This window comes from Nicotiana sylvestris, chromosome 6 (genome assembly GCF_000393655.2).
Source record: "Nicotiana sylvestris chromosome 6, ASM39365v2, whole genome shotgun sequence".
NCBI classification, from domain to species: domain Eukaryota; kingdom Viridiplantae; phylum Streptophyta; class Magnoliopsida; order Solanales; family Solanaceae; genus Nicotiana; species Nicotiana sylvestris.
The window spans coordinates 147,870,623-147,942,711 of record NC_091062.1 but is presented as its reverse complement, the minus strand read 5'-3'; the positions used below and the strand labels follow the sequence as shown (position 1 = coordinate 147,942,711).

Here is a 72,089-nt window from a genome sequence, read left to right as displayed (position 1 = left end):
TCACAAGCAAAGCAATATACCTGCACAAAAAATGTCAAACTTTTAAAGATTAAAAAAGGTCCAAGGATGAAATTATTAAAAAGGATAAGAAATTGAACCAACCACTTTTGTTCATCTTTTGCAACCCATGAATCATTCCATGAGTGTGTAGCATCTAACAGTATTATTACTTGGATTAACAAAAACAACCCTGCCCCAAATTTCGAAATAAAACCTGCAAAGGCAGAAAATAAAACCAATCAGGCAAAATGAAAATAAAATACAATTTTTGACAGTTAACTATCTGAACTAAAGAAGCGACACAATATAAAAAAATAGAACAGGATTTTGAACCCACAAGCTAGAGGAGAGTGTACTTATTGGAAGAAGTAAACTGAAAAAAGAGTGGTCCAAAAAAAAAATGGTAAAAAGCTGAATTAAGTGTTATCAAAGGCGAAAAGTGCAAAAAACTCTAAGGTCTTTTGGGTCTTTAACGCACAGCGCAAATAAAGCGTGGGCTTTAATGAAAAAAGGCGCAAATAGAGAAAAAATATATATATGCATGTGTAGTTCAAGACTGATAAGTGTGAATAACAAAACAAATATATGGATAAAGAAATTGAAAAAGAATTATGATGAAGTGAAATTTCAATTTTTTAGTGTCGCCTCTTCAGGATTAAGCTATTGGCAAGGAAAAGCATGCCTTAGAACCTTGATGACGACACTGAAGCGCCAGCAAAGCGAGACGAAGCGCTCAACATGTTTTAAGTCTCGCTTCAGGGCTTAAGCGTGCCTTTGACAACACTGGCTGAACTGTTGTCAGGAAAAACACTTAAACTGTCAAAACATGCCAGTTCCTTTACCTAGTTGATATTCTGTTCATCATGTACTTACTCCGCAAAATTATGTTTCCTAGAGACATTATCTGATAATTTTGAAGAAAAATCTTTCTAAGGTACGGTAGATCTGGCAGAATTGAGATCCCTAGTCTTCTAACTTCTGAAAGGAGAAAATAAAATGACAGTTGATGATTTTATGTAGATGTCATACTAAAAGAAAATGATTTTAATGTTGACTACTAAATTAATTTCAGAACTAAAAAAAAGAAAAATCATTTAAATGTTGACTACTAAATTATTTCAGTTTAAGGGCATAGAACTGACTATAAACTGTTATGACACCGTTAGGCAGGAAAAACATAAGGGCAACAAGCAACACCCAGATCACCAATTTAGCAACCCATCCACCGTGATGCCAGGAGTCACGCTTATCATTTTGATCCTTGACACCAATCATTATAAGTGCAAGCAGTCCAAAAAACAAGAAATTCCCCAAACTGACACGAAGAACAGCTTGTGCTTGAAACCATTCCTTCGAGTAATTGTCTGAAGTGTTTATCCCTACAACCAACAAAACATATGAACAACTTAGCAAGAAATGCAAGTATTACTTTCATCATTGTAAAACAACAAGTAGCATGAAGAATATGGGGGATCTCAACAGATATTTCACTTAGACTATTGGCTTATTTAGAGACAAAACTGATTTAGATACAGAAAGAAATCTGAAAAGAATTTTGAGTTAAACTTCCATCAATTCTTTGTTCCTTTTTTCCTGGCAAAGAACTACTAATTTTTGACACATTTCTTTTTAGCCAGATATATATAAAAGGAGGTCTAATTTGCAGTCAATTCCTCTGTTGTTTATGTAATTTGATGCGCTTTTCTATAGTTTCCAAACGATATCACCTAATCAGCGTTTCCAATCAAAACCTGTAACATTATAAGTTATTTGGCAATATTACTCTCAATAAAGAAATACAAATAAATCAAAAAGTGGGTGGTTGATCGCTGCCTCCTTGTCCTGGAGGCTCTCTGGCAATGAAGGAGTACTTTTCTAATTAGCTAATTTCTTTTCAAATCAGTTGATTCTTTTGGAGTTTCAGTACCTCATTCAAAGTCAAATCCATCATCATCTACCAAATATACATTATCACATTAGCATTTTTTCACTGAAGGAGAAAAAAGGGAAACCCGATACACAAAGCATTCGCATTCACGCAAAGTTCGGGAAAGGGCTGCACCCCAGAGGGTGTGATGTAGACTGTAGACTGTAGACAGCCTACCCTAACGCAAGCATTAGTGGCTGCTATCACGGCTCGAACCCATGACCAAAGACAACTCTTTACTGAAGGAGACTTTGTAAAAAATCATAAAACCTAGCAGGTTCAGTGTGATGTGAAAATTGAAGAGGACAGTCATAACAGGAGAAAAAGCATAATATCGTCTCTGAAGTTTGTATCTTCATTTACTGAAGTAGCATGCTTTGAAAGATCTCAAGTATACTTGGGAGTATATATCATTTGAGTACCATATCAGGTAGAACTTCCTCCTTCTAAGTCCCTTCATAGAAAGCAGGATGCATCCGGCGGAGCTACTTAAGGAAAGAAAAATCTAGAGAAGGAATCAACTAGAAGCAAAGCAACAAAACAACCAGTAACCGAAGCAACCATTTTATATCTTCTCCTATTAATATGAAAACCACTTCGCCCCCAAATAGTTTGCATGCAGTCGTCAGTCAACCATGTACAGCTGAACTCTGATCAGCAAAGAAGAGTGGCATCTATGGCTTGCTAGTGAAGCGTGTGACCGATTTTTGGTAGGAGGTATTCGAAAATATAATGCAAGCATTAGCTCTGTGCATTACTAATCCCTTGTTTGGTACATTTTTTTCAACTTATGTATTACTAATACTTGTATTATTTATACATCCTATTTAGTATTATCCTATGTACAACTAGTACATAACAAACCATGGTATTAGCAATGCATGGGTTCTTAATACATGCATAAGCATGGTTAAAGACATAATTGCCCCACAAATCCCTCAGAGTATACAAGGTTAAAGAATGTGGAGGGTATTTTTATAAACAACTAATTTTTTTAAGAAATTATGCAGTGCTTTAATACACCAAACCAAACAGTGGATGAGAAATAATCTCAACATAACTAATGTCAGCATAACTAATCCCAACTAATACTAGCATTGCTCATAAACTATATTCAGCACTATTCTTATACCTCCTACCAAACGGCCCCTAACAGCTAGAAAGGTCTCCCAGAGAACTACAATCTAATGTTCTCCCAAAGAACCTGCGTAACTATATGAATACATTCAAAATCAGGATAGTTTTGCCATAGCAAAATGTAAATTTTATCATTTACGATTCTGTCCTTTTTTTTTGGTCCTAAATACAACTGAAGATGGAACTTAAAGGTGAAAGGACAGACCACAACCCTAATTGCCAGAAGTCTGAAGCCTAATACTCCATCCTTTCCAATTTATACTGTACTCTTTCTATTTTGGAACATTCCAAAATGTTTGACGCTATTTTAATTTCTTATAATTTTCACACCTTTCAAAAATCCAATTTCAATAAATATTTTCACTTTCGAACTCTGATGCGATACTTTCCTATTAAACTAACTTTTTATCATTACAATAATATTTTTCTTCCACAATCACTTATACCGTGTATAAGTCAGAGTGCTTAAGTACAACCAGCTACGTCCCAATAGTGACTAAATTTTTGAAGGCGGAGAAGAATAAGATCTCCGACCGGCTATTCAACAATTTGAATCAAGCCATAAAAGCTAACATAAAACAGTTTGAAGAGGTTAAAAAGAGACAGAAAAAAGAGGATAATTTACATGAGAAATTCTTGAGGAGAGGAGAAGCGACTTCTCTGAGAACCCAAGAGACGATCAAGGAAACACCAAATAGGGCACAGTAAGCAAGTCTAGCTGAGCTCCTGGTCACACCTGACGCCACCGATGTGCAGAGTCCGCATGTCAATGACGCGCAGCAAGATGCCAAACACGACATCTCTCAACTTTCCCTCCGCGTGTTGCACTGAATAGTGGCAGGTCCTCCTGATTGGAATATTCTAGCACTTCAGTTCGGAATTTCTCGACAATTTTAATTTATTGTCCGCAACTTCCTTGTTTGAATGGATTTCTTATAGGTGGAAAAAAATGTCTTATAACTTAAACTGGGCTTCTTGTTAAAGGCCCAAGTCAAATAACTTCTACATAAATTTTCATAAAGTACTATCTTTTAGTAGTAATTAGTCATTTATAAATACCATTTGCTATATTACGGATTATAGATATTTTTTCTGCGGTTATAAGATGTATTAATTTATTTAAGCTATTGTATTCATGAATACAATAGCAAAAATAGGCGTGAATTAGGGAAGTCCAGCTAATCAGTTGTTGTATTCGACTGTATTCATGGAGTGAAACATGAGATTATAGCTGGACAGATTATTGTATTCGTCTGTATTCACAACGTGAAATAGGGGATTACACTATTTTTAAAACGCAAAGTGAATCAATTAACATAATAGACTCCTAATATAACTCAACAAACTCAATTATAACACATAAATTTTGTATTTTCAGTTATAAGAAAGATTCTCAACCGAAAAATACCTCAAAAACATAGCAATTTTCAGAGAAATTATATAATACATCTGAATACATAAATTGTATTAATTAAAAAAACATATGAATACAATCATGACATATAGCGAGACAGTAAATACAATGAAATACATAAAATACAGCGGGATACATTGAAATACAATGAGAAAAAAAGACAGTGAATACAATGAAATACATGGAATACAACGAGATATATTGAATTACAATGAAAAAAAGACAATGAAACACATGAAAATACAGCGTGATACGTTGAAATACATTGAAATATATTAACAGAAAATCAAGTTGCTCAGCCCCAAAATCCGTCGTCCTTGTTCAAGAACAAACCCTAATTTTAAGCTACTCCTATTGCAGCAGATGCAACAATAATGTCAGAAGCAGCAATAACAACGGGAAGCCATGGCTCGTTACCCTTCTAACATCGACGTTTATCTCCGTCTTCAGCAGCTCTTCCACCGTCCGGGGTCAAATTCTCTGTTTAGTACTTACAATTGGGCATTTGGGATTAAGAAATCGTTTTTCCCCATTTTTGAATTTGGGAATTGAGATAACCAAGTTCAAATCTGACGGAAAATCTAGGAGATGAAAGGAGAGAGAGAGAGAGAGAGAGAGAGAGAGAGAGAGAGAGAGCGAGCTGTACAACTGGATTTCGCGGAGAGGAGGAGATCCCAAATCCCAGCCAAGAGAAGTGGTGGTCGGTCAATGAATCCGGTATTATTTGGAAGAGAGAATGATATGTATCAAATTAGAGAGAGAAAGAAAAAAGTGTAACTGGATAGTGTATTTAGTGGCTCTGGGGTAGGAGGTAACAAAATTAGATATTTTGCTATAAACAGTAAAAGTTATCTATAGAATATAATTTTTTAAATGGTATTTATTTAAAATAAATAAGGTGTTAACCTTTGCTATAAGAGGTAAAAATTTCTTGTACAGTTTGGCCTAATATCAAAGCACGTTACCCAATAGAGAGGGTACCAAAACTCGGACCAAACTAGTTTAGACCAATTCTTTGGTCCAACTTCATGGTGGAAATGGCACCAAGTAGTCACTTTAAGCTTGCAGTTTAAAATATATTCACAATTTACAATATATTTAAAGATTATTCAATTTGCTCAAACTTCAGGACACAACATTCTTAAGTTTAAATCTCAAGTTCAAACTTCAGGACATCGTGTCTTAAAGTTCAAAAATTGTATCCAAAAATTCGAATCTTATGTCCGAAATTTTAAATTAGCAGTTCAGAAATTCAGGTCAAAGTGTTCTGAATTTCAAATTAGCAGCTCGAAAATTCAGGACACTAAGTAGGGGTGGGCATAAAATCCGAAAAATCGAATTCCGAACTGAACCGAATTAATTTGGTATTTCGATTTCGATTTTTCGGTATTTCGGTACAGAAATCTCGGTATTTCGGTAATTTGGTACAATATACGGTATTGAATTATTGATATTTCGGTATACCGAAATACCAAAATAGTTTAATGAGGTGAGATCAATATTTTGGTGTCCCGAAACGAAAGCAAATCTCACAACTGTCAACTTGCTTCTAAAATTTCTCGGACTTCATAGAAAAGTCGGAGTCTTGGGACTTAACTCTATATTGAAAGGTAGCTATACGCATCATCCCAGATCAAAGGCAAGACTTTCCTCTGGCTAAGCAAATTACTCCCATATATTGGTGCCACTGTTAATAATATCTCACAAAACCATGGCGCCATTCTAAATTGGCTACCAGCATTGGCTTTAATATAAAAAGTCGATGTAAATTTTGGAATACTCTGGATCTTATAGGCTCAAGTACATAAATGTAGGTATCAAACGAATGACAAAAGATTCTGTGAACAACTTTAGAGGATCAAGAAAAAGAAAGCACAATATTAGAGTAATTGAAGGTAAAATAATGTTGGCGCCAGATTTTTCTAGTTAATGGAGGGGGAGACAGTGAAGATTTCCGAAACCGTACCGAACCAAAATAAGAAATACCGAAGCGTACCGAAATATTATGGTACGTATTTGGTATATACAATTGATAAACCGAATACCGAACCGAAATTCTTAAATACCGAACCGAAATACCGAACGCCCACCCCTAACACTAAGTCTTGAATTCCAAATTCAGAATATTTAATCCTAACGTTTGGATGAAATTGCTAGTCTTTAAATACATTATAAATTATGGATATTTTTAAATAGCGGGCTTCAAAGTTACTAATAGTGCACTTCGCCCAACCTCATATGTTTGCTTCAAACATTTGAACTGAAGTTTGGGCATAGTGAACTATGAATATTTTAAATAGCAGGCTTAAAAGTGACTAATAATGCACTTCGTCCAACCTCGTGGATTTGCTTCAAACATTTGAACTGAAGTTTGGGCAAAGTGCACTAATGGCCACTTTTAAGTTTGCTATTTAAAATATATCCATAATTTACAGTGTATTTAAAGATTTGGCATTTCGTCCAATCTTCAGAACTAAGTATCTTGAATTTTTGAGCTGCTAATTTTAAATTCAGGACTTAGAGTCCTAAATTTTTAAACTGCTAATTCGAAATTCAACACTAAGTGCCCTGAATTTCTGAACTTCTAATTTGAAAGTCAGCACTTCAATTTAGCACTATGTGTCCTGAATTTCTGAACTACTAATCTAAAATTCAGGACATAAGATTCGAAATTCTAGACATAACTTTCGAACTTTATGACACTATTTCCTGAAGTTTGAATATTGAGGTTTAAATTTTAGAATGTTGTGTCCTGAAGTTTGGGTAAATTGACTAATCTTTAAATATATTGTAAAGTGTGTATATATTTTAAACAATATGCTCAAATATGACTACCTGGTATCATTTCTACCAAAAAGTTTTGTACAAAGATTTTTTCCAATATTTTGAGAAAACCATTGCAAGTTTTTGCAAAATATTGGCCGAAAAATAATTTTGAATAAATTGAATATTTTTCCAAAAACTCTTATTCAAAATTTTCAAGCAAACAATGTTGCGTAAAGTGATAAGGAACGAAACTACATCTAGAATCATGGAGTCACATTATTAGATTAATAAACTACACTTTTCAAGTGAGGGACACAAATTACTACTCCATTCATTGGAGGACAAAATAAGACTCTAGAATGAAAAGATTGTTGTGCCTTACTTCTCGTTGACTATCCTGTCACTTCTTATACAAGTAAGATCTCTCGTCCTCAAGACTCATGATTTTAACTCACGCACTATCAATATGTTAGTAATAACCTAGGGTAAATCTATAAGAGATCAACGAATTTATCATGTCATTATCGAGATTTTCGTGTTATCATATTCTATTTCACGTAAAAATAGTAGATTATACCAGTGGAGTAAGTAGGATTTTCACCAAGAGAATTTAAAAAGTAAACAAAGTAAATACGCAAAAAAAAGCTAAAAAAATTCAACATCTAATATATACATAAAAAAATTAACTTTATATATACAATATAATTTTCGCCGTTCAACTAAACTTCTTCCGTGCTCACCTAGGTTCGCCCTTCGATCATATAAATAAGTATGTATTGGCTAGTATTTCAAGCCATACATTGGCAGTTCTATAATGAAAAAAAATATCCATGTTTCAGTTTCACGACTAACAATTATTTGACCAAAAAGTGTTGAGTTTTTTGTTAAACTAACTAGTGATAAAATAGAGGATGAATCTTAGTTAAATATAATAAATTCTAGATCTAATATTGATAGATATCGGCAGTATGGATAATGTTTTAAGAGTAGTGAATATTGGATATAAGTTCAATGATTGCCAATGAATACTATAATAATAAGAACATGCAATAAATGTAGACAATAACATTAAATGTAATAAGAGGGAATTTGTCACCCAAATATTATGTGACTCGGATGATTATTTGTCACGACCCTAAACCCAGACCCGATCGTGATGGCGCCTCTCGTGAAGACAAGGCCAGCCGACACACTCCCAATTCATTTTAAACAATTAAAGTAGTACAAACTACGTCTTTAACATAATAATAATCCCAAAATAAGGTGTAACAATACAGTTGTGGAATAGACATAGCCCGACAACGGGGTGTCACCAGTCATGAGCATCTACTGTCCGAATAAAGGCAGGAAAAGTCTACATAGTCTGTTACAGAACTAAAACAGAGTAAATAAGATAGGGGGAGAAGCACTGGGCTGCAGACGCCGAGCAGCTACCTAGTGAATCTCCGAATCCGCCTGAGCTAGAAGAAGTCAACACTCGCTAGAGGGACCCGAAGCGCCTGAATCTGCACGTAGGGTGCAGGAAGTAAAGTGAGTACTCCAACTCAGTGAGTAATAATAATAAATGAAGACTAAGCGATAAAAAATCACATAAAAACACATCAACGGGCTATAAAGAAGCCGTATAAAACCAGTAAAAGCAATAAAACAGTGAAAACATGTAAAAACACTTAGTTCAGAAGAAGCTTCTTTGAAACACCTTTTTGACAGTTAAACAATTACATGAAAAGCAGCTGGAACAGATAAACACATAAAAATCTTCCCCTCGGGCACAATGTCAACAAAATCCGCCTTTCGGGCAATATCATGGAACAACACCAGTTCCTCGGGCTATATCTCATATCACAATGGGTATCCGCGCTCACTGGGGGTGTACAAACTCCAGGAGGGGCCCCTTACGGCCCAAGCACATATCAAGTCATCTTGTGGCATAATCAATAAGCTCTCGACCTCATATCAACAAGCCACCTCGTGGCGTACAATCTCAGGTCATCGGCCTCATAATCATAAATCAGTGTATCCTCACAACACAAGCCCTTGGCCTTACTCAGTCAAAATCTCATAAGCCACTAGGGTAACAGTAAAACATGATGCTCAGCCCAAAATATCATTTAATGTGTTAAAATAGAGTAAACATGGTTGAGTTATGAAAACAGTAGAATATAGCATGACTGAGTACAAGTATAAAGTCAAAACAGTGAGAAAATATCAGTAAAAATTCCCTAAGGGTCTAAATAGTTGGCACGAGGCCCAAATATGGCATTTCACCCCAAAACATGATGTTAGCAAATAGTATTCAGTCAAATACGCGGTAAAACAGTCATTCGGGACGGACTAGGTCACAATCCCCAACAGTGCACGACCCCACGCTCGTCATCTAGCGTGTGTGTCACCTCAATATAGCACAACGATGTGTAATCCGGGGTTTCATACCCTCAGGACAACATTTACAATCATTACTCACCTCTATCTGGTCCAAATCTCTAGCTCGCGATGCCTTTGCCTCTCGAATCGACCTCCGGATGCTTCAAATCTAACCAAAATCAGTGCAAAACCATCAAAATATGCTAAGGGAACAAAGCCCACTCGAAAGAAATCAAATTACAACACAAATCCCGAAATTGGCAAAACCCGACCCCCGTGCCCACGTCTCGGATTCCGATAAAAATTACATCAATAGACTCCTTATCACTCCCCGAGTTCATTCATATCAAAATCATCAAAATCCAACCACAAACAACCCCTCAAATCCCAAATTCTAGGTCTCCAATTACAAGCCCTAGTTCTTCAATATTAGGCTTATATTCCATGATTAATTAGGTAGAATCCACATTAGTATCGATTATTAAGTCCATAAATATTACCTCCAAGTGTTCCCCCTTGAATTCCTCTTCAATCATCTTCAAGATGCTCCAAAATCGCTCAAAAATGGTGGAAGTTAGCCCCAAAATTGCGGACAAAATGACTATTTAAACATTCTGCTCAGGCATTCAAAACCTTCTTCGCGAACGCGGTCAAAACCTCGCATTCGCGAAGCACAAACTTAAGTTGACCAAATTTTCCTCCTTCGCGAACATGTCTTACCTCTCGCGAACGCGATGCCTCCTGACTCCAGCCTTCGCGAACGCGGCTCCCCTTCTCGCGAGCGCGATGCTCAATGGCCCAACCCTTTGCGAACGCGGGACCTTCCTCGCGAACGTGAAGGCCAAACCTTCAGCCTCATCTGCTAACCCTTCGCGAACGCGAGGCTCCACTCGCCAACACGAAGGCCAATTGTCTGCAACAACCAACAACAGACTTCTGCAACTTTCCAAAACATGAAATGGTCCGATTGACCACCCGAAACTCACCCGAGGCCCCCGGGACCTCAACCACACATGCCAAAATAACCCATAACATCCTTCAAAATTTGTTTCAATCTTCGAAACGCTAAAAACAACATCAAAATACCAAATTCGCATCGGATTCAAGCCTAAGAATTCCAAAATCTTGTAAATTACGCTTTTGATCAAAAAGTCTACCAAACCACGCCCGAATGACCTGAAATTTTGCACACACATCCCAAATGACACAACGGACCTACTGCAACTTCCGGAATTCCATTTCAACCCTTATATCAAAATCTCACCTATCAACCGGAAAACGCCAAAATTCCAATTTCACCAATTCAAGCCTAAATCTACTCCGAACCTCCAAAACATATTCCGATCATGCTCCTAAGTCCCAAATCACCTCCCGAAGCTATCCGAACCATCGGAACTCACATCCGATCCCTTTAACACATAAGTCAATATCCAGTTGACTTTTCCAACTTAAGCTTCTTCAAAAGAGACTAAGTGTCTCAAACCTTACCAAAACTTTTCCGAACCCGAGCCAACCAACTCGATCACACATAGAATCAATAAACAAAGCAATAAGAAGCAGAAATGGGGGAAACAGAGCGGTAACTCATGAAATGACCGGCCGGGTCATTACATCCTCCCCCTCTTAAACAAATGTTCGTCCTCGAACGAGTCAAGAAACATACCTGAAGCCTCAAACAGGTGAGAATATCTACTCTGCATCTCCCGCTCGGTCTCCCAGGTAGCCTCCTTCACGGGCCGACCTCTCTACTGCACTTTCACTGAAGCTATATCCTTTTATCTCAACTTTCGAACCTGACGCTCCAAAATAGTTGCTAGCTCCATATCATAAGTCAAATCACCATCTAACTGCATCGTGCTGAAATCCAGATCATGAGACAGATCCCCAATATACTTCCGGAGCATAGAAACATAAAATACCGAATGCACACTCGATAAGCTCGGTGGCAAAGCAAGCTCATAAGCCACCTCCCCAATCCTCCGAAGCACCCCAAAAGGCCCAATGAATCAAGGAATGAATTTACCTTTCTTCCCAAATCTCATAACACCCTTCATGGGCGAAACCTTCAACAGAGCCTTCTCACCGACCATGTAGGACACATCCCGAACCTTCCTGTCAGCATAACTCTTTTGTCTCGACTGTGCTATACGAAGCCTCTCCTGAATTACCTTCACCTTTTCTAAAGCATCCTGCCAAGTCTGTCCCCAATAGCCTAGTCTCACCCGGCTCAAACCAACCAACTAGAGATCTACACCGCCTCCCGTACAAAGACTCATATGAAGCCATCTGGATACTCGGCCGGTGTGAGTACGTGATTTTTGCTCTATATGAAATACTCCTATAAAATCAAAGAAAATAGATTTTTTCCAATTATTTTCCATTTTATAGGATTATTGTAGGATTTTATTAATTATTTGCATTTGGTGCACGTTTAATTTTTGTTAAAAATCATAAAAAATGTCAAAAATACCATGCAATGCATTTAGATTTTTGTTTTTATATTTTTAGGATTAATTAGTTAATTAATTACTTTATTAAAAATGAAAATCACAAAAATGGCTCATTTTTACCTCCTAATTTTTAGATTAGTGATTTTTCTCTTTTAATTTAGGATTAAGTAATTTTTATAATTTGATAATTGGTTTAATCTTGCAGTTTAGATTAATTTAGGATTTTAATTAATTAAAGAAAAGAAAAGAAAACAAAGAAAAAGAAAAATAGGCAAAGAATTTGATCTAGTCTTAGTATATTGGGCTGAAGTGTAACTAGCCCAAATACAATACCCAAATTCCACAAGCCCAATCTCCCTACCCGGCCCGCCTGACCCAACTTTTCCCCTTTTAATTAAAACCTAGCTAGACCTAACATTATCAGATCCCCGACACCCAAAAAAAACCAAGCGTCATTTCTCTATCTCTGGAGAACCAAAGAATAGACCCCCCGTTGGACCTTCTTCTTCTCATTTTTCAGTAGCCAACACCGAAAACGACCATGATACTCACTCTCAAAGAACGGACAGAAGGAGTAAGGGTCAAAAAATAGAGGAAAAGAACAGAGTGAGGGACGTCCACTTTAGTTTTCTAGTTCCAAAAGACCACAAAAATCAAAAATCAAAGGCACTTGTATTCAAACATTTTAATAATTGAAACATCATTCACTCCTTGCTTATAATTGCTGCATTCTTTTGACTTGGAGGCTATGAGAGTCCGTCCAGTGAAGCCTCACCTTTTCAGACCCATTTAGCCAAGTTTCAAGCAAGGTCTAAGCTCGATGGAGCCGTTAAATATTATTTCAAAGTGGCGAGATTTGTTTGTTGTTGTTGTTTGCAGAAGTTTTGGGCTGAGCTTCGTTCAAGTTGATCTTGGCTTTTAATCATTTCTATTCAAGTTTCTTGTTCATACCAGTTTCAGATCTGGGTTTGGTTTGGTTTAGCTGATTTTCCTTGCAAATAGGTACACACCAGATCTATGTATTTACTTTTGAATTATATAATTGGAATTTGCTATTTCAACTTGTTTCAGCATGAGCATGTATTACTTATTTTACTTGAAATGTGGTGAAATGATTAAATTTATTTTTTTTCTCAAACGAGATCCATAATGTTGAAACCAACAGTTTTTTTTTGATTTAGCTATTTAATCACTGGACTTGTAGTGTTACATGGGAAACTAGAGTATTTTGATTAAAAAGAGTTCATGTTGGGTTGAGATATATGTGACGCTGGAGTCAGTTATTACTTTAGATTGATTACTGTTGTAGTTTTAGTTCATGAAGGTTGTTGTGGTAGGATATAAATCCATAAGTAAGGTGATTCTTTGATTTATTTAATTATGTAATTAAGTGGGTTATGGTTTACTAGTCCCAACATTTGATTCCATTTTTGATTTTGATATTCTATACAATCCATCTCATTTAATTTCGGCAGAGGAGGTCTTTAGTTTAAAAGTCAATGGCTTGATTTTGGCGTGAGGCAAACTTTTAGATTGGTTAATTCGCAACTTCTTAGATATTGTAAAGATAAAAATACTAGCCTTCAACCAAGACGCAATGCAATCAATCTTTTGAACAAATTGACGATATAATCCATACTTTCCAATGACTCTTCCATAACTCATGGCCTCACAATAAATCTCAAAGTAGAAAGGAAAAATTATGAATATCCGTAGTTTGCTTTAATTGAGTACAAATCTTTTAAAATAAATCGAGGCGTGCCATTCACAATTGAATAACTTAATCCATGGCCCTCATATTAATATTATAACAAGTGTAAAAAATATTTTGAATATTCCGTATTATGCTTTAGGCACGCAATTAAAATTATTACAACTACGCGTACGGTTCCCGTGACGTGGTTGTGATAACTAGTTTTAAATTAGATTAAAAATAGAAGCACTTTTAGTTTTCCTTTAAAATATATAATCCTTTTTTTTATAATTTGAGGTGTGCCATGCTTTAAACTTATAATACATGGCCCTCAAAAAATTAGATCAAGAGCTAATCCTTTTAGAAAATAACTTGAGGTGTGCCATACACAAATAAAAATCCTATAATCTATGCCCTCGCATAAATACAAAAATTAGTATGGAAGATGACTTGAACTTTCGTAGTTTGCTTCAGGCACGTTAATTAAATAATTGTCATAGCTACGGGTACGGTTCCCGTGATGTAGTCGTGACGCTTAATTACTAAAATCCGGGGGTACATTTATGTGACCCGACCACAATTTAGTCTTTAAAAATTAAACATGTTTGTAGATCGTGGGTACGGTTCCCGTGACATGATTTGCAATATGTAACAATAATTAATTTAAGAGCGGTTATAAAGTTTAAAAATGCACAATAGGTTTAAAACATGTAGTAAATCAAATAATAGGCCAATTATTAATAGTTTAAGTGACCGTGCTACAACCACGGAACCCGAGAATGCCTAACACCTTCTCCCGAGTTAACAGAATTCTTTACTTAGAATTTCTGGTTCGCAGGCTTTTAAATAAAGTCAAAATTTCCTCGATTTGGGATTTTAAAAAATAAACCGGTGACTTGGTACACCCAAAAAATTATTCCAAGTGGTGACTCTGATTAAATAAAATAATTTCATTTCGAATAATGCCACTTTAATTGGAAAAACTCCCTTATATACCCACCCCTCAGGTGGTAAAAAAGGAGGTGTGACAGCTCTGGCGACTTTGTTGGGGATAAAAACCCAGAACTTCCGGTTAAAGGTTCAAGAATTCGAGCTTAGAATAACTGTTATAATTGACTTTTATTTATTAACTGTTTTTTATTACATGTTTGGGCCTAATATGCTAAATGCCGTTTTTTACCGCTTGGATATTATTTGAACTGTATATAAACTGCTGTGAAACGCTTCTCTTCTCATCTTCGGGGAAGTGCACGCTGGCGTGACTTTTTTTCTATTAGTTTCATACCCTATTTTAGAAAAAGGTTCGGACAAGTTACAAAGCCGGATGACCTTTTGGTTCCTGGTACGTAGTCCCCCCCCCCCCCCGGCTCGAGTTGTCTGCTCGGATAAGCCATGCCATGAAAATACACCCAGGTTTTAAACCTAGAATAACTCAGCCTCATGCCGGATCTCTAGTAGGAACGCTTGTTTGCATCATGTGCATTTGACTTAGGGGACTCAACACAGGGGTTGGGTCCGTCTAGGACAGGTGTACCCAAATTAAAAAGACCATCTTGATGCATCTTACGTGCTACTTGCGCATCTGTTTGTTTCGGCTTGCATGTTGACCGGCTTCTAGAATAGGGAAAGAATATCAAAAAAAAGAAAGAAAAAAAAGAGAGAAAAAAGAAAAAGAAAACCAAGAGTGAGGTAGGTATTTGAAACTCCGAAGCTCTGCCGAAATTCTGGAAAAAAAAAAGAAAAAGAAAAGTCATTTTAAAATTAGCCAAAAAAAATTTCAAGTGCCATGTTTCCCTTGTTCCGTCAAAACTGATAGAACTTTGCGGGTCTGATTCTCATCGGATGTGAGAGACGTAGGCAAACCTCATCGGTTCCGACCCCTAATTTAAAAAAAATCCAAAAAATATTCTCCTTTAATTCCGTCCTTATAAACATTTCCTTAGAAAATTCAAAACAAATATATTTTAAACTAAAAAAAAAATAGTTTCCTTCTTTCTGAAGTCTTTCATATGAAAAAAAATAATAAAAAAAATCAATCAAAAATCAAAATCCAAAATATGAGTTTCCTTTATTTTGAAGTATTTTTCCCAAAACTTCAAAAAAAAAATCAAAAAGAAATTCAAAAAAAAAATTATTTTCCTTGTTTGAAAGTCTTTCTTTCGTAAATGTCAAAAAAAAAAATTGAAAAAATTGAAGTCCAAAATTATTTTCGTTTTTTAGTAGTACTTTTGTAAAATTAAAAAACAAAGCAAGAAAAAAACTCATAAATCCAAAAAATTTTCCTAAAAGTCCCTCTTTCAAAAATTAAGAGGCAACATCCAAAATCCAAAAATATTTTCTTTCTTCTTTAGAAAAAGAGAAAATAAATGAAAATTCAAACAAAAATATTTTCTTCTTACTTTTGGAATTCCCAATGTTCAAATCAAAAGAAAATGAATTTTTATAAGTCTTTCTTTCAAAAAAAAATCTAAATTAAAAATCCAAAAAAAAAATTCCCTTTCTTCTTTTAAAGCATTTTTTTAGAAAATTCCAAAAAAAAAAAAAATCAAAAATCAAATATGTTTTTCTTTTGTTTAAAGCTTTCATGGTCTGAATTTTATAAAAGTAAACCAAAAAAAAAGAGTTAGCTTATTTACTCTATTCTCGATCTTCCCGAACTACGCAAGATCTGATTCATGTGGCGTCATGATACGTAGGCAATCCCCATCGGATTCGATCATAGCCATAAAATTAACTGAGTGAAAAATAAACTGAAAAAAGAGAGAAAGAATAATTGAGTGAAAAAAAAAAGAGTGACAACAAAATAAAAGAGTGACAAAAACCAAAAAAAAAAAAAAAAGAAAAGAAAAGAGAGTGCCAAAAAATAAAAGAGCGACAAAAACGAAACGAAAAAAAATCAAGAGTGATTAAGAGATGCAGAAATAATAGAAAAGGGTATATACTGAAAGGGTTAACTAAGGCCGGGATGAAACATGGAGCCGTTCAAACACAAGGTAGAAACGTTTAATTGTTTAGGTGCATTGCATCCAAACATGCGATTTCCTATCTGTTAAGCGTCTCAAACTAACAAGGTTGTTGGGTGTGCAAACTAGCTAAGTTTTGGTGGTTGGTTTTGTTGGTAGTTTAGCCTCCCCTCTTTCACAAGATCCAAAGGCACGGATGGCCTCCGCAAGCAATCTACCAATCATCGGTTCTGAGGATAGCCCGACATCGACTATTCTGCAGCTAGAATCAACAGATGCTAAAGAGAATAAGATGTTGCGTCTCCGGATATTGAAAATGTGGGACTCCTGGTCTAATGGTAGGGAATCGTCAAGTGCAATCCCTGGGTTCCCTGATTTAATCCCCAGGTCAGGTGAGGTTACCAACTCCCTTGTGCCCAACCCGCTCATCCTATGCGGGCACCCTCCAATGCCCTCCAATGATCCTGGCATGCCTTCTGTGGTCCGCCCCAGGAACCGGATTCATGGGCTCCGCCTCCAATGTTCACATTTCAGGGTCCACAACTTCAGTCAGAAATAGCATATGTGACCCTATACTCCTTCACTAAACCTCCGCAATATGATCTCTCAGTGGAGTAAGAAAAGGTTGTAAAAAATCTCGAGCAAGAGGAAATGGGTCGGAAGATGAAGAGCCTGGAACAAATCCTAAAAAACATGCAAGATCTGAGTGGACAAAAGTGTGTCTCATACTCTGACCTCTGTATGTTTCCCCATGTTCACTTGCCAGTTGGCTTCAAGATGCCAAAATTTGAAAAGTACGACGGGCATGGAGACCCGGTCGCTCATCTAAAATGATACTGTAACCAGTTGAGGGGTTCTGGTGGAAAAGAAGAGCTGCTAATGGCTTATTTTAGGGAAAGCCTCACCGGAATCGCTTCTGAGTGGTATACGGATCAAGAAACTACCCATTGGCACGTGTGGGACGATATGGCTCGAGATTTTGTTTGCCAGTTTCAGTATAATGTGGACATCGCTCCCGACAGAAACTCTTTATCCAATTTGAAAAAGAAGATCACGGAAAGCTTCCGCGAATATGTTATCAAATGGCGGGAGCAAGCTGCCAGGGCAAAACCTCCAATGGATGAAATTGAAATGGTCACGATATTTCTACAGGCCCAAGAGCCGGACTACTTCCGGAACATGATGTCCGCTATGGGAAAGCCATTTGCTAAGGATATCAAAATTGGGGAGATAGTAGAAATGGGCTAAAAACGGGTCGAATCTTGAGTCATGTTGCTTTTAAAGCCACATCACCAGGTGTTCAAAATAGTTCAGAGGATTTGATAAATGGAAACGAGAGAGAAGAAGGATCCATGATGGTTTCAATCTCGAGGGGGGCCCGCAGGTCATTCAGCCAGTCATATGTGCCTTCTATGGTCCCACCACACTATTATCCCCTTCAAGATGATGCTTATGCCGTGGTACCGCCTCCCTATGCGGTGATGAGCACACAATCTTATACGCAGCCACAACATTATACACAAAACCGAGTTCCACCTCCCAGAAATACCCATCCTTACCAAGCTCCATATATTTCTCAACCAAATGATCCCCAATAGAATCCTCGCCCAAGAGAACCTTTCAGAAAGAATCAGTTTACCCTTATTGGTGAATCGTATTCAATCTTGTTCCAAAAGCTAATCAGGCTAGATCTATTACAGCCAGTGGCCCCGAACCGACCGAACCCCGAGTCCCCCTCGCACCGAGATGATGGTAGATGTGAATACCACTCTGGAGCAGTGGGACATAGTATGGAGGACTGTTGGATCCTCAAAAGGGTAGCTGAAGATTTGATTGAAGTTGAAAGAATCGTTTTTCGGGATGAAGAAGCTCATGATGTGATGAACAATCTATTGTCTGCCCACAACACCAGGCCAATAGTCGGAATGATTTGTGAAGCTGAGGAATTTGCCAGCACTGAAGGCCATTGAAGCCATTGCCGAGATAGAAGAAAAGCCAAAAAAATGGTCGTCAAGCATGAAAGTTCCCCATCAGATGAGAGTCTTGGTAGCCAGTCTTTCTATCCTTTCTGTGTCTGGATTATCTCAGGGTGTGATCCGGATATTTTACCTTATTGTCTTACTTTCTGATGTAAACCCTTCTATCTTTAAAAAATTGAAAAAAGGGAAAAAAAAATCAAAAATCAAAAATCAAATGAAATTAATATTTCATTGTCCAGGAATGTCTCTTTTCTTAATCTTGTCATTTTTCTTTCTTATTCTATTTTTAGATATGTTAAATGCAGATTTCAATAACATGACATGCTTGCAGACTTTATGCCCAGATCCTAAAAGTTGTCAGACCTCGAAATAATGAATCAAGGATTAGAGCGCAATGAAGATAAAGTTTAAGGAAATAAAACAAAGAATTGGAACAACTGAAGGAAAATTGGTTCCCGAATTGGAAAGGTCCGTACATTGCAACAAGAGTACTGCCAAAAAAGTGCATTGTACTTGGGACACATCGAAGGAAATATCCCTGACATAACTGTCAATGCAAATGCAGTCAAAAGGTACTATGTTGGATCCTCCATATAGTACTAATATTCTCCGGTTGGGATGACGAAGGCTTTCATTCTCGCTACCCAAACACTATCAACCCTTTGCAAACCCTTTGAGCCGGCTCCCATTCTTTGATTACCCTCTTTGGAACCTAAAAGTGTTATTGAAAAATGAAATGACAAAAAACAAAAAAAAAATACAAAAAAGGAAGAAAAGACAAAGAAAATGAAATGAAAAAAAAGAGAAGAAAAAGGAAAGGAAAAAGAAAGAGAACAAAACAAAACAGAAAAACAAAAGAAAATCAAAAACAAAGTTTTCTGAACTACGTTCGACTTGATTCCGAAAGGATACGTAGGCAGCCTCTCTGTGGGGTTCAGTCACATCAAAATAAAAATCCAACTTCCCCCAAAAGTGAAACTGGGGCAGATATTATAATAGTTCGGCGATGATCTCGCCCAAAAAGGTTCCAAAGTTGTAACTCAATCTAAATCCTTTTTTACCCAAACCCTGTTCAAGTCCTTCCGATCAATCGGTAAGAATGTTCAAGGATTGGAGAATGCAGCTACTTGGATCCGATGCAATCATAATGAGAAATAAGATGAGAGAGTATTATTGATAAAAACCCACACGGGCACTGTAGGGCGATGGTAAGTAGAGAAATTGAAATTGAGAGAGTCTTGTTAGTAAAAACTGGCAAGAGCACTACAAGGCGATGGTGAGAAGAGAAATGAGAGAGGTAAGCTCGTGAAAACCCGCAAAGGGAACCACTGATCGAAAAAGAGGATCTTCAGTCACTGATATTGACAGAGTCCTGGCTAGGTTTCTCGATTTTGAGGCAAAAGTTGTGATGAATTTCTGAGAGTCGGACGATTTACACAAATCAGGCATCCAGTCCAAAAGGCATGTCATGTTCATTGAAGTCCGCATGTACTCTAGATAAGTCCTTCTTTCCTTTCTCCGAAAGGGACACTTCTTGTTTTAGACTCATTCTCCATCCCATTGTTTGTTTTCTTTGAATTCCTTTCGGTCTAACTCTATTCCAAAACTAAGAAAAAGAAAGGATAGTAAGACTGATTTATAAGGTTCTCATTTGATACAAGCTAATATGAAAAAAGGCACCTAACCTCGTCAGGGGCATAAGTCGGCCTCGACTGGCCATGGCGGCCGATGCTTCGAAATCAAAACTATTAGAAGGAGAAAATCAAATTGAAGTGCCTATAAAGGCAAATGAAGTTGAAAAGGTTGAGTCCCACGTGACCAACCATCTCGGCAAAATTTTGAAAATCCAAGGTACCCAAATGATCTGAAATTAAAGTTGGAAGAAAGAAGCCAGAAATGAAAGGCCTACAAAGGCGAAATAAAATTGGAAAAGGTTAAGTCTCACACGACTAGCCGTTGCAGCAAGTTTGAGGAGCCAAAAAGTTCCCCAATGCTCTAAATGGTAAAAAAAAAACAACAACAAGTCAAAAGTGAAAGGCCTACAAAGGAAAAATAAAGTCGAAAAGGTTGAGTTCCACCAACCAACTGTCATGGCAAAATCTGAAAAAACCCCAGAGGTTCTCAGGGTCTGAAATGAAATCGGTCCCCAGTAAACGAGCAGTTGCAATTGAGATCTTCATCAAAGAAGCCAGGCCAAGATCAAGTGATTGAAACAATCAAGGCCACAAAACCAACCACCGTTTCAAACTAACAATTGTTCTTTGTTTGAAAACATGAAACAAGTGCAATCCAAAGCAACCTTGCAAGAAGCAGGTGCAACCAAAGAGAAACTGCGCAAGGGCTAGAAATAGCTTTGCAGCAATAATCAATCCAAAAGGGAAGTCTCCTCCGAATTCTTTCCTGCATTCTTACTCATTTTTTCTTAAATAAAAAAAAAAGAAAAGAAGAAAACTCAAAAACATGGTAGCCTAGGGTCCCCAATCTCTAGTTACATTTTTCCAATATAGGGTCTCCACTCCCTAGTTGATTTTATTTTAGACATAGGGTCTCCACTCCCTAGTTGATTTTATTTTAGGCATAGGGTCACCAATCCCTATTCTGCTTTTCCAACATAGGGTCTTCACTCCCTAGTTGAATTTATTTTAGACATAGGGTCTCCACTCCCTAGTCGCTTTTCCAACATAGGGTCTCCACTGCTTAGTTGATTTTATTTTAGACATAGAGTCTTCATTCCCTAGTCTGCTTTTCCAACATAGGGTCTCCACTCCCTAGTTGATTTTATTTTAGGCATAGGGTCTCCACTCCCTAGTCTGCTTTTCCAACATAGGGTCTCCACTCCCTAGTTGATTTTATTTTAGGCATAGGGTCTCCACTCCCTAGTCTGCTTTTCCAACATAGGGTCTCCACTCCCTAGTTGATTTTATTTTAGACATAGGGTCTCCACTCCCTAGTTGAAGTTATTTTAGACATAGGGTCTCCACTCCCTAGTCTGCTTTTCCAACGTAGGGTCTCCACTCCCTAGTTGAAGTTATTTTAGACATAGGGTCTCCACTCCCTAGTCGTTTTTCCAACATAGGGTTTCCACTCCCTAGTTGATTTTATTTTAGACATAGAGTCTCCACTTCCTAGTCTGCTTTTCCAACATAGGGTCTCCATTCCCTAGTTGATTTTATTTTAGACATAGGATCTTCATTCCCTAGTCACTTTTCCAACATAGGGTCTCCAGTCCCTAGTTGGTTTAGTTTAGATATAGGGTCTCCACTCCCTAGTTTTTTTTCCAACATAGGGTCTTCACTCCCTAGTTAATTTCATTATAAATATAGGGCTCCAATATCTAATCTCTTTTTTCCGAGGATACTCAATCCTAATTTTATTGCTTTCAATAAAGAAATACTTTAGATTTTTGTTACAAATAACTCACAAAATTTTCCTAGTGAAAATTGGGGCAGAAAATTTTGTTCGTTTGTCTGCTTTGGTGCCTTAACAGGTTTCCATCGTGAGGCACAAGGTTTGAGATGACCAAAAGAAGAAGTCTCAACCCAAATAAAAGAAAAGAATAAACAAGAAAAGAAGTTGAACTCTAAGTGTAGAAGCGGAGAAAAGATGCAGACTGCCCAAGATAAGATTGAAGTCACAAGTTTCGCATTGTCCCGCTTGATTCAAAAAGCTGAAGAAGGATGAACCAGCGGTTGCAGCTAACGAGCATCAAGATTCAGATCAGAGTCTGCAGGAAGAACCATCCAAGACTTGAGATCAAGCTTAGAAGGTTTATAGATAGGAATCTTGTAACTCATAGTTGATAGGATTAGATAGTTTAGCTTTTTATTTTTTCATTTTGGTGTAATAAGGAGCTCAACAAGCAGAAACAACAACAACAACAGTGAAATCATAGTCCTCGGTAGTCCCAGCTACCAAAACTTTCAGAACTACACCGACCTGATTCCTTTATAGCCAAGGATATGTAGGCAACTTCTGAAGCAAGGTTCGGTCAAACTTTTCAAAATGCTTCCCACGAAGTATTCAAACGGGCAAAAATCGCTCGTATCGCTCACTTTATCTTTGCCCGAAAACCCTCCGTGTTTCCGAGAAAAGAGGGGCAGCTGTCAGCACGTGATTTTTGTCCTATATGAAATACTCCTATAAAATCAAAGAAAATAGATTTTTTCCAATTATTTGTCATTTTATAGGATTTTTGTAGGATTTTATTAATTGTTTGCATTTGGTGCACGTTTAATTTTTGTTAAAAATCATAAAAATGTCAAAAATACCATGCATAGCATTTAGATTTTTGTTTTTATATTTTTAAGATTAATTAGTTAATTAATTGCTTTATTAAAAATGAAAATCACAAAAATGGCTCATTTTTACCTCCTAATTTTTAGATTAGTGATTTTTCTCTTTTAATTTAGGATCAAATAATTTTTATAATTTGATAATTGGTTTAATATTGCAATTTATATTAATTTAGGATTTTAAATAATTAAAGAAAAGAAAAGAAAACAAAGAAAAAGGAAAATAGGCAAAGAATTGATCTAGTCTTGGTATATTGGGCTGAAGTCTAACTAGCCCAAATTCCACCAGCCCAATCTCCCTAACACCCAAAAAAAGACCAAGCACCGTTTCTCCATCTCTGGAGAACCAAAGAACAGATCCCCCGCTGGACCTTCTTCTTCTTCTTCTTCTTCTTCTTCTCATTTTTCAGTAACCAATGCCGAAAACGACCATGATACTCACTCTCAAAGAATGTACAGAAGGAGTAAGGGTAAAAAATTAGAGAAAAAGAACAGAGTGAGGGACGTCCACTTTAGTTTTCTAGTTCCAAAAGACCACAAAAATCAAAAATCAAAAATCAAAGGCACTTGTATTCAAACATTTTTATAATTGAAACATCATTCACTCCTTGTTTATAATTGCTGCATTCATTTGACTTGGAGGCTATAAGAGTCCGTACAGTGAAGCCTCACTTTTTCAGACCCATTTAGCCAAGTTTCAAGCAGGGTCTAAGCACGATGGAGCCGTTCAATATTATTTCAAAGTTGCGAGATTTGTTTGCTGTTGTTGTTTGCTGAAGTTTTGGGCTGAGCTTCGTTCACGTTGGTCTCGACTTTTAATCATTTCTATTCAAGTTTCTTGTTCATACTAGTTTCAGATCTGGGTTTGGTTTGGTTTAGCTGATTTTCCTTGCAAATAAGTACACACCAGATCTCTGTATTTGCTTTTGAATTATATAATTGGAATTTGCTGTTTCAACTTGTTTCAGCATGAGCATGTATTACTTATTTTACTTGAAATATGGTAAAATGATTAAATTTATTTTTTTCTCAAACGAGATCCATAATGTTGAAACTAGTAGTTTTTTTATTTAGCTATTTAATCACTGGACTTGTAGTGTTACATGGAAAACTAGAGTATTTTGAATATAAAGAGTTCATGTTGGGTTGAGATATATGTGACGCTGGAATCAGTTATTATTTTAGATTGATTACTGTTGCAGTTTTAGTTCATGAAGGTTGTTGTGGTAGGATATAAATCCATAAGTAAGGTGATTCTTTGATTTTTTTAGTTATGTAATTAAGTGGGTTATGATTTACTAGTTCCAACATTTGATTCCATATTTGATTTTGATATTCTATACAATCCATCTCATTTAATTTCGGCAGAGGGGGTCTTTAGTTTAAAAGCCAATGGCTTGATCTTGACGTGAGGCAAACTTTTAGATTGGTTAATTCGCAACTTCTTAGATATTGTAAAGATAAAAATACTAGCCTTCAACCAAGACGCAATGCAATCAATCTTATGAACAAATTGACGATACAATCCATACTTTCCAATGACTCTTCCATAACTCATCGCCTCACAATAAATTTTAAAGTAGAAAGGAAAAATTATGAACATCATCCGTAGTTTGCTTTAATTGAGTACAAATCTTTTAAAATAAATCGAGGCGTGTCATTCACAATTGAATCACTTAATCCATGGCCCTCATATTAATATTATAACAAGTGTAGAAAATATTTTGAATATTCCGTAGTATGCTTTAGGCACGCGATTAAAATTATTACAACTACGGGTACGGTTCTCGTGACGTGATTGTGATAACTAGTTTTAAATTAGATTAAAAATAGAAGCGCTTTTAGTTTGCCTTTAACATATATAATCCTTTTTTAATAATTTGAGGTGTGACATGCTTTAAACTTATAATACATGGCCCTCACAAAATTAGATCAAGAGCTAATCCTTTTAGAAAATAACTTAAGGTGCGCCATACACAAATAAAAATCCTATAATCTATGGCCCTCACATAAATATAAAAATTAGTATGGAAGATGCCTTGAACTTTCGCAGTTTGCTTCAGGCGCATTAATTAAATAATTGTCATAGCTACGAGTACGGTTCCCGTGACGTAGTCATGACGCTTAATTACTTAAATCTGGGGGGTACATTTATGTGACCCGGCCACAATTTAGTCTTTAAAAATTAAACATGTTGTAGATCGTGGGAACGATTCCCGTGACATGATTTGCAATATGTAACAATAATTAATTTAAGAGTGGTTATAAAATTTAAAATTGCACAATAGGTTTAAAATATGTAGTAAATCAGATAATAGGCCAATTATTAATAGTTTAACTGACCGTGCTAGAACCACGAAATCCGGGAATGCCTAACACTTTCTCCCGGATTAACAGAATTCCTTACTTAGAATTTCTGGTTCGCAGACTTTTAAAATAAAGTCAAAATTTCCTCGATTTGGGATTTTAAAAATAAACCGTTGACTTGGGACACCCAAAAAATTATTCCAAGTGGTGACTCTGATTAAATAAAATAATCCCATTTTGAATAATGTCACTTTAATTAGAAAAACTCCCTTATATACCCATCCCTCGGGTGGTAAAAAGGAGGTATGACAACTGGTAGCTGTTTTTATAAGCAAACTCTATGAGCGGTAGAAACTGATCCCATGACCCTTCGAAATCAATGACACAAGCACACAACATATCCTCTAATATCTAAATAATGCGCTCGGACTGCCCGTCCGTCTGAGGGTGAAAACCTGTGCTCAACTCAACCTGAGTACCCAACTTTCGCTGCACATACCTCCAAAACTGCGAAGTAAACTGAGTGCCCCTATCTGAAATGATGGAAACTGGGACACCATGCAAACGAATAATCACCCAGATATAGATCTCTGTCAACTGCTCTGAAGAATGGATAGTACACACAGGAATGAAGTGCGCAGACTTGGTCAGCCGATCCACAATCACCCAAATAGCATCGAACTTCCTTAAAGTCCGTGGGAGCCTAACTACAAAGTCCATGGTGATCTGCTCCCACTTCCACTCTGGAATATCCATCTACTGAAGAAAGCCGCCCGGTCTCTAATGCTCATATTTCACCTACTGACAATTGAGACACCGAGCTACAAATCCCACAATGTCTTTCTTCATTCTCCTCAACCAATAATGCTGCCTCAGATCCTGAAACATACTCGCGGAACCCGGATGAATGGAATACCGCGAGCTATGGGCCTCCTCCAGAATCAACTCCTGAAGCCCATCCACATTGGGCACACATATCCGACCCTGTATCCTCAACACCCCATCATCACCAATAGTCACATCTCTGGCATCATCGTGCTGAACTCTGTCCTTACGGACATGCAAATGAGGATCATCATACTAGTGCTCTCTGATGCGATCATATAAGGAAGACCGAGAAACCACACAAGCCAATACCCGGCTAGGCTCCAAAATATCTAACCTCACGAACCAATTGGCCAAGGCCTGAACATCAACTGTAAGAGGTCTCTCCCCAACTGGAATATATGCCAAACTCCCTATACTCACTGCCTTTCGGCTTAAAGCATCGGCCACCACATTGGCCTTCCCCGGATGGTACAAGATAGTAATATCATAATCTTTTAGTAACTCCAACCACCTCCGCTGCCTCAAATTGAGATCCTTCTACTTGAACAAGTGTTAGAGGCTACGATGATCAGTAAACACCTCACAAGACACACCATACAAGTAATGCCTCCAAATCTTCAACGCGTGAACAATGGCAGCCAACTCCAAATCATGAACAGGGTAGTTCTTTTCATGGGGCTTCAACTGACGAGAAGCATAAGCAATAACTCTACCCTCCTCCATCAAAACACACCCAATACCAACCTTCGAAGCATCACAATACACAGTTTATGAACCTGAAGCTGATGGCAAAACTAACACTGGAGCTGCAGTCAAGGCTGTCTTGAGCTTCCGAAAGCTCTCATCACACTCATCCGACCATACAAATGATGCACCCTTTTAAGTCAACTTGGTCAAGGGCGATGCGATAGATGAGAATCCTTGAATAAACCGGCGATAATAGCCCGCCAAACCAAGAAAACTACGAATATCTGTGGCTAAGGACAGTCTGGGCCAACTGTGAACCGCCTCTATCTTTTTCGGATCAACATGAATACCTTCGTTGGACACCACGTGTCCTAAGAAAGCCACTGAATTGAGCCAAAACTCACACTTGGAGAACTTCGCATAAAGTTTCTCCTCCTTCAATCTCTGCAACACAACTCTCAAATGCTTCGTGTGCTCCTCCTGACTATACGAGTATACCATAATATCATTAATGAAGATTATGACGAACGAGTCGAGATAAGGCCGGAACACACTGTTCATCAAATGCATGAACGCTGCTGGGGCATTGGTCATCCCAAAAGATATCACCAAGAACTCATAACGACCATATCGGGTCCTGAAAGCTGTTTTAAGAATATCCGAACCCCTGATCTTCAACTGGTGATAACCCAAATGGAGATCAATCTTAGAGAACACTCTCGCTCCCTAAAGCTGGTCGAACAAATCATCAATACGAGGCAAAGGATACTTGTTCTTAAACTGTTACTTTGTATAACTGCCTATAATCAATGCACATCCTCATAGTTCCATCCTTCTTCTTCACAAATAGAACTGACGCACCCCAAGATGACACACTAGGCCGAATGAACCCCTTATCAAGGAGTTCCTAAAGTTGCTCCTTTAACCTCTTCAACTTTGCTGGTGCCATACGATACGTTGGAATAGAAATGGGCTGAGTGCTCGGCACCAGATCAATACCAAAATCAATATCCCTGTCCGGCGGCATGCCTGGCAGGTCTGCAGGAAACACATGAGGAAAATCCCTCACAACTGGAACAAAATCAATACTGGGAGTCTCTACACTGACATCCCTTACAAAGGCTAGATACGAAAGACAACCCTTCTCAACTTTACGCTGGGCCTTCAAGAATGAGATTACCTTTCTGGAAACATAATCGGTCAAACCTCGCCACTCAATCCGTGGCACACCCGGTATAGCCAATGTTATTGTCTTAGCATGACATTCCAAAATAGCACGACACGGAGATAGCCAATCCATGCAAAAAATAACATCGAAATCCACCATACATAATAACAAAAGATTCACTCAGGTCTCCAGACTCCCAATAGTCACCACACATGACCGGTACACACGGTTTACAATAACAGTATCGCCCATCGGAGTAGATACATGAACCGATGAAATAAGAGACTCACGTGGCGTATCCAAATAACGAGCAAAGTATGATGACACATAAGAAAAGGTGAAACCGGGATCAAATAATACAGAAGCATCTCTGTGGAAGACTAAAACAATACCTGTAATAACAGCATCGAAAGCAATAGCATCGGGTCTAGCTGGAAGTGCATAGAAACGGGCCCAACTGCCACCTGATCGACCTCCCCCTCTAGGGCGACCCCTAGCTGACTGACCTCCACCCCTAGCTGGGTAGGTGGGTGGTGGTGAAGTAACTGGCGTTGAAGCCGATGGCTGACTCCTCTGCTGAGATGAACCCGTAAGATGACGAGGACATTGCCTCCACATATGACCCATCTCTCCACACTCATAACAACTCCCAGGTGCTAGAGACGGGGACTGAAGGGAACCCCTAGCACCAGAATGACTAGCAGATGCACCTGGCATAGAAAAGCCCTGAACTGATGGAGCACGGGACAAACTCTAAGCTGGAAGGGCATTGAGTGATGACTAGCCTTGATGAGAACTATGAGAACCATGACCCGATGACGCCCCATGATAACCTGGGCGAGCTGGCTAGCATGCCTGAATGGACGACCTCTGCCGTGCTGAAACTGGCCTCTCGAAGAAGAACCACCATAACTACCAGATCCTCGAGGCCTCTTTGCTCCCTCTCATTTCGCTCCTGGTGATGAACTAACTCAATCTCACGAGCAATGTCAACAACCTCCTCAAAAGTAGCACCAGACACCCTCTCCCTAGTCATGAGAATACAAAGCTGATAAGTGAGGCCATCCACAAACCTCCTAATCCTCTCTCTATTTGTCGGAACCAACCAAATAGCATGACGAGCTAACTCGGAGAACCTCATCTCATACTGCGTCACAGTCATCTCTCCCTAACACAACCACTCAAACTGCCTGTGCAGCTTCTCTCTGCGAGACTGCGGCACATACTTCTCCAGAAAGAGAACGAAGAACTACTGCCAGGTAAGGGGTGCTGTACCAACAGACCTACACCTCTCATAAGCCTCCCACCAAGTGAAGGCAGCTCCATAAAACTGAAAAGTAGTGAAAGCGACCCCGCTGGTCTCCAACATACTCGCTGTGCGAAGAATCTGCTGACACTTGTCCAAGAAACCTTGGGCATCATCGCCTTCTGCACCACTGAAAGTCGGAAACTGAAGTCTACCAAACCTCTCCAACCTACACTGCTCGTCCTCTGGTATGGCAGGAGCTACATAGTCCTGTGCAGTTGCAACCGGCTGAGTTGGATGTGCCCTCGGCATCTGAAGTCCCTGCACGACCTACTCAGGTGTGCGAGCGGCGGGAGTCTGAGTGCCTCCCCCGGCCTGAGAAGTAGTTGTGGCTGTAGTAACTAAGACTGCCTGAGCTAGGCCAGTGTATACTGATAGAATCTGAGCCAAAGCCTCCTGAAGACCCGAAATCACAATGGGCACAATTGGTGCCTGAGCTGGTGCTGCTGGAGCGTCCACAACTGGGACCTGATCCTGAACTTGGGTGGCTAGTGGATTTGCAGGTGCTGCCCTAGCTACTGTGCGGGCCACACCCCCGCCCCTACCGCTACCACAACCGCGTCCTCGGCCACTAGTGGCCACAGCTAGTTGTACTGGTGGTCGTCCATCCTAACCGGTAACACGTGTCCTCACTATCTGTGAGAGAATAGAATAACAGAAGTTTAATACTCTGATCAACAAATTCGCACAACAAGAATTTCAAGAATATGAAATTTTTCCTAAAGGTTCTACAACCTCTCAAGGATAAATATAGACGTCGTCGTACCGATCTGCGAGACTCTACTAAACCTACTCATAACTCGTGAGACTTATGTAACCTAGGATCTAATACCAACTTGTCACGACCCTAAACCCAAACCCGGTCGTGATGGCGCCTCTCGTGAAGACAACATCGGTCGACACACTCCCAATTCATTTTAAACAATTAAAGCAGTACAAACTAAGTCTTTAACATAATAATAATCCCAAAATAAGGTGTAACAGTACAAGAGCGGAATAAATATAGCCCGATATCGGGGTGTTACCAATCATGAGAAACTACTATCCGAATAAGAACAGGAAAAGTCTACATAGTCTATTGCAGAACTAAAACAGAGTAAATAAGATAAAGGGAGAAGCACTGGGCTGCGGAAGCCGAGCAACTACCTAGTAAATCTCCGAATCCGCCCGAGCTGGAAGAAATCAACACTTGTTAGCGGGACCCGAAGTGCCTGAATCTGCACGCAGGATGCAGGGAGTAAAGTGAGTACTCCAACTCCGTGAGTAATAACAATAAATGAAGACTGAGCAATAAGAAATCACGTAAAAACACATCAATAGGCTATAAAGAAGCCTGATAACGCCCAGCTATGCCTTTCAAAGGACAAAGCGGTCGCTGCAAATATAATCCGATTTTAAGTCCGGAATCGAATCCTCAGGGAACTAACCTATCTATTACACTCTTTGGTAAAGTTATTATCAACTTAATCAATCTCTAGATGCAAGATTTTTGATCAATAAAGATTGTTTTTTTTTTGTTTAACTACTTCAACTACTATTAAAAACAACAGTAAGCTAAAACAAAGAGAATTAAATGGTAAAGAGGTCTAGGGCAGTGATTTTTCCAATTGCTAGTTTAGGTCTTGACTCTTCCGCTATAATCTCGCCGTAATACTCTATGAGGATTAAGAGTTATGGGCTATCGTAATTATCTCTCGATCAACTACAATAATTTACTAGAGCATTCTCTCGAACTACTCTAGCTGACAATGGGTATGCAACTCTAAATTATCCCACCAAAGTTTTGTTATCTCTAAACCCACTTTTAAGTTCAAGTAATGAATCTCTTCAATTACCCAAAAGTGGTGTTGTTCAACAGCTGTCTAACCTAATATTCTTTTTCAAGCAATATAAGGTAATTAGACACGATTAATCAAGGGCCCATTCAATTAATCACCATACAAAACGTAGTTGAACAATTATATCATAAATCCGGTTCGATTATAACAACTTGAGTCAAAACTTCAACCAAAAATTGGTTCCATCAACCCTAGATAAGTGTTTAGCTACTCATAACAAATTAAGAAATAACTACTAAATTGTTCATAATGTAAAATTGCAAGAATTAAAAGGAGATAGAAAAACTCTAATGTTTGGTTGATCTTCTCACACTTGTTCTTCCTCCAAAAATAGTCTAAAATTAGCTTGTTCCCCCAGTTGGGCGAGTTTCTACAGCTTATAAGGGTCTTACAAAAGTTTCCTCGAAATTACACTTTGGTCCTCAAACTTCCAGCAGCGTGAACAGTGCACCGCGGTCGCGGCCAACCGTGGTCGACCGCGGTGAACGCCAACCTTTCTACTTCACTTCATTAATATGCCGTTGTTCACCGCGGTCGCGGTGGCCTTCTTGCCCAGGACATTTATGCTTCTTTGTGTTTGGGTACTTCTTGAGTGGCTGTTTTTCTTCACATTATCGCCTCCAAAACACTCCATGTTGCTTCCTCTCCTATAATATTCCCTGCTAAACAAAAGAACACTATTGAGAGTATTTTGGTGGCAAATTATCTATAAAACAACAACAAAGTATGGTCATATTAAGGTTTAAATATCGACTATATAGCCTACTATCAAAGCCGTATAAAACCAGTAAAAGCAATCAACCGGTAAAAACATGTAAAAATACTTAGTTCAGAAGAAGCTTATTTAAATCACCTTTTTGACAGTTAAACAATTAAATGAAAAGCTGGTGGAACAGATAAACACATAAAAATCTGCCCCTCTGGCACAATGTTAATAGAATCCGCCCCTCGGGCACAATGTCAACAGAATCCGCCCCTCGGGCAATATTTTCAAGAGTCAAGACTTACCTTTCCCTTGTGAATCACATGCCCTCACACCACACACGAGAGTAGTTCCACATATAACGATAATTAGAACAAGTAGGAACTAAGATAGACAAAATTCGCTCACTCTCAGAAAGAACGTTCACATACCACAAAGATGCACTATAGGCTTGCCCGTAGTGTAATACTTTACTTATTGAGCCCATTCAGTCTAAGATTAATAGGACTTTACTTGGTTGTAATGTAGGCTAAGGGACGGGTAGAATATATTTAGATATAGTGACTAACCTCCATAAGAACTTTTAATACAATTACATTAAACTTAAAGATCATAGTTGTGCCAACTAAACACTCCACCTCATTATCAACCATTATCATTGTTTATAACCCATATTTTTTTATGCTTCAATTTCCACACCTTTTCTCTATCTCAATGGTTCCACTCAAAAACCAAACCACCACCCCACACTTTTACTTTTGCATACTTCCATTATCATTCAAGTGCTTATTGGGAGGTAAAAGGGTTCAAACGGCAAGTTATTCAAACAATTGGGTAAGGTTCACAATGTGGTTGCCAAAGAAATAAGCTTATAGACTCAACGGGGTTAACTACGATGTATTGCATTCAAGTGGGTTTACTTTATATATCTGGCTCAACAAAGAAATGCCTATATCACTTCTAAAACTGAAAGAAACTACTATTTCGCTTTGCAAACACACAGGGCAAGTTCTAGGCATCAAATATGAAACATGAAATACAGTAAAACTCACACACACATGGCACGTGACTCACTCCGGATTGGGTTATCAAGATATTATCTTTTGAGTGTTCAAGTTAGATACAAACGTACAATTTTAAGGCACTCTAACAGGATTTAACCAATGAAGCTAGGCGTTACACTCTAGTGTCTATTGTGTTCAGGTGTAAAAAATTAATTTTTCGCTCGTAGCCCATTAATCCTAACCTAAAACTAAAAAGAACAAAAACAAAAACTACCTAGACCCAGTTCAAGCTAAACCCTTGGAAAAGAACCGTGGCTCAAAGAAAAACCAAGGGGAGTTACTACACTACCTAAAAATAAAATAAAAAAATATTTTTGGTCTTTTCTCTAGACTACTTCCCTCAAGAAAATTGTCTAACGGATCCGTCATCAGGAAGAGTCTCCATATTCCAATTTTTTTTCCGACTAAGTCCCTCAAGAACCCCGCCGAAAGAGATCCGTCGTCGGGACAAGTCACTTACTATTTTAGCTTTCCTAATGAACTATTACTTTACATCAAAACAATCAAAGCAAGACAAAACAAACAAAATCAAACAGTCAATTATTACAATTACAAACATACAATGAAGTATCCCCACCCCACACTTAAAATGAAGACATGTCCCCATGGCTTAAAATTTAAAGAACAGTGAGGTTAAGGAACTTCCCTGAAGGCTCACTCTTGATCGGAGACAGTGTCTGGGTTCACGTTGCACGCACGTCCCAGCGCTCTCAACCAGCCTAAGAATTTCTTCTCCGATTTCACTTGCCTCTCAGCAACCGCATCAACACGGACACCTAAATCAGTGACTAAGGTATGCAACCCAGCCATATCCTGCTCCAAAGCTGTCATATGGGTGCTCCGGTGTGGCTGTGATGGGCCTGCCACATCAACTTTCAGAGGAGGGGGAACCTCAGCTACCTCAGTGTCATCATCATCATCATCAGAGTCATCCATATTCACCACCGGCTCTTGTCTAATTCCAATTTTCTCGCCCGAAACGGGGCTTTTAATGGCAATATCCCATCAACCCGAGGGTCCTCGGGGACTAGAGCAATACGGCATAGCCGAGTGATTAGCGAAGGGAAGTAGTGGCCCTTGGTTAGCTCAGGTGATCGAATGAACATCTCTTCATGAATGAGCCGGGCCACATCAAAATCACTGTGGGACATAAAATAGTGGATTGCGGATGCCCGTGGTAGATTAACATCTGTCGTGTTGCTGGATGGCAACAATCGACTGTTGATAATGGTGAGCCAACACTTGGCCTCCCAGTTCAGACAGTGGGAGTTGAGAGTAATCCTGTGCTTGATCCATAGGTGTTCTCCTTCAGGCACACAGATAGTATCAAGAAGAGTGCCCCACAAGGCCCGTGTTCCACTAAAAGTACGATAAGGATCAAATTCACCCCGAAACACAGGCAGCCTGTATACCCTGCGGATGGCGTCAAAGGATGCATTTACCGGGATATTGCGCACCATCACAACCCCATTCTCATGTTCTGGCAAGTTCACATAGAACTCCCTTACTAGTTGAACATTAGCCTCCTCCGGTACCTCGAAGAAGATGTCCAGCTGACATCGCCGTAGCTCATTAAACATATTGGGGCATTCCACCTCCAAAGCCGTTCGATCAATATGCATCTCAGGTTGTAGCTTCTTGGCTGCTTTCTGGTTGTACCTATCCTCCGCTGCCCTGGATACAAACCGAGTGCTATCGAACTGAGGTGCACTGGCTTGGCTCCTAGATCGTGAGGAGCTTCCCGGTCCACTAATGGAGGGTCCGATGTTTCATCTCTTCCTGGAAAAACTCATTGTACCTACCATACAACGAAACACCTATTAGTGAGTGCACAAAATATGTGACTATGTATGGTTACTCAGACTTCACCATAACCATGTCACAATAGCTCTTTATATCTCCATTGGGTCAATTTCCCAAACACCTTGTGAGCAAGGCACTATCCAGACATGTATAACCCTCATGGGTACATCAAAGCTCCTCCCCAATCAAGTATACTACCACACCAACATACCCCACACTTACTTCATTCAATCACCCACCAATAACACCGTTCAAACATGCAATGCACAACCCCTTCACCAATCAAACTCAAAAATGAAATTGAAAAGCAAAAACAAGAAGAAAAAGAGTATACCAAGAAGTACATCCCAACACAACATAAAATTACATAAACTACAACACAATACTAAAGAAAAGAGAAAGAAAATGTGAGGAACATACCGTAGTTGAAGAATGGGGAGAGGAATGGAAGTGGGGGATGTTAGTATGAGGGAAGAAAAAGAAGAAGGAGAGAGTATTGGAGGGGTTAGGGTTTAGGGAGAGAGAGAAATTGGAGGAGGAAAAGAAATAAGAAAAATGGAAAAAAATAAAAAAAAAAAAAATTACCTGGGACTGACCGCGGCCGCGGTGGGTTTCAAATTCTGAGGCAGAAAGTTTACACTTCACCGCGGTTTACCGCGATCCACCGCGGTCGTGGTGAGATGAAAAATTTGAGGCAGAATGTTTGCCTTCCACCGCGGTCGCGGTGCTGACGCTGATATTATTTTTTAATATATGAAGTTACATGAACACACTAACAACACACTCGTGGGTTGCCTCCCATGCAACGCCTGATTTAACGTCGTGGCACGACGCAAGCATTTAATCATCACTCCTCATCCGCGCACTGGGGCTCTCCCAAAGTGATTACCACTCTATCCTCTTTTTCTTCAGCCATGCCAAGGTAATGTTTCAACCTTTGCCCATTTACTGTGAACTTGTTTGTCCCATCTTCTAATTCAATCTCTACAGCTCCAGTCAGGAACAATTGCACCACTCTGAAGGGTCCTGACCATCGGGACTTTAACTTACCTGGGAACAATCTCAATCTCGAGTTGTATAACAACACTAGATCTCCGGGTTTGAAGTTTCGATCCAAGATGTGCTTATCATACATTAATTTCATCCTTTCTTTGTATAATCTAGCACTCTCAAAGGCCTGGAACCTGAATTCCTCTAGCTCATGTAACCAAGTGATTCTGTTAGTACCTGTTGTCTCCATGTCTAAGTTTAACTGCCGCAATACCCAAAGTGCTTTATGCTCTAGCTCAACTGGGAGGTGGCATGCCTTGCCAAACACCAACTTGTACGGTGACATACCAATTGGGGTTTTGAAGGCTGTGCGGTATGCCCACAATGCATCATCCAATTTCTTTGCCCAGTCAGTCCTTGTTGCATTCACTATTTTTGTGAGGACACTTTTAATCTCCCTGTTGGACACTTCAACTAGCCCGCTCGATTGTGGGTGGTACGGGGTGGTCACTTTATGATGAACTCCATATTTTTCCAACAGCCGTGCGAATGCTCTATTGCAGAAATGGGTTCCACCATCACTGAATATAGCTCTTGGGGTACCAAAACGCGTGAAAATGTTCTTATTTAGAAAGCCTAGTACCCCCTTGGCATCATTGGTCGGGAGAGCTACTGCTTCGACCTAATTGGAGACATAGTCAACTGCTACCAATATGTACTTGTTACCATACGAGCTGACGAATGGCCCCATGAAGTCAATCCCCCACATGTCAAAAATCTCCACCTCTTGAAATGTGGTCATTGGCATCTCGTGTCTACGAGATATGTTGCTAGTTCTTTGGCATTCATCACAACTTTTAACCCAAGCATGGGCATCCTTGAACAAAGTAGTCCAGTACAAGCCTGACTCCCACACCTTAGCTGCTGTCTGAATTCCTCCAAAGTGTCCACCATATGGTGAAGCATGGCAAGCCTGCAAAATAGAATGTTGATCTTTCTCGGGGATACACCGCCGGATCATGTTATCTACACATATTTTAAACAATAGAGGTTCATCCCAATAATAATACCGACAATCACGAAAGAACTTTTTCTTTTGTATTGAGGAGAGTTCATAAGGTACAATACCACTTGCTAAATAATTAGCAATATCAGCATACCAAGGTGCCTCCTCCATTGTCATTGCCAGTAACTGTTCATCCGGGAATGTCTCTGTTATATCCTCAACCTCTACCTTCTTTTCAGCTTCTTCCAACCTTGAAAGGTGGTCAACTACTTGGTTCTCTGTCCCTTTTCGATCACATATTTCCAGATCGAATTCTTGTAACAGAAGAACCCAGCGAATCAAGAGTGGCTTTGACTTCTTCTTTTCTATCAAGTACCTAATTGCTGCATGGTCAGCGTAAACAATAACTTTCGAGCCAATCAAGTATGACCTGAATTTGTCGAATGCAAAAACAACAACCAACATCTCCTTTTCCGTCACAGTGTAATTGAGTTGTGCACCGCTCAACGTTCTGCTTGCATAATAAATCAGGTGCATCAGTTTACCCTGTCGCTGCCCCAAGACTGCTCATATGGCGTAGTCACTTGCGTCACACATGAGCTCAAATGGTTGCTCCCAGTTGGGTGCAACAATGATGGGTGTGGTCACCAATATCTTCTTCAGCTCCTCAAATGCCAACCTGCAATCATTAGAAAACACAAAAGGGTGATCCTTTTCAAGGAGTTTGCATAATGGGTTAGCAATTTTGGAGAAATCTTTTAAGAATCGCCTGTAGAACCTGGCGTGGCCAAGGAAACTTCTCACCGCCTTAACTGAAATGGGCAGTGGTAGTTTTAAATCACGTCAACCTAAGCATGGTCGACCTCAATTCCTTTACTGGACACTTGATGTCCCATGACTATCCCTTCCTGTACCATAAAATGGCACTTCTCCCAGTTCAATACTAAATTTGTCTCCACACATCTTTTGAACACTCTTCTTAAGTTGTGAAGACAATCCTCGAATGAATCTCCCACCACGGAGAAATCATCCATAAAGACCTCCATAATATCCTCCACCATGTCTGTGAAAATGGCTAACATGCACCGTTGAAATGTTGTCGGTGCATTGCAAAGCCCAAAAGGCATTCTCCGAAAGGCGAAGATGCCATATGGACAAGTGAAGGATGTTTTCTCTTTATCTTCGGGGGCTATTGATATATGATTGTACCCCGAATATCCATCCAAGAAACAGAAGTGTGAGCGCCCGGCCAGCCTGTCCAACATTTGGTCAATGAAAGGCAAGGGGAAGTGATCCTTCCGGGTGGCTGTGTTCAATTTTCGGTAATCCATGCAAATCCGCCATCCCGTGACTGTATGAGTTGAGATCAACTCATTGTTTTCATTTTGCACAACAATCATTCCCCCTTTTTTCGGCACACATTGGACAGGACTAACCCAATTGCTATTAGAGATGGGGAAGATGATTCCCGCATCTAACCATTTGATCACTTCCTTCTTTACTACCTCTTTCATGTTCGGGTTCAGCCTTCGTTGATGTTCTCTAGAAGGTTTGTGCCCTTCTTCCAAGAGAATCTTATGCATATAGAAGGCTGGGCTGATACCCTTTATGTCTGCCATGGTCCAGCCAATGACAGTCTTGCTTTCCTGATGTACCTGTAAGAGCTGTTCTACCTACACATCTAACAAACCGGATGATATAATAACATGCAAAGTAGAATGGGGGCCTAAGAAAATGTACATGAGGTGAGCTGGAAGCGGCTTCAGCTCCAACTTGGGTGGTTCCTCTACCGATGGCTTTGCTGGAGGTGTAGCCCTTTTTCTAACTCAAGGGACTCGAACTGAGGTTCCCTTTTCCAGAATCCTTGGCCTTCAAGTGCCATGACCCACTCAGCCAACCCTTCCCCATCTATTTCTTCTAAATTTGTCAGACATGCCTCCAATGGATCTTTAGCAGTCAGGGTCTCATCATCTTCTTGCATGATCACATCCACTACCTCCACTAGAGAGCAATTAGCATATTTACTGGGTTTCCTCATAGATTGCTGAACATTAAATATGACTTCTTCATCGTTCAGTCTCATTTTTAATTCCCCAGTCTCACAATCGATCAGGGCTCTCCCAGTGGCCAAAAATGGCCTACCTAAAATGATAGGTATCTCTTCATCTACCTGACAATCCAGAATAACAAAGTCTGCAGGGAACACGAACTTCCCCACTTACACCAACACATCATCAAGAATCCCAGTAGGCCTTTTTACCGTGCGGTCAGCCAGTTGCAGCAGCATCGAAGTCGGTCTAGCTTTGCCAATGCCCAGTTTGGTGTATACAGCCAGAGGCATCAAATTTATGCTGGCTCCCAAATCATATAATGCCTTTGCAAAGGCGTAACTCCCAATCGTGCATGGAATAGTGAAGCTACCTGGGTCGGACATCTTTTGAGTCATCGGTTTGGTCACTACTGCGCTGCAGGTCTGCGTTAGAGTCACTGTGGATAAGTCCTGAAAATCAAACTTCCGTGACATTAGGTCTTTCATCATCTTCGCATAACCTGGAATCTCCCTCAAGGCATCCATCAAAGGAATATTCAGCTGAATTTGATGCAGCATCTCCATGAATTTCTTGTATTGATCTTCCTTCTTTTGTTTTACCAGTCTCTGAGGGAATGGTGTAGGTATCATCCTTTGTTCACTACTTGCTGGCTTCTCTCTGTTGGGGTTCTGTGGCACAAGAGGCACCACCTGTTCTGCAGCTTGTTCATTTACCTTAGCCTTACCCTTTTCATCTTGACCCTATTCAACTACCACTTCAGTCAGATTTGTTGGTTCATCTACCTCTAGTGGAATTGGAGTGGCTGGCGTAGTCTCTTTGCTGGCTTGTGCAACCTCCTGCTCTTTGTCTAAATCTCTCCCATTCAGAAGACTTACTGCTATCAATTGATTCGGGTTTTGCTCCTTAGGGTTAATATTTGTATCCGCTGGCAATGTTCTCTGGGGGCGATTGTTTAAAGCCATAGACAACTGCCCCAACTGATTTTCAATGTTCTTTATAGCTGAGTCATGTACTACCAACTTCTCTTGCATCTTACCATTTGTCCCAACGAGTTGCTGGAGCATCCCCTTAATCTCTACCATGTTGTTATCTTGCTACTGATGAGGTAGCTGATATGTCAACTATTTCTGGTTCTGCTGTGGGTAGCTCTGTTGTCTCTAGTGGTATGGCACCATTTGACCTTGAGCTTGCATGCCCCCAGGCTGAGGCATGTTGGGTCTGTATTGCTGATTTGGTGCTGGACTCCACTATTGTCCTCCTTGTCTCTGACCCCCAAAGTTGTTAACATAATTTATATCTTCCCTTTCTCCTTGATTTTTACCTTCTCTGCTCCATGAACACACATAAGACTGATTAACACAGGGTGTACACAGTCCTCCATTTGTCGTGTCAAAAATATGCACCTGTTTGGTACCCATCTCATCTATCTTCTTTGTCAAAATACTCATCTAAGTCATGAGTATGGCCATGTTCTCTGCCTGCGAATTATTTGGGTCGAGAGGCACTGAATGCACTATAGGTGCCAGTGTTGTACCTCTAGTCATCCACCCTGAATTCTGGGACATCTTGTCAAGAAGGACTTTGCACTCGGTGAATGTCTTACTCAAAAATGCACCTCCAGCTGAAGCATCCACATTGGCCTTTAGATTGTCAGCTAATCCCATGTAGAATCTCTGGCCAAGCATCTGGTCTGGAATGCCATGGTGAGGACACTTCACCAGCATCCCTTTAAATCTTTCCCAAGTTTCTTGCAAGGTTTCAGTCGGCTGCTGCTTGTACTACAATATTTCATCAATCTGCCTTGTAGTCTTGTTGGGCGGGTAGAACTTATTCAAAAATTGCTTTACTAATTCCTCCCAGGTGACAATGGAATTGATTGGGAGCGAATTCAGCCAAGTCTGAGCTTCCCCAGTCATAGAGAACGGGAACAGTAATAGCTTGATAGCTTCTGGGGTCACATTTGGCTGCCTTTGAGTCACACAAATTGACAGAAAATTTTTCAAATGTTGCTGAGGGTCTTCAATATGTGACCCGAAAAACAATCCTTTATTCTGTAGCAGATGTAGCATGTTGTTGGTGATCTGGAATGTCTCCGCTTGAATTGCGGGCACAACTATGGTAGTTGCCAGGTTGTCAGCTGTGGGTTGAGCCCAATCATAAAGTGCAGCTTCTGGCACAAGAGGTGCCACCACTCTAACGTTTGGGTCAGCTGGCTCATCTCTGATGTTTCTGTTGACGTTCTCTACGTCACCCATGTCAAATTCAAGCTGGTGTGGTTGTTGTGATTGTTGGATCCTCATGTTGGCACGATTCAAAGCCCTGAATATTTTCTCGGGGTCTGAAAGTCCTTCAAACAGATCTCCAGTCCTCGAAGAATTTCTAGGCATACACCTTAATTCCACAAGAGTTCAAACGTTAGAATTTCAATGAAAATTGTTTAACACCTTTGAAAATTGATTTGAACTAATAATTGTTAACACTACTTCTAAGTTGTAATAAATAACACCGTTAGTTCCCCGGCAACGGCGCAAAAATTTGATAACGCCCAACTATGCCTTTCAAAGGACAAAGCGGTCGCTGCAAATATAATCCGGTTTTAAGTCCGGAATCGAATCCTCAGGGAACTAACCTATCTATTACACTCTTCGGTAATGTTATTATCAACTCAATCAATCTCTAGATGCAAGATTTTTGATCAATAAAGATTGTTTTTTTTGGTTTAACTACTTCAACTACTATTAAAAACAACAGTAAGCTAAAACAAAAAGAATTAAATAGTAAAGAGGTCTAGGGCAGTGATTTCCCATATTGCTAGTTTAGGTCTTGACTCTTCCGCTATAATCTCGTCGTAATACTCTATGAGGATTAAGAGTTATGGGTTATCGTAATTATCTCTCGATCAACTACAATAATCTATTAGAGCAGTCTCTCGAACTACTCTAGCTGACAATGGGTATGCAATTCTAAATTATCCCACCAAAGTTTTGTTATCTCTAAACCCACTTTTAAGTTCAAGTAATGAATCTCTTCAATTACCCAAAAGTGGTGTTGTTCAACAGTTGTCTAACCTAATATTCTTTTTCAAGCAATATAAGGTAATTAGACACGATTAATCAAGGGCCCATTCAATTAATCACTATACAAAACGTAGTTGAATAATTATATCATAAATCCGGTTCGATTATAACAACTTGAGTCAAAACTTCAACCAAAAATTGGTTCCATCAACCCTAGATAAGTGTTTAGCTACTCATAACAAATTAAGAAATAACTACTAAATTGTTCATAATGTAAAATTGCAAGAATTAAAAGGAGATAGAAAAACTCTAATGTTTGGTTGATCTTCTCACACTTGTTCTTCCTCCAAATATAGTCTAAAATTAGCTTGTTCCCCCAGTTGAGCGAGTTTCTAAAGCTTATAAGGGTTTTACAAAAGTTTCCTCGAAATTACACTTTGGTCCTCAAACTTCCAGCTGCGTGAACAGTGCACCGCAGTCGCGGCCAACCGCGGTCGACCGCGGTGAACGCCAACCTTTCTGCTTCACTTTATTAATATGCCGTTGTTCACCGCGGTCGCAGTGGCCTTCTTGCCCAGGACATTTATGCTTCTTTGTGTTTGAGTACTTCTTGAGTGGGTGTTTTTCTTCACATTATCACCTCCAAAACACTCCATGTTGCTTCCTCTCCTATAATATTCCCTGCTAAACAAAAGAACACTATTGAGAGCATTTTGGTGGCAAATTATCTATAAAACAACAACAAAGTATGGTCCTATTAAGGTTTAAATATCGACTATATAGCCTACTATCAAAGCCGTATAAAACTAGTAAAAGCAATCAACCGGTAAAAACATGTAAAAATACTTAGTTCAGAAGAAGCTTCTTTAAACCACCTTTTTGATAGTTAAACAATTAAATGGAAAGCCGGTGGAACAGATAAACACATAAAAATCCGCCCCTCGGGCACAATGTCAACAGAATCCGCCCCTCGGGCAATATCATGGAACAACTCCAGTCCCTCGGGCTATATCTCATATCACAATGTGTACCCGCGCTCACTGGGGGTGTACAGACTCCGGGAAGGGCCTCTTACGGCCCAAGTGCAATATCAAGCCATTTCGTGGCATAATCAATAGGCTCTCGGCATCATATCAACAAGCCACCTCGTGGCGTACAATCTTAGGCCCTCGGCCTCATAATAATAAATCAGTGTATCCTCACAACACAGGCCCTCGTCCTTACTCAGTCAAAATCTCATAAGCCACTCGGGCAACAGTAAAACATGATCCTCAGCCCAAAATATCATTTAAAATATCATTTAATGTGTTAAAATAGAGTAAACATGGCTGAGTTATGAAAATAGTAGAATATAGCATGGCTGAGTACAAGTATAAAGTCAAAACAGTGAGGAAATATCAGTAAAAATCCCCTAAGGGTCCAAATAGTTGGCATGAGGCCCAAATATGGCATTTCAGCCCAAAACATGATGATAGCAAACAATATTCAGTCAAATACGCAGTAAAACAATCTTTCGGGATGGACTAAGTCACAATCTCCAATGGTGCACGACCCCATGCTTGCCATCTAGTGTGTGTGTCACCTCAATATAGCATAACAATGTATAATCCGGGGTTTCATACCCTCAGGACAACATTTACAATCATTACTCACCTCTATTCGGTCCAAATCTCTAGCTCGCGATGCCTTTGCCTCTCGAATCGACCTCCGGATGCTCTAAATCTAACCAAAATCAGTGCAAAACCATCAAAATATGCTAAGGGAACAAAGCCCACTCGAAAGAAATAATATTACAACACAAATTTCGAAATTGGCCAAACCCGACCCTCGGGCCCACGTCTCAGATTCCGATAAAAATTACATCAATAGACTCCTTATCACTCTCCGAGTTCATTCATATCAAAAGCATCAAAATCCAACCACAAACGACCCCTCAAATCCCAAATTCTAGGTCTCAAATTACAAGCCCTAGTTCTTCAATATTAGGCTTAAATTCCATGATTAATTAGGTAGAATTCACATTAGGATCGAGTATTAAGTCCATAAATCTTACCTCCAAGTGTTCCCTCTTGAATTCCTCTTCAATCCTCTTCAAGAAGCTCCAAAATCACTCAAAAATGGTAGAAGTTAGCCCCAAAATCGTGGACAAATGACTATTTAAACATTCTGCACACGCATTCAAAACCTTCTTTGCGAACGCGGTCAAAGCCTTGCGTTCGCGAAGCACAAACTTAAGTTGACCAAAATTTTCCTCCTTCGCGAACGCGTCTTACCTCTCGTGAACGCGATGCCTCCTGACTCCAACCTTTGCGAACACGACTCCCCTTCTCGCGAACGCGATGCTCAATGGCCCAGCCATTCGCGAATGCGGGACCTCCCTCGCGAATGCGAAGGCCAAACCTTTAGCCTCACCTGCTAACTCTTCGCGAATGCGAGGCTCCACTCGCAAACGCGAAGGCCAGTTGTCTGCAACACCCAACAGTAGATTTCTGCAACTTTCCAAAACACGAAATGGTTCGATTGACCACCCGAAACTGCCCCCGGGACCTCAACCACACATGCCAACATAACCCATAACATCCTTCAAACTTGTTCCAATCTTCGGAGTGCTCAAAACAACATCAAAACACCAAATTCGCATCGGATTCAAGCCTAAGAATTCCAAAATCTTATAAATTACGCTTTTGATCAAAAAGTCTACCAAACCATGCCCGAATGACCTGAAATTTTGCACACACATCCCAAATGACACAACAGACCTACTGCAACTTCCGGAATTCCATTCCGACCCATATATCAAAATCTCATTTATCAACCGGAAAACGCCAAAATTCTAATTTCGTCAATTCAAGCCTAAATCTACTCCGGACCTCCAAAACACATTCCGATCACGCTCTTAAGTCCCAAATCACCTCCTGAAACTATCCGAACCATCGAAACTCACATCCGATCCCTTTAACACATAAGTCAACATTCGATTGACTTTTCCAACTTAAGCTTCCTCAAAAGAGACTAAGTGTCTCAAACCTTACCAAAATCTTTCCGAACCCGAGCCAACCAACCCGATCACACATAGAACCGACAAACAAAGCAATAAGAAGCAGAAATGGGGAAAATGAAGCGGCAATTCATGAAATGACCGGCCAGGTCGTTACATTCTTCCACCTGACAGCAACGTGGAAGGATAGGAAGTGAAGATGGATAAGGAATCCTCGAATCAAGCAAATAGAGAATGAATAATGTATATTGAGTCAAGTAGTCAGTGAACAAGACAATATTTGTATATTCTCCTTTGTCAACTCTTTACAAAGTGTTCTTATCAGGAAAAGTGAAATTCCCATTTATTCTCTATCTCTTCCTATTTATAAGGGACATTTCCAAGAAACCCTAAAAGGTACAACATACGGAATATTCAAAGGAATATTCCTTGTATCCATTTCTAAGCTTATCCTACTATTACTTCTTCACTGGAGTTGCTCGTCCTCGACAATAATTTTTCTGAGGACGACTCCCCGCTATTATGCCGTGGTAGACCCCGTTTTCGACCTAATTTATCTGCAGTTATCAGGTTGCCAAATTTTAACCAATACAACCATATTATTGAAACGCGCAGCACATTCCCTGCAGAAGAGGCGTTGAACTCCGTGATTGCTTAATGTCTTTGTCAATGCCTTCCTTGTTATTTAAAAAGAACAGGATGTTGTGATTGTAGTGTCTCAGTCAGTCACATCAAACATTACCACTTCCATGCATTATTAAACGTACACATCACCTTATCGAGATGTTCCCATTGCAAACTTCCCCACACCATTATTCATTTTTGTCTTTAAGTTCAACGAACAGTCCTACTATTTTCACAATATATGCAAGTTGTCTCTTACCCTTATTGACATTATCACCCTCCACAGATTCTGTAATACGTACATATAACTTGTAGTTCAATTTAGATGAAATAATTTGACTTTGTACAAAGTTTAAAGAAAAAAATAAAATTTTTGAAATTTTAAACTTGTGGTCTTAAAAACTTAAGGGGTAAAAGTTTTGTGGGGTCATGATATTTGTGTGGTTATAAAAGTTTCTCATTAAGATAAAATGACGTGTTTAAAATTAAATTATTTTTAAATTTAAAAATATGTCATTTATTTTGGAACAGACTAAAAAGGAAAGTACCTCATCTAATTTGAAACAGAGGGAGTAATATTTACTAAGATTATATCAAAATCTCAACAGCAGGGGCTAAAATTTTGTTCGACCCATCAGCTTAATTTGAGCATGCAGTTGAAATTTTTATAGGTCCGCATATGCAAGTCCCTCTTCCGTGTTGATTCCTTTGCCTCAAATTAAGGAACGAATCCTTCCTTGCCATTCTTTGGGGATATCCATTTATCCATAACTCGAGAATTGGAAGTTGCAACTCAACAAATCTTATTACTTCAGGTCCACTTTAAGTAATTTTTAGTTTTTTTTAATGGTCCATAATATTTGATTTTTCCAAATATCAAGAAAGAATTAACTTTTTTTTTTAAAGTTGCCCTTGGAGTAAAAAGCCTAGGAGTATTTGTTGTATTTTCAATGAACAAATTAAGATTAATATGATCAATTATATTGTTAATTAATGCTAAAATTTGGATTCCTTAATATGTATAAAAACAACCAAAAAATCACTTAAAGTGTATCGGAAGGAGTATACTGTTTTTTTTGTTTTTGTTTTCCCAAGAAAGTCTACTAGAGAGCTGTCATGCTGCTAACAATTAAAAAAAAAGACAAAAAGATTAGGCATTAATTATGTGGTTTTTTTAATGTTTAAGGCACGCACAGAACAAACTTTTTTCATATAGGCAAACACATGCATAAGTAAAAAATGTGCGGCAAATCGACCCATTTTGCCTTCTGACCAAATATGCGCTAGGCTACTCCTTTTTATTAGTTCTTTACAAACCCTAACAAAAAGCAATTCAATATAAAGAGAAGAAAGAAACTTTCCACGACCGATGAGGGACACTTTGTTTTTTATAAAACAAAATAATAAAAAAGAAAAAGGGACCACGAAGAAATATCTCACTTTGCATTACCAAGTATAAATAATACTAACAACACCAGAAAACTTAGACAAATTTAAAGTTTATCGTATTAGAGATATGGACTAAAATGCAAATATTAAAACCGAAACACAGGGACGATAAGAAAGGAAATAGTGGCGAAAAAGAGAACACGCTTTTCTAACTATGCACAGAAGTCCTTTGAGGTTGATATATAAATGTTGCATTGATCAAACGTGACATTCCTGGGATCCTATCTGTCTCTCTTTGGAAGGTGGAACTGTCCATGAAAAGACAAAATATCTAGTGGGGTTAAGAGTCGACTTTTTATTCATAGATTGCTATTATTATCTAGAGTTTAATTGTTTTTTTGGCTCTGGTCTTATTTTATCTTATTGTTATTTCTATTTGTTGTCATTACTTTTTTCATTCGTTCTCCTGCCGAGGGTCTGCCGGAAACAACCTCTCTACCCTTCCAGGGGTAAGGCCGTGTACATCTTACCCTCAATTGTGAGAAGATAAATATATTGAACCAGTCAAATTAAAATTATGGTTTCACCTTTGGACTTAACTTTCCATGGAAGATAAGGTTTGACGTTTTCAAACTTAAAACACTCATGATTTAATTACACGAGTGGCAGGCAAGAATGTAGTATTACTCCATGTTTAAAACACCAGATTTATACATGAAAGGGCATGTGAGACATATAGATGTTGTCTAAGCAAGCAACTGTGCATTATGTCCCTACGTAATTTAACGTACTTCAAACTTAGAGTGGTGGATATGTTGGAATCCTCCATGTGTTTAAAAGTCTAAGAGCTAATTACTTCAGGCATTCATGTACTATATAAACACAAGGAACCTTTGAGTTCACATAATATAGCAGCAAATTAATACGTACTTGGTGCAATTGAGAGGAAGAATGAGGAAAATCAGATTTGCGAGTAAGTTGAAAAGAATGGTGAAACAGCAGAAAGGGAAGCTCTGGATTATAAGGATTTGCATAACTATGCTATTGTGTCGGGACAACTACTCTTAGCTGTAGACTCCACATTCTCGAGTTATTTAGCTATTTGCCTTAAAGATCCTACTCTCTCGCGTGCAAATGTAAATACTACGTACTAATATTTTAATTTGTTAGCATTAATTAAATTCTTTTCTCCTTGAAGAGCTACATGTGTATTTGTTTTCTTTTGTACATATTATGTTAATTAATTCGATTTGATAGGGAAATTAATAGTCATGTATGTCATGCGTACACCATCTTTATATATTTAGCATAAAAATTCTTACTGTTTGTCATAGCAGCGAGGAACACAGATTCACTGTTTTTCTCTCTGTTTTTGAAGTTTAATTTATCGGTCCATTCATGTTTGATGTAAAGAATACTCAACTAATTAAACAAAACCCTCCCCTCATTGTTTTATTCTGTCAATGTTATGCATGCAAGTTGATATGCATGTTCTAAAGTTTATATATGAGACTTACATGGATATAGAAAAATGCAGTAGACACTGTCTCACAGACCCATGATTAGAAGGAAATGTCATAAAAATAAGACTAGCTACGAAAATTGGGTGCACAAAATTCTGTTGAGAATTCTTGCATTGATTCTTGTTAGATTATGTATTTTGAAATGTAAAAGCAGAGCATATATGGAAAACATTTTACATTTAAATCACCTAATTAAGCTGTTTCATTTTTTCTCTCCGCAAGTATATCTGATAACAGTAAATTAAATTGTATTGGTCGATGGAAAACTCTTCTGAATTCTCCTCATGCGCGCGCGAGAGGTGTACGTGTCAAATGGATTAGGAGATCTTAGAAACGTCAGGCCTAATTATCAGTTTTGTTTCCCTCTTCTCTCTCCTTCGGAAATAAGCAAGGGGCTAGCTAAGAACACATGTATCCCATTAGATTATCTTGGGAGAGTCATGTGGCAGAAAATAAAGCCATAAATACTTCATTCAAGCGAAATACGTTGAGAGAAGATTTTGGTATATATCTTTCCATTCTGATCTCAGTTCATATATACATATATATACACACACTACGAAAAAAAGGACTATTTGTCGCCGCTACAAAATCGCAACTATTACTTCTAACAGCGAGCTACTTGTTCCAGTCGCTACTAGTTTATCCGTTACAAAAAGTTAAAAGTAATCGCCACAAGTAGTATTCGATCGATTACGTATTAATCAATATTTGATTAATTGATCTGATATCATCAACAAAAAAAGATTTGTCTAAGCCACTTTGTTTCTTTTTGTCCAAGTCAACTATTGTCACTGATTTGAGTAGCGGTCTTAGCTGCCACAATAGTAACTATTGTAGCGGCAACCGGGGTCGCCACTAATACTAATTGTATTTGTGGCAAAATATTGTCGCCACGAAATCCTATTTTTTTCTAATAAATCCTATCTTGGTCATTGTCGGCAACTACAATGACCAAAATTCTACTAATAAATTTCCAATGACAACCTCATTTTCTGAAATAAATATACATGTTAAAAGCATCTAATATTATTCAACAAACACCAAAAGTATTTCTCAACCAGAGTACTAGATACTTTCATTATTAAAAAGTCAACTGAATATACACTGTATAATATACTTCATTGTTCGTTGTCTTTGTACGCATGTAATATAACCGGAAAAAAAAATATTAAGTGTCTTCAACTCCTCCTTTCTTGACGCCATTTAAATAGTTTAAGAACCATGTCCCTGTTATTAAGGAGGTGCATAGAAGCAAGTTTCTGGAGGTTTTCATGTTAGATATCAACTTACAACTAACAACACAAAGAAGCTATAGCCTAGAAACAATAGTTTTTTCATAGAACTAGAAACACCGTGGCTTTTGTCAACAAGGAGTCATAGTTTCATATAAAAGATGTGCACTTGCCCTCTCAACACTACTGAGCATATGAAGTTACAAACTACGACTCTTTATCTCTCGTTCCCAAGAAGAGGCTCTCCGAGACTCCCTTGTGTCCTTCGTGAGATGGAAATGTCCTCGCTCGACTTTTTGTGGTTTTGTCCTTGCTTGCTTTGCCCTCCCTGTTGAATCCAATTAAAAACGTCAGTAATTAATTATGCAGCAGCTTTTTGCAAACAATAAAACAGAAAAGCCCATTCACAAATGCAGCAACATAGACTCCCCTCTCCCATCACCAATTACAGTACGATCACAAGGTAATGATCTATAAGGAGAAGCAAAAATCAAGGGGAAAAAAATGCTTCAGAGTAATCTATATTACCAGTAAAGCCACTTAAAACTCCCCCCCCCCCCCGCTCTTCCGGGTGATATATAAGAATGCATAATCAAAATAAACAATTAAAGAATTATTTGAAGGATATATCCAGAAACAGAATGTGCTGTAATCTTCAAAGCAAGAATTTATGGCAAGTTGATGATATCAGGCTTCCATTCTATTACTCCACTCTTTCATTTTGTTTCCCTTTTATTCTCTGTGTTACTTCTCCACCGAGAAGCCAGTTATTGCAAAAAACAAAGGATAATGTGAGTGGTGGGAGGTCACAGAGACTTGACTTATTCATTGTAATTCAATGGATAAATACAGGATAACTATCTGTTGTTTGTGTTAGTTCATTAACTTCAAGAAGCCATTTTATTGCTAATTGCAAAATAGCTGTGTTTTTTTCCCCAAAAGAGAGGGATATACCTATCATAAAACTACTTGACTACTTTTAGTTATAATTAGAGATGAATCAGGCACACGAAAAGCTCTAACCATACACTTGGATCACCAAGTATGTTGTTTAATATCAGATGATGCCACAGTGGATCTATTTTCTTGCAACTATGTGTATCTAGAAATCATTATGTTGAACATTGAATTTAAGAAAATTCCATCATATATCAGTGAATATCGTCTAGTGTGTACACAATTTGCACTTACGACTCCCTTTTGGGCTGTTAACCTCCGAATTGATGGAGCTCGTGCCACTGATGAAGCTGCTGCTGCTGCAGCCACACGTATCCTGCAAAATTTGAAGAAAGTTACCATCAACACTTCAATAACAGTCATTATATTGAGTGGGTGAAACTAAAAGTCTTCCAGCTCTCACCCACCTCTTATGTACATCAACATATTCATCAGTCTCGTCTACTATTTCCTCCTGCACCAATGACAATTTTTAAATGTAATTTCCATCAGTTAGTCAAATGTGTAACAGAAGTTTCGAAGACATCTTCCAAAGTGATAATACCTATTACTTCAGCTTCCTAAATATCATATGACGACTGAGGCAATCCATTTGTCAGTGCATCACCAGATGTTGGAGGGGTTACTGCCGGTATTGTAACCTTCTCAACATCAACGACGACACTATCTGAGTTTTCATCCTTTGCCGTCAAAGAAGGGGTAATTACTTGAGGATTTCCACTGGTGACTGCACTGTTGTCACATTTCTCTTCCTCAACTACCAAGGGAGGTCTTTTGTTTTTCCCTTTAAGCTTCACTACTGCAGCCATATGACTGCTGCCCTTTTGGAACTCATTTAGTATGTCATATAGTGGCATATCAGCTGGAACCCTGAAAAGATGCACGGAAAACAAGATTTAACTATTTGGTAAATGTATATAAGGCAGCAAGTAGAGGAGTAAAAAGTTGATACCGTGGAATTCTGCGGATAGAAACAGCACTAACTGGTGTCTCTGTTTCCGCACGAACAGTAAGAAGACTTTTTACCTAATATTGAGTTAAAACTATCACAATTTCACTAAGTAGCAACATTACAAGTGCTCTGAAGGTGAGATCCAAAACTCACCAGTAGAAGTCCAATAATATTCTTTGGGCTGCCTGAGTAGACTGGAACTCGGCTATGACCCCGAGCAAGAATTTTACCCATTGCCTCCCTATAATAGGGACACAGAATCTGTTAGCGAACTACTACTAAAGTTCATCCAGAAAATATTTCCAGGGTTAACATCCAAGTTATATAGCTGCTTTCAGTTTATATGCATATGGAATTTGAGAAGTAAAGAGAAATTAGCACTTATTCTACCAAGCAACTGTTCATGCATAGTGAGCTAAGCCCTGCCAGGAATCTCACAACTAATAAATGAAGGCACAGATATTTGTATGATATAACTTCTGTGAACAGCTAGCAAGAAGGTAGTATAATATACAGCTCATCTGAAAGAGTTTGTTTCCTTCTTTTTTGGTAAGTTGTCCCACATCGGTTGAGGGATGTGGGATTAGTCTCCTTATATGGTCTTGGGAAATTCTCACCATATGAGCTAGACTTTGGGTTTGAGTTAGGTCCAAGGTCTATTTCTTCACACTTTTTTTGTTGGAAAGAAAATAAGAATGGTGGTCACAGCTCACGCCTAAAGTTCAATTGGCAAGAGCTAGCCTTTAATTCAAATTCCTTGGAGCCCCGCCCAGAGGTACACAAAAATTAGGGAAAACATGAAGAAGAAAATGGCGTTCTTAACTATGGCGCAGTACATATTAACCACAGTATCACATGCCTGTGACCATTCAATTTGAACCATATCAACAACCTGGTTCAAACGTTAAATCATGACATATTACCATTAAAAAATTTCATCGCGAGTCTCCAAAGCATGATGGAACTTGTGTCAGCTGAGATTTTCTTTACCTTCAGCTTTAGAAATAATAAGAGTCTTCTTATAAGAAATTAGCCATCAGCTGAGCTTTGACAACATAGCATAAAAAATAGCAAAGCTTTTTCCTTGAAAGGTCAAAGTTAGTGCTTGTCAATTGTTTGATCATCATAAGTTGCAGTCACATTGGAAAAGAAAAACAGCGAAAACACGTCTACAATGTAAAAAGCAAAAAATGGAGCGCAGATATTTGATAACAGAATCTCATGCCTTGGAACTAATGACTTCAGATCCAAAGAAGCTTTGCAGGACACGAAGATCATAAGACTAGGTGGATAATATAGAAGCTTGGAAGAATAATGGCACCAGACTCACCAATCCAGCTTTGAATTGACATCCAATGAAAAAGTTGACTCAATGGGTGCCATGGCCTCCTCAGCCATCTATCAACAACACAAAAGCCAAACAAGAGAGAGCACGGTCATCACACTAATGTATCAAGGTTATCAAAATTCAGAAAAGAAAAGAGGAGAAAAAAGAAGAAGAAGAAGAAAGTCAATTAATTCTTATCGGGTCAGCTTGTCCCGCAAAAAGAAGGGCCAAGAGCAACTATTATAGATAGTAGAGGTCTGTCTTAAACGATGAATCTCAGGTACTGATAATTTAGGCAAAAGTTTCTAATTGAAAAAAAATTCTCTTCTCATGATGTGGCCCATTTTCACATCTACAAAAAAAAAACTAAGAATGTTTTAAAAACCCAAGCATTATTAAATTATAAACCTTGAGTTTGGAGAAGCATGGACATGATAAGACAACTTCAGTGTCCTTACCTTCTCAGTCAAATCTAATGCTCCACTAATGATTGTTGTTTCATCATGTGTAAGTTCACCTCCCTTGCCAGCCTGCAGAACTTCCCCATTACAAAACCATGGTTTCTGAAAAAGCTAAAGGAACTAGAAATAATAAACTACTGGCTCTGCAGTCTTATTAGTACTGCAAATTAAGGATACAACACTGACCTCTTGACTGTGGATAGAAACAAGAGCTTTTAACTGAGCTCGTCTAAATAGTACTTCATTATGTCCTAGTACGCAGTCTAGGACCTGAAAGACAAACCAACACAACAGAAGTCAGCTTTAGAAAATTCACAAAATAATTTTGTAAGAGCTCAAAAGAACTTCACCATTAGTCAAGAGATGGAGAACGTCAAGAAGAACAAAGCTTCTTCTGTTATACATATTTCTTGAATAACAGATTTCAATTCTTATCAGTTACGAGTATTCTAAGGCTTCAACAGGTATTCAGAATCAAGATGTTTAAAATCGGCTATGGTTTGGCATCATTCATTGACTTGGCTATCTTTACTTTAGTACTTCTGCCTTTGAGGAATCCAACGGTTTCAAGTAAAGAGCATACACGTCCTGCTTTAGCTTTGAAACAATTAATTCAGAACTTCAATAATCACCTTCCCTATGGGGTAAGCAATTGGGTAGTGTCACACCTCCTTTTTCCGGCACCGCGAGGTGCGTAGGGAGTTTTTTCCAATTAAAGGACAGTCGAAACGGGATTGGTTTAATTATTTCAGAGTCGCCACTTGGGAGATTTAGGGTGTCCCAAGTCACCAATTTTAATCCCGAATCGAGGAAAAGAATGACTCTATATTACAGTCTGCGTACCAGAAATCCGGATAAGGAATTCTGTTAACCCGAGAGAAGGTGTTAGGCATTCCCGAGTTCCGTGGTTCTAGCACGGTCGCTCAACTGTTATATTCGGCTTATTTATCTGATTTTTAATACAATTATGAACCATGTGCAAATTTTATCTTTTACCGCTTTATTATTATAATTATTATTTTTTAGGAATGTGAACATCGCTTAAAACATATCTTTGGATTGTGTCACATGAAATGCACCCACAATACGAAACATATTTTATTTGATGTTTTAGGATTTAGATTTGGGTCGCATGAAATGCGCATCCGAGTTTAAGAAGGTAAAATTAATTAAATCGCGCCTAAAGAGTCTAACGCGTCATTATCTTTGGGGAAGGAAGTGAAATTCACTAAACAATCCATCCCAAATTCTAAGTAATTTTTTTTTAATAATTAAATAAATAAATGAGATTGGAGAATCCTATACATTCGTATTATTTACATCTATTTATTTTTAGCGAAATCCTTTAATAATATCCTTTAATGACTACCTTTTTATTATTACTAAGTTTTTTATAAATATAAAATCAATATCTACATTCTTGAAAATGACATATTAAATAGAAGAGAAAAACAAATATTAGCAGAAAGTAATAAAATTATAATCATAGATACAACATGGAATTATCGAAAAGTAAAAAATAAAAATAAAAAAAACTAATTATCCCATAGTTGGATTAAAATTCAAATTATTAGTAAGACTTAAGCTTATTGAAACTAATTATTTACAAATACTGAAAATTGAAAGAAATAAAAATAAAAACTTGAGTACTAAATCATATTTCTAAAAATTTAAACAATTTAACATTAACTAACTTTGTTTTAATTCATCATGTCCTAATACTTGTTTGCAAACTAATTCATGTTATAACTGAAATTGACTACATGATTCGGATTAACTTATCGTTGACGAAAAACCTTATGAATAAGGAACTTAGTTAATTTTTGCCAAACTGATTCAATAACGCCATTTTTACGTTATTTCTTCTATTTTTTTTATTTAAACAATTTTAATTAATAATCAGGTTTAAATATATTTCCTAATAATCTGGTAAAGACGTTATTTAATATGTCGCTATAATATGCCTAGTTATGCCGATGACAGTGATTTACGGAATAATAATACATGAATAACCTAAATACAATACAAAAAATTAAATTAAACTAAATTAAAAATTTAACACTCCATTCTTCATTTCAGCTTACAAAATGCCAAAATTACAGTTGTGTACCTGATATTGTCAATATAAGAAGAAGAAAGTCAGCAACGTAATACGTAACACAGCAACAGCAACAATAACCAGCAATAACCAGTCAACGAAAATCCCAGTGACAGCTTTGAAAAATTCAAAATAAAATCCAGGAATGCCGAAAATAACGGACAGAAACCAAGGAAAATTTTCAGATTTTTGACAGGCTAGTTAATCTTCAACCCTTAATTTCTACACCTGTATACCAGAATATTTATCAGGTGTGTACTACTTTCTCTTCTAATTTTCAATTTTTTTTTTGTATGTTTTTCTTTTCTTGAGAGTTTCAATTTTTTTTTCGGAATAAATGTTCAGCTTTTTTTTTCAATCTCTTTTTTTCTGTCTGTATTTCTTCTCCCTCTTGTGTCCAGACTTCACATATATATATATATCCCATCCCTTTAATCAATTAAAATCAATCCCTTTCCCTACCAAACTCATTATCTTCCCACTCATCCCCATTACATTAAATAAATATATCACACCACCCCATTATATTTTGTCCCCCATGCCATATTTAAAATAATGCAAGATTCCCCTTTAATTTAAATCTTGTCCCCCCTTTATATTAAATAATCATATCACAACCCACCCCATTTCATTTTGTCCCCCATGCTTCAAATAAACAATTTCAAAATGTACAATTCCTAAACTACCCCTTCCGACCTTACTGAAATTACCAAACTACCCCTGAACGTATTACAAATTTACCAAACTACCCATCAGCTATAACACATCAATTAATCAAACTTAACCAAAATATAGACAATATGATCAATTTCTAACAATGTTCAAACAACAATATGAACATGGATGAACATCATAACAACAATATCACATGAACATGATTTTAACAACATTTCAACAACAAATCACATGAACACAAATTGAACAACCAAGAACAACTAAAATTTGATTGAACAATATTTTAGCAACAAACAATCCTATTTTCGGATTCAACAACAACAAACAAAGTATGAAGATTTCTAAATTCAATCATATTGAACTTAAAATCAACTCTAACAACATTACAACAAACAATTCTTATATTAAACTTTAAACAAGATTATGAGAACAATTCAAGCAATAATCATAAATGGTAAACAAGAAATCAAACTATACAAAATTCGGATTCAAGATCATCCAAACAAAGTATGAACATGAATGAATCTATTTTAAGACAACAAACATGACGGATTAAATGATTAAAACAATATATTCCTTTAATACAACTAAATTCTTTAAACAAATAACAAGATCGACGAAGAAACAATTATGAACTTAAACTTGAACTTAACAATATTAACAATTTCTAACAATACATAAACACATGAAACAAATTGAAGAAATAGTTGATTAAATTTCAATTTGAATCTAACAAACATCAAACTAACAAATACTTACTTAAACAATAATACAAACATGAAATAAACATGAAAACAACTAATTAAACTTCTATTTTGAAATCTGAAAATTAATTTTAACAAAGCACATGAACATGAACAAACTAGAAAAAATGATTTCAACGATCAACAACGAACAAAACAAGAATCAAATATTTAACGATTTTAACTTTTAGAAATATAAAAACGAAATATTGGACAAAATAAAACTCAAAACAACTAACCGGAGATGAATCAACGAAGAACTTTGATTGTAAACAAATCTGTCCGAGCCTCAACCAAAGCTCGAACAAATGACGATGAAGACGAAGAGAAGATGAAGCAGCCCGTAGCTACTGCCGCGACGAGCAGCAGCAGCAGTCCGTCCAACACCTGCTGCGACGAGCAGCAGCAGCACGACGTCAAGACAGCGGTCCCGGCGATAGGCAGCAGCGGTCCGGCAGCGACAGGCAGCAACACATCGCGGACAGCCATGGACGACGACATGGTCGACGTCGAAGCTCGTCCATGGCTGTGTTCGTTTGGTCATTTGATTGAAACAGAAGCAGCAGCAGCTAGTCGATCTTGGCAGCGGCAGTCCATCGAGGAGGATGACGGGAAGACGACGCACCGGCAGAAGCAACGGTGAGCAGAAACGGGCAGCAGTGCGCACAACGGAGGTTTGACGAAGAAGATGAAGCAACGGAGAAACCATGGACGACGTCGACGGAAAAAATAAAAACGTGAAGATGGAGGGGAAGCCATGGTTGGGGTGTGGTCGATGTTGGTGAAGGCAGCCATGGTTGTGCTATGGAGTTTTGAGGAAGAAGAAGGAGAAATGGGGGGGGGGGCGGATGCTTAGCTCTTTTTTTTAGGGTTTTCCTTTTATTTTTTGTTTTGTTTTGTGTCTTTGAAATGCAAGATAGGGGTATTGGGTCTTTTGGGTTATGGACTGGGTCGACCCAGTTCGAAATGGACTGGGTCGTAGGGAAGATTGGGCCATTTTTTGGGCCTATGGCTTGAAATCGAAGAAGAGGCCCAATTCCGACTTTCTTTATATTTTCGCTCTCTTTTCTTCTTTTATTTCTCTAAAACTAAATTATAAAAATACTTAAACTATTATTAAGAACTAAATTAAGTTATAAAAGCGTAAATTAACTCTCAATAACAATTAACGCACAATTAAGTATTAAATAAGCATAAAATTGTATATTTGGACATTAAATGCTAAAAATGCAAATGATGCCTATTTTTGTAATTTTAATTTTTGTAAAACAAATTTAATCACTTACAATTGTAGAATTAAATCCTATATGCAAAATGCGACATATTTTTGTATTATTTATTAATTTAGCAAATAAACATGCACAGACAAATACAAATAATTATTCAAAATGTCACAAAATATCACAAAATGGCACACCAAGAAAAATCATTTTATTTTTTGAATTTTTTGGGAGTAATTCTCATATAGGGCAAAAATCACGTGCTTACAGCTGCCCCTCTTTGCCCGGATACACGAAGGGTTTTCGTGCAAAGATAAAGCGAGCGATTTTTTGCCCATCCGAGTACTCCGTGTGAAGCATTTTTTGAAAAAGATTTGACCGAACCTTTGCTTCAAAGGTTTCCTACATATCCTGGGCTAAACAGGAATCAGGTCAATGTAGTTCGGGAAGTTTTGGTAGCTGGGACTACCGTGGGACTGCGATGTTACTGCTGTTGCATGCTGTTATCACTGCTTACTGATCTCCTTGTTACACCGTGCTTAAAAGAAAACAAGAAGCTAGGCTAGACTAAAATTTGTTCTTGTTGCCTTGCTTTCTTGTCGGCTTGTGTTTCCTCCGGTGCTTTTCTTCCGATGCTTTTCTTCCTTTTGACACATGGACTTGAGTTTATGCTGGGACCTCTTGTCGCAACCTTCTGCTTCCCGGTGCTGGGGATTTTATTGTTTACTGCTGGGGATTCATGTTGTAACCTTCCGCCTTCTGGTGGGGTTACTGATTCCAAACTCTGTAATACAAGACTAAAAAGTTGCTTCAATGCAAAATTATGAAATGTATGCCTGCATTATACTGGTGGGCGACCTAGAGCTGAAAGTATTCCCGCATTTTACTGGTGGGCGACCTAGAACATGAATGTATTCCTGCATTATACTGGTGGGCGACCTAGAACTTAAAAGTATTCCCGCATTCTACTGGTGGGCGACCTAGAACTGAAATGTATTCCCGCATTTTACTGGTGGGCGACCTAGAACTGAAATGTATTCCCGCATTTTACTGGTGGGCGACCTAGAACTGAAATGTATTCCCGCATTTTACTGGTGGGCGACCTAGAATATGGAATGAACAGACAAAATGTATTCCCTCATTATACTGGTGGGCGACCTAGAACTTAAATGTATTCCCGCATTTTACTGGTGGGTGACCTAGAACTGAAAAGTATTCCCGCATTATACTGGTGGGCGACCTAGAACTGAAAAGTATTCCCGCATTATACTGGTGGGCGACCTAGAACTTAAATGTATTCCCGCATTTTACTGGTGGGTGACCTAGAACTGAAAAGTATTCCCGCATTATACTGGTGGGCGACCTAGAACTGAAAAGTATTCCCGCATTATACTGGTGGGCGACCTAGAACTGAAATGTATTCCCGCATTTTACTGGTGGGCGACCTAGAACTGAAATGTATTCCCGCATTTTACTGGTGGGCGACCTAGAATATGGAATGAACAGACAAAATGTATTCCCTCATTATACTGGTGGGCGACCTAGAACTTAAAAGTATTCCCGCATTCTACTGGTGGGCGACCTAGAACTGAAATGTATTCCCGCATTTTACTGGTGGGCGACCTAGAACTGAAATGTATTCCCGCATTTTACTGGTGGGCGACCTAGAACTGAAATGTATTCCCGCATTTTACTGGTGGGCGACCTAGAATATGGAATGAACAGACAAAATGTATTCCCTCATTATACTGGTGGGCGACCTAGAACTTAAATGTATTCCCGCATTTTACTGGTGGGTGACCTAGAACTGAAAAGTATTCCCGCATTATACTGGTGGGCGACCTAGAACTGAAAAGTATTCCCGCATTATACTGGTGGGCGACCTAGAACTTAAATGTATTCCCGCATTTTACTGGTGGGTGACCTAGAACTGAAAAGTATTCCCGCATTATACTGGTGGGCGACCTAGAACTGAAAAGTATTCCCGCATTATACTGGTGGGCGACCTAGAACTGAAATGTATTCCCGCATTTTACTGGTGGGCGACCTAGAACTGAAATGTATTCCCGCATTTTACTGGTGGGCGACCTAGAATATGGAATGAACAGACAAAATGTATTCCCTCATTATACTGGTGGGCGACCTAGAACTTAAATGTATTCCCGCATTTTACTGGTGGGTGACCTAGAACTTAAATGTATTCCCGCATTATACTGGTGGGCGACCTAGAACTTAAATATATTCCCACATTTTACTGGTGGGCGACCTAGAACTTAAATATATTCCCGCATTTTACTGGTGGGCGACCTAGAACTTAAATGTATTCCCGCATTTTACTGGTGGGCGACCTAGAACTTAAATGTATTCCCGCATTTTACTGGTGGGCGACCTAGAACTTAAATGTATTCCCGCATTTTACTGGTGGGCGACCTAGAACTTAAATGTATTCCCGCATTTTACTGGTGGGCGACCTAGAACTTAAATGTATTCCCGCATTATACTGGTGGGCGACCTAGAACTGAAATGTATTCCCGCATTATACTGGTGGGCGACCTAGAACTGAAATGTATTCCCGCATTATACTGGTGGGCGACCTAGAACTTAAATGTATTCCCGCATTTTACTGGTGGGCGACCTAGAGCATGAAATGAGAACATAAATGCATACCCGCATTATACTGGTGGGTGACCTAGAACTGAAATGTATTCCCGCATTATACTGGTGGGCGACCTAGAACATGAAATGAAAACATAAATGCATACCCGCATTATACTGGTGGGTGACCTAGAACATGAAATGAAAAGACAGAAATGTATTCCCGCATTATACTGGTGGGCGCCTAATTGGCAAAGAATAATTTGAATTTGTTTCCTCGATTCTCCGAGAAAATTTCCACTTGTGGTAGAAAATTTTATGCCCCAATTCTGGCGATCTTTCTTATGGCGTATCTTTAGGCCATCATCAACACTTTATTTTCCTGTTCAAATCAAAGAAAATTTAGTTAGTTTTTTTTTTTTTTTTTTTTTTGAAATATGGCGAATGGTCATGTCACTCCTGATGGGGATGATTGTTCCCTTTCCCTTATTCTTGTTCGGCGTTCTCAAAACTTGTTGGGGATGATGTTATTTGCTGGGGATAACATTCTGCTGGGGACGGTTTTTCCATTTATCCCTTCACCATTTTGTATCTCAAAAATTTCTGGAGGTTATTTTGCCGAAGATGAATTTTCCTTTCTTCCCTTCCCCTTCTGTGTTGTCCGACCACCTCGTAGCTTGGTCGATATTCGGTCGGAGTACTCTGGGGATCGTCTTGGAACTTGGCTTACAATTTCCTCAACATATTTTTTTTTCGGCTCTTCCCCGTACTTTCCTTGCCATTTTAGGACAATATTATTCGGCCTAGCAACCAACGTCTTTTGCCTTATTGCCTTGTCTCTTGCCTGCCCTTTTCACTTTTTATGTTGTACCATTTTGGCAACTGGTAGTAAGCTCTGAAAGACCTTCCTTAAAACATAAATTTCTAGAAAAATTCTTTTAAACAACAAAATGAAAAGATAGAAAAATGAGAAAATCTTTCTGAACAAAAAAAATGAACTTATCTGGGTGATACAACCGATTCCAATGATCATGTTGTGCATTCCGGATTAATCAACCCAGTCTATTTGTGTCGATCAAACTTTCTGATGTCTTCACTTGCTGGGGATAAATAGGTGCCCAATTCTTCGCAAAATACGGATCTTTTCCGTCAATCTATCTTGTCGCCTTATAGTGCCCTTCGCGGGGTTTTCACTAACAAGGCTCTCTCATTTCTCACAACTCCCGTCGCCTTATGGTGCCTGTGAAGGTTTTCACCGATAAGACTCTCTCATTTTGTATTTCTCAGCTTACGTCGCCTTATGGCGCCTGTGAAGGTTTTCGCCGATAAGACTCTCTCATCTTATTTTCTCAGCTTGGGATTGGAGTGTTGCCGATAAGATTTATCTCTGCCGGGAATTCTTTTGGCTAAAAATTCTTTCAATTCATGATCCTCATTCAGTCAGGGACCGATGTTTTATTCTTGGTTTTCATTTGCCTATCTTAACACCTCTCGGATACTGATCGGGAGGTCTTTTTTGGATATTAATATAGGTTTTAGAAGAAAAGGATATAAAATTCAAAATAACTTTGATGGGTAAAGTATTACAACTCTTGGAATCAAACTCTTTTTTTTTTTTTTTTTTTCAAAATTTAGAAACATAATTTCTGCCCCAGTTTTCTTACTTGGGGATTTTTCTTTTGATTTTTTTTTCTTTTTTTTATTTTATTACCTTATGACCGAGCCGTGAGGCGCCTACGTATCCTCTTTGAGGAATCAGGTCGAACGTAGTTCACTGACTCCTTTGTTTTCTTGCGACCTTCAAAAAGTTTTTTTTTCATACATTTTTTCATTAATGATTCCAAGAGAGGGGTATAAAAAGATAAGTATGGCTCAAAGGGGTAAAGCAAAGGTTAAAAGTGTTTGGATAGAAGAAAGAATTGCCTCCGTCATTTCATTATCCGATAAGCACTAAGTACAAACAAACAAATAAACAACAAAAGAAATTACACATAATATCTTTTGACTGCATCAGAATTGATAGCCATGTCGACGCATCTTCCTTCAACATCCGTCAGACGTAAAGCGCCATTGGATAATACTCTGGTCACAATATACGGCCCTTGCCAATTCGGGGCGAACTTGCCTTTTGCCTCAATCTGATGTGGGAGGATCCGTTTCAATACTTGTTGCCCTACTTCAAATTTTCTGGGGCGCACCTTCTTATTGTATGCTCTTGCCATTCTCTTTTGATACAACTGGCCATGACATACTGCTGCCAATCTTTTTTCATCCATTAAACTCAGCTGCTCTAGTCGGGTTTTGACCCATTCATCATCGTCAATCCCGGCCTCAGCGATAATTCGAAGGGAAGGAATTTCAACTTCTGCTGGTATTACTGCTTCGGTTCCGTATACCAACAAATAAGGAGTCGCACCTATTGAAGTACGAACAGTAGTGCGGTATCCTAACAACGCAAATGGTAGCTTTTCATGCCATTGTCTGGATCCTTCAATCATTTTCCTCAATATCTTCTTTATATTTTTGTTGGCTGCCTCAACTGCTCCATTCGCCTTGGGCCGATACGGGGTGGAATTACGGTGTGTAATCTTAAACTGTTCACATACTTCTCTCATCAAGTTGCTGTTAAGATTAGCACCATTGTCCGTGATTATTATATTTGGGATCCCAAATCTACAAATGATATGGGAATGGACGAAATCCACCACTGCCTTCTTGGTTACAGACTTAAAAGTTTTGGCTTCAACCCACTTAGTGAAATAATCGATGGCTACCAGAATGAACCTGTGACCGTTCGAAGCTGCCGGCTCGATAGGCCCAATGACATCCATGCCCCATGCTACAAATGGCCATGGTGCGGACATTGTGTGCAATTCCATTGGTGGAGAATGAATCAGATCTCCGTGTATCTGACACTGATGGCATTTTCGTACGAAACTGATACAATCATGCTCCATACTGAGCCAATAATATCCCGCTCGCAGAATCTTCTTTGCCAACACATATCCGCTCATATGGGGCCCACAGACTCCAGCATGTACCTCTGTCATCACTATCGTGGCTTGACCTGCATCAATACATCTCAGCAATCCCAGATCTGGGGTTCTTTTGTACAACATTCCTCCACTGAGGAAAAATCCATTTGCCAGTCGTCGAATGGCTCTCTTTTGATCTCCGGTTGCCTGCTCCGGGTATATCCCCATCCTGAGGTATTCCTTGATATCATAAAACCATGGCTCGCCATCCATTTCTTCTTCTATTATGTTGCAGTAGGCATGCTGATCACGAACCTGAATATACAATGGGTCAACATGGATTTTGTCTGGATGGTGCAACATCGATGCTAAAGTGGCCAAAGCATCGGCAACCTCATTGTGAACTCTCGGGATGTGTCTGAACTCCACTGATCGAAATCGCTTGCTCAGATCGTGCAAACATTGTCGATATGGTATAAGCTTCAAATCCCGTGTTTCCCATTCACCCTGGATCTGATGTACTAGGAGGTCCGAGTCTCCCAAGACCAAGACGTCCTGAACATCCATGTCTGCAGCCAATCGTAGGCCCAAAATACATGCCTCATATTCAGCCATGTTGTTAGTACAATAGAAACGTAGCTGAGCTGTAACAGGATAGTGATGTCCTGTTTCTGAAATAAGTACTGCTCCTACTCCAACTCCTTTTGCATTAGCAGCCCCGTCAAAGAAAAGCTTCCACCCTGGCTCCTCATTCAGTTCTAACTCCTCTATATGTATCACTTCTTCATCAGGAAAATACGTCCTCAAAGGCTCGTATTCTTCATCAATAGGATTCTCAGCCAAGTGATCGGCCAATGCTTGAGCTTTCATGGCCGTCCTCGTCACATAGACAATGTCGAACTCTGTGAGTAATATCTGCCATTTTGCCAATCTTCCTGTGGGCATAGGCTTCTGGAAAATATACTTTAATGGATCCAGACGTGAAATAAGGTAAGTAGTATGTGACGACAGATAATGCTTAAACTTCTGTGCTACCCAAGTTAGAGCACAACATGTCTTCTCAAGTTGAGTGTACTTATTCTCATAGACTGTAAACTTCTTGCTGAGATAATAGATGGCTTGCTCTTTTCTTCCTGTGATGTCGTGTTGACCCAACACGCAACCAAACGAATGATCCAGGACCGTTAGATAAAGGATTAATGGCCTCCCCGACTCAGGTGGAACCAATACAGGTGGATTGGATAAATAACCTTTGATCTGGTCAAATGCCTCCTGACATTCTGCCGTCCATTCTATCGCGGCATCTTTCCTCAGCAATCGAAAGATGGGTTCACAAGTTGTTGTGAGCTGAGCGATGAATCTGCTGATATAGTTCAATCTTCCCAACAGACTCATTACTTCTGTTTTATTCCTTGGTGGCGGCAATTCCTGGATGGATTTGATCTTTGACGGATCCAACTCAATGCCTCGCCGACTGACGATAAATCCTAACAGCTTTCCAGATGGAACACCAAATGCACATTTGGCTGGGTTGAGCTTAATGTCGTACCTTCGAAGCCTTTGGAAAAACTTCCTAAGGTCTGCTACGTGGTCTTCCTGATGCTTGGATTTGATGATCACATCATCTACGTACACTTCGATCTCTTTGTGTATCATATCATGGAACACAGTAGTCATTGCTCTCATGTATGTTGCCCCAGCGTTCTTCAAACCGAATGGCATTACCCGATAACAATAAGTCCCCCATGGCGTAATGAAAGCTGTTTTCTCTGCATCTTCTTCATCCATCAAAATCTGATGATACCCAGCGTAGCAATCCACAAAGGAGCCGATTTCTCGCCCGGCGCAATTGTCGATCAAGATATGGATATTGGGCAATGGAAAGTTATCCTTTGGGCTTGCCCTGTTCAGATTACGGTAGTCGACGCATACCCTGATCTTCCCATCTTTCTTTGGTACTGGCACTACATTAGCCAACCAATCAGGATATCGAGAGACCCGAATAACCTTTGCTTGCAGTTGCTTGGTTACTTCTTCTTTAATCTTCACACTCATATCTGTCTTGAACTTCCTCAGTTTCTGCTTGACGGGGAGGCATGTCGGGTCAATGGGTAATTTGTGAACCACTAGCTTGGTGCTTAAACCCGGCATGTCGTCATACGACCATGCAAAAACATCTTTAAACTCAATGAGTGCTTTGATTAATTCTTCCCTGATGCTAGGCTCAATGTGGATGCTGATTTTGGTTTCTCGGACATTATCCGCATCCCCTAGATTTACAGCCTCGGTGTCATTCATATTAGGCTTGGGTTTCTCTTCAAATTGGCATAGTTCTCGGTTTATTTCTTCGAAGGCTTTATCCTCATCATATTCAGACTCATCGTCATAATCGATCTCTTGTATCATTAAATCAGAGTCAGATTGATTTATTAGACTAGGTCGAAGATCCGTCGTGCATGCCATGTCATTAGAACCAGTAAAAAGAGAACTGTTCAGAAAGAGAAAAGAATAAAACAAAATTAAAATGAGACAAGAAAAGAATTTTATTAAAATGCGGGATAACAGGGTTCACACTTTTACAAGATAAAAATAAGATTTGGATTACACCCTGAATAATCCGAAAAATAAGAAAGTAAAAATCAAAGCCTACTACCAGGACTCTCCCCGAGTAGGAAGAGGAGTAACCGTCCAATTGTTGGTTTTGGCCTTAGGCCCCATAAACTGTATGTCTGTTCCGCTGGAACCCTCTCCGACTTCTACCATATTGACATTAGTGAACAATCTTTCGAAGCTCTGATTCAGATCCCCGTCAATCCCAATCAATGGCCCGAGAACTTTCGGGACTGGTGACCCCTTGGCGCTTGCTCTAACAAAAGATCTTGATAGACGTGGCACAGGTTTGGGAAGAAACCAAACTTTCTTCTTCATTTTCCGAGCTCGTTTTACATCTGCCGCAGTCGGTTTGAACCCCAACCCAAAGGTCTCCAAATTCTTGGGCAAGGAAACAGGTTGAACAATTCCCTGAAGTTCAGCTCCCAAGCCTTTTCCTGGCATAAACCCATTACCCAGCATTTCTGAAACCATCATAACCGTTGCGGAAGCTATCCTAGGATGCTGAATGATTTCACCCTCGGGGAACTTGTTTGCCGACACTGCATCAAAAATCTGGTAGACCCAGGGACCTTTGTCATCATTGGTCTCTATGAAGGGTACAATGGCGCCTCCTACGGTGCACGCAGTGTCCTCGCCGTGCAACACGACCTCTTGTCTATCCCACTCGAACTTGACCATCTGATGCAAGGTGGATGGCACTGCTTTGGCTGCATGGATCCACGGTCGTCCCAACAGAAAGTTATAAGATACCGTAGCATCTAATACCTGGAATTCCATGGTAAACTGGACTGGACCGATGGTCAACTCAAGTATAATATCCCCCACGGTGGCTGTTCCATTTCCGTCAAATCCTCGGACGCAAATGCTATTCTTTTGGATTCTTCCGTGGTCGATCTTCAATTGGTTCAGGGTGGATAATGGACAAATATTGGCACTTGAGCCGTTATCCACTAATGCCCGAGTAACTGCCGAATCTTCACATTTGACAGTTAGGTAGAGAGCTTTATTATGCTCCGTGCCCTCCACTGGCAGATCATCATCTGAAAATGTTACCCTGTTCACCTCGAAAATTTTGTTGGCAATCGTTTCCAGGTGATTTACAGAAATCTCATTGGGCACATGAGCTTCATTCAGTATCTTCATCAGGGCCCGACGATGTTCATCCGAATGGATTAATAATGATAGCAGTGAGATCTGGGCCGGTGTTTTCTTCAATTGTTCGACCACGGAGTAATCCTGCACTTTCATCTTCTTTAAGAAATCCTCAGCTTCTTCTTCTGACACAGGTTTCTTTATTGCAGCTGGATTGGGTCTTCTCAACTCTGCCGGAGCAAAACACCGTCCTGATCGAGTCAGTCCCTGCGCCTCACAACTATTCTCCTCCACTTGTTGTCCCTTGTACATCACCACTGCCTTCTCATACTTCCAAGGCACAGCCTTGCTATCCATCATTGGTGTTTGGACTACTGGTTTTATGATGACCGGTTCCCTACAGACCCCTTTCACAACAACCACGGGTGCAGATGATGCTCCCGTTATTACCAACTTGGCTGGTTCTGGTTTCCTTGTAGCGGCAGATGGATTCTTCCCCAATATCACCACTGGCTTGACATCTTCCCCCTTCAACTGTACCCCTGCTTCCTCATTGATCGATTTTTCTTTTGGAGTGGCACGGATCATCATCACTGTCTGTGGGGGTTTCTTCGGCTCCCCTACTTCGTGCACAAGCTCGATCATGTGGGCTTCAGGGTGCTTTGGCAATGGGTTCTGGTTAATGTTAGGTGCCTCCGGTGCCTGTACCTCGATCTTGTTGGTATCAATAAGATCTTGTATTGCATGTTTCAGCCTCCAACATTTCTCGGTATCATGTCCGGGAGCTCCCGAACAATATTCACATCTTACCGAGTGATCCATATTTTGGGGTAAGGGATTTGGTAATCTAGGCTCAACAGGATTTAATAAACCCAACTGCCTCAATTTGTGGAACAAGGCAATATAAGTTTCCCCCAACTCAGTAAAAGTTCTTTGCCTCTGCAATCTTTCATTTCTGGCGGCCGGATTTCCCCTGAAACCCATCCCTGGAGGGTTCCTGTAGGCTCTTGGTGGTGGATAGGTGTTTTGTGGTGGTGGGTATGTGTTATGTGGAGGTGGGTATGTATTGTGGGGAACCGGCGTGCGCCATTGTGGGCGAACCGGAGGTTGGGTGTATGTCTGGGCTTGATGGACGGTGAAATGTTGTTCTTGTGGTTGGTAGTAGGGTTGTGGAGGGTAATTTGGAATGTGTGGGTAGTTTAGACGATGGGGTCTGGGTTGGTAATGAGGGGAAGGACCTCTAGATCTGGACCAATTGTCGGCCTCTAATGTCGTGACCTCCTCTCTCCTTTTCTTCCCTAGCGCACCTCCCGTGCCGCTCTGAATGGCCTGAGTTGTTGCCTTAATTGCCGAATAACTCAGGATCTTATTAGACTTAAGTCCCTCTTCTATCATACCTCCCATTTTCACAACTTCATTAAATGATTTGCCAACTGACGTCACCAAGTGACCAAAGTAAGTTGGCTCGAGAGTTTGTAAGAAGTAATCCACCATTTCTCCTTCTCTCATTGGGGGATCAACTCTGGCTGCCTGTTCTCTCCATCGGAACCCAAATTCCCGGAAGCTCTCTCCGGGTTTCTTCTCGAGCTTTAGCAATGTGAGACGGTCTGGGACTATCTCAAGGTTGTATTGGAAATGTCCTGCGAAAGCCTGTGCCAAGTCATCCCAGGTGTACCACCTGCTCGGATCTTGTCTTGTATACCACTCTAACGCCGACCCGCTCAAACTCTGGCCAAAGTAAGCTATTAATAGCTCATCTTTGCCCCCTGCTCCCCTCATTTTGCTACAAAAACCTCGTAGATGTGCCATAGGATCACCATGCCCTTCGTATAAATCGAACTTGGGCATTTTGAACCCTGCTGGTAATTGAACGTCAGGGAAAGGGCATAGATCCTTGTAAGCCACGCTGACTTGGTTACCTAACCCGTGTATGTTCCTGAAGGATTGCTCCAGGCTTTTAAATTTCCGCATCACCTCGTCCTGCTCTGGGCTCTTAGCCGGCTTTTCAATCTCCGCCGGGACCTCAAAGTGGGGATTATAGGTATGTGGCTCGGGTGCTTTGAATGTGAGTTCAGGGGGGTAGTATTGTGTATCGTGAGCCTGAAACAGTGGCTCACTAGATGATCTGTGCAATGGGGCTGGGGGAGGTGCCACAAAGACGGGAACATTTGGTGGAGGAGGGTTTTGAGTGGGTGGTGGAGCTTGGGAATCATAAGCCTCTCTTCCCTGATAATAGTGATGGCTTGGGAAACTTGTTGAAGGACCGGGAGAAGGGTATTCCGGCGTGTGTGTTGGTTGGAGGGTAGGAGTAACGGGTAGTTCTTGCCCCTTCTGGGCTCTAGCTAAGGCTATCTGCATTTCATTCATTTCTAGCCTCATTTTTTCCATTTTCTCCAGGGCTTCTTTCAGCATCTGATTGGCCGTTTTTTCTGACTCAACGCTGTTGTCTGACCCAGTCATGCTTTCTGGTATAGGACCTTTTGATCTTGTCTGATAATGGTACGGTGCCAGTACGCTCTAACAACTAACTGATATTGATTGGAAAAACAACAAACTTGTCAGTGTTAGAGTCTTAACAGATATTGTAATTGCACGTTAGGGGGATGCAATGCTCCTAGGCAGTTAATCATTTCTAACATGCTTTTGCTCCGACCGTATGCATCATCCCGGCTTATTTTTGCTCTGACAAATATATATTCTTCCTTTTTTTTTTCTTTTTAATTACGGTCGAATCCTATAGAGATTGCCTACGTATCGTGACCCCGCACGAATCAGACCAAGCGTAGTTCGGGCCATAAGACCAAATATTTTTTTTTTATTTGCTCAAAAATAATGCTATTACAAGCCATCAAAAACAAAAAATACAGACTTTATATATATATATATTTTTTTTTTTTTTGAGAATGTTTGAAGAAAAGGAAAAAAAACATATGGGTAGACAACAGACTCGAAAAACAAACAAGTGCAAGATTGAACTAGGGATACATTAAAGCTTTGAATTTTGGTGCCCGCGAGGCATCATTCGGCCTTTCCGCGGGCTTGGGGGCCAGGCTTCTTTGCAAGCTTTTTAGTTCCTCCATGATCTGATGGACATAACCCATGATTGAGGCAAATAGGACATCACGAGGCATCTCTTCACATGTTAGGCACTTTGTGGTGATATAGCGCCCTATATCATTGATCCTACCCCTGATTCTATCCCTCTCTATGCACAGCTGTTCTATCCGTTGATTCTTTAGTCCCAATATTCGAGTATTGTCAATGAGCTGCTCTTGGAACCTCTCCATTTGTTCTTCCATCCGGGCTATCGACTCATGGTAGTGTTCTCTATATGTTCTAGCATCCTGGGCTTGTTTGAGGACCCGATTATTGAGAATGGAGTTTATCTCTCTCAATGTCGCAACACTCATTTCGTAGTCCCTTTTTACTTGCCATAGGTGCTCTCTCCGTGATGTTGTAACTGTAGCCCATCTGACCCGCATTCTTGTTATACAAGCCTGGGATCTCTCCAAGTCTTCTCGGCTTTGGCTGACTTGATTTCTCAATTCCGCTATCAACCTTTCATCAGATAGACGTTTCTGTCGGTCGCTATCACTCTTACTGACTCGGCGAATTCGGGCTTTCAGTGCCTGGTTTTCTTTGGCTAATTTGTTCTTCTCACCCTGCTCTGAGGCTACTTGAACGTTGTTTTCAAACATAAGCCTTTCAATTTGTCGCTTCAGCTTCCCGATTTCAACCCGGTAGCCTTCCTCTCTCACTAACCAGCCCCACTGTTCCTGCGAATCATCCGTAAATTGTTGGACGTGAGCTCTTTTGGCAGGCCTCTGACGAATCTGGAACCTTTTCCCGAACCAAACATCGTATTTTGGGTCTACCTCACCCTTAGCCAGCTCTCGAACCATAGTCTTGGGTTCAAGGAATCTACATTCGTGCCACAACTTTCTAATTTTTCCTTCGGGGAACACGACTCCTGGACTCAACTCAATGGCGTGCTTGCTTAGATCCTCATCAGTGGGAATTACCTGAAATCTTCCTAGTTGGCGCAGTACCCGATGAGGAGCATATGGTTGGATGCTACGAAGTCCCATCAAAAGAACATGACATTCCTCGGCCGCCATGTATATTACCTCAGTATCATTCAACCACCCAAATGCCCATTCAACTTGGTCGGCTGTTGTTGACCTCAATTGTGCAAGCCATGCTTCGACGCCTTCGGGAAATATGACGCCTGTCATTCGTTTCTCAAAGCCGCTAATGCAGTTTTTCTCAGTCAACCCGTGGTTCATGTATCCCACTCGGTGATGGAGGTGTTCTTGCATCCACAGCTGGAGTAACAGATTGCATCCCTGAAAGAACTTGCCTCCTTCTCGGCATATAGTTAAAGCTCGGTAGATTTCAGACAAAATCAAAGGAACCACAGTACTGTCGGTTCTTTTGATTGCAACATCGGCCATCCCTACAAGGCCTATCTCTATTTTTTTATCTTTGCGGGGACAGACCACAACTCCCAGAAATGCTGTGATAAATGCCAAAGTACGTCTTGCTTCCCACTTGATTCTGTTCCCAGTGTGAATTAATCCGAGGTTTGGTTCTTCCAAACCCTGAGGAATTCCGTACCGTTGATACAAGAATTGGAGAGTACAACATCCCTTCGACAAATCATCATTCTGTACCTTCCGACTAATGCTTAGCAAATCCAAGAACGCGTGCGGAGATACTGGTCTTGGTGAAAGTAAATACTGCCCTCTTAGTTTCCCATTCAACCCCGCATATCCGGCGACTTCCTCTAGTGTAGGTGAAAGTTCAAAGTCAGCAAAACGAAACACGTTGCGTGTTGGATCCCAGAACGGTATTAGAGC

The 72,089-nt window shown here is 39.4% G+C and overlaps 4 protein-coding genes and 1 non-coding gene across 5 annotated transcripts in view; 1 reads left to right on the top strand and 4 right to left on the bottom strand.

The window, feature by feature from the left end:
• Positions 1-3,990, bottom strand: part of LOC104245719 (uncharacterized) — a 5,792-nt gene extending 1,802 nt beyond the window's left edge. The window contains exons 1-4 of the mRNA XM_009801378.2: positions 3,690-3,990; positions 1,143-1,379; positions 103-214; positions 1-20 (exon numbers count right to left, since the gene is read on the bottom strand). The exon at positions 1-20 is cut by the window's left edge and continues 155 nt beyond it. Coding sequence (XP_009799680.1) covers positions 1-20; positions 103-214; positions 1,143-1,379; positions 3,690-3,864 — 544 coding nt within the window. The 5' untranslated portion in view covers positions 3,865-3,990. The remainder of the gene's footprint in view (positions 21-102; positions 215-1,142; positions 1,380-3,689) is intronic.
• A 31,546-nt stretch (positions 3,991-35,536) lies between these two features.
• LOC138871443 (uncharacterized) lies at positions 35,537-35,929 on the bottom strand. The gene is made up of 2 exons (XM_070149322.1): positions 35,740-35,929; positions 35,537-35,673 (listed from the first exon to the last, which is right to left on the bottom strand). Exons 1-2 carry the CDS (start codon positions 35,927-35,929, stop codon positions 35,537-35,539), a joined length of 327 nt encoding a protein of 108 aa, XP_070005423.1.
• A 432-nt stretch (positions 35,930-36,361) lies between these two features.
• LOC138871442 (uncharacterized) lies at positions 36,362-39,818 on the bottom strand. The gene is made up of 7 exons (XM_070149321.1): positions 39,519-39,818; positions 38,946-39,476; positions 38,571-38,855; positions 38,165-38,358; positions 37,281-37,364; positions 36,803-37,196; positions 36,362-36,652 (listed from the first exon to the last, which is right to left on the bottom strand). Exons 1-7 carry the CDS (start codon positions 39,816-39,818, stop codon positions 36,362-36,364), a joined length of 2,079 nt encoding a protein of 692 aa, XP_070005422.1.
• A 613-nt stretch (positions 39,819-40,431) lies between these two features.
• On the top strand, positions 40,432-40,538 carry LOC138872257 (small nucleolar RNA R71). The gene has a single exon (XR_011400724.1). It is a non-coding gene; the product is annotated as a small nucleolar RNA R71 (small nucleolar RNA).
• An 8,799-nt stretch (positions 40,539-49,337) lies between these two features.
• On the bottom strand, positions 49,338-53,873 carry LOC104245720 (DUF21 domain-containing protein At4g14240-like). Its single transcript, XM_070147587.1, has 10 exons — positions 53,852-53,873; positions 53,406-53,489; positions 53,217-53,288; positions 52,762-52,829; positions 51,585-51,672; positions 51,432-51,505; positions 51,024-51,349; positions 50,887-50,933; positions 50,714-50,795; positions 49,338-49,850 (listed from the first exon to the last, which is right to left on the bottom strand). The coding sequence occupies exons 4-7, from the start codon at positions 52,827-52,829 to the stop codon at positions 51,040-51,042; spliced, it is 540 nt and encodes a 179-aa protein (XP_070003688.1). The 5' UTR covers positions 53,217-53,288; positions 53,406-53,489; positions 53,852-53,873; the 3' UTR covers positions 49,338-49,850; positions 50,714-50,795; positions 50,887-50,933; positions 51,024-51,039.
• Between the last annotated feature and the right edge of the window lie 18,216 nt (positions 53,874-72,089).

Coding starts and splice junctions, on each gene's coding strand:
- LOC138871443 (XM_070149322.1), bottom strand. CDS start 35,929: ATGGAGACAACAGGTACTAACAGAATCACTTGGTTACATGAGCTAGAG. Junction 35,674..35,739: donor GAGATTGAGATTGTTCCCAG/GTAAGTTAAAGT, acceptor CTGGAGCTGTAG/AGATTGAATTAGAAGATGGG.
- LOC138871442 (XM_070149321.1), bottom strand. CDS start 39,818: ATGGTAGAGATTAAGGGGATGCTCCAGCAACTCGTTGGGACAAATGGT. Junction 37,197..37,280: donor GAGCAACCATTTGAGCTCAT/GTGTGACGCAAG, acceptor TTATGCAAGCAG/AACGTTGAGCGGTGCACAAC. Junction 36,653..36,802: donor ATTATTTAGCAAGTGGTATT/GTACCTTATGAA, acceptor TCTATTTTGCAG/GCTTGCCATGCTTCACCATA.
- LOC104245720 (XM_070147587.1), bottom strand. CDS start 52,829: ATGGCTGAGGAGGCCATGGCACCCATTGAGTCAACTTTTTCATTGGAT. Junction 51,673..52,761: donor GTCAATTCAAAGCTGGATTG/GTGAGTCTGGTG, acceptor TCCCTATTATAG/GGAGGCAATGGGTAAAATTC. Junction 51,350..51,431: donor TCTATCCGCAGAATTCCACG/GTATCAACTTTT, acceptor GCATCTTTTCAG/GGTTCCAGCTGATATGCCAC.